Source organism: Capra hircus, chromosome 7 (genome assembly GCF_001704415.2).
Source record: "Capra hircus breed San Clemente chromosome 7, ASM170441v1, whole genome shotgun sequence".
NCBI lineage: Eukaryota > Metazoa > Chordata > Mammalia > Artiodactyla > Bovidae > Capra > Capra hircus.
In genome coordinates this window covers 94,103,658-94,174,284 of record NC_030814.1, presented here as the reverse complement: position 1 = coordinate 94,174,284, position 70,627 = coordinate 94,103,658, and the positions used below count along the sequence as shown (strand labels likewise).

At 41.0% G+C, this 70,627-nt stretch overlaps 2 protein-coding genes and 1 long non-coding RNA gene across 3 annotated transcripts in view; 1 reads left to right on the top strand and 2 right to left on the bottom strand.

Moving 5' to 3' along the window:
• On the bottom strand, positions 4,242 to 6,968 carry LOC102176315. The gene is made up of 3 exons (XR_001918347.1): positions 6,954 to 6,968; positions 5,329 to 5,411; positions 4,242 to 4,850 (listed from the first exon to the last, which is right to left on the bottom strand). It is a non-coding gene; the product is annotated as an uncharacterized LOC102176315 (long non-coding RNA).
• ZNF177 (zinc finger protein 177) lies at positions 24,150 to 47,818 on the bottom strand. The gene is given in 12 exon segments (XM_013965140.2): positions 24,150 to 25,465; positions 25,467 to 25,784; positions 25,786 to 26,235; positions 26,237 to 26,463; positions 27,329 to 27,460; positions 27,462 to 27,517; positions 27,887 to 27,979; positions 28,404 to 28,530; positions 29,135 to 29,220; positions 41,371 to 41,453; positions 43,233 to 43,325; positions 47,369 to 47,818. Coding segments are annotated over 9 exon segments (1,542 nt in total). The 5' UTR covers positions 29,168 to 29,220; positions 41,371 to 41,453; positions 43,233 to 43,325; positions 47,369 to 47,818; the 3' UTR covers positions 24,150 to 25,359.
• LOC102176031 (zinc finger protein 699) overlaps positions 52,158 to 70,627 on the top strand; it is a 19,031-nt gene continuing 561 nt past the window's right edge. The window contains exons 1-5 of the mRNA XM_005682333.3: positions 52,158 to 52,557; positions 57,807 to 57,859; positions 59,080 to 59,206; positions 67,585 to 67,765; positions 68,121 to 70,627. The exon at positions 68,121 to 70,627 is cut by the window's right edge and continues 561 nt beyond it. Coding sequence (XP_005682390.2) covers positions 57,812 to 57,859; positions 59,080 to 59,206; positions 67,585 to 67,765; positions 68,121 to 69,579 — 1,815 coding nt within the window. The 5' untranslated portion in view covers positions 52,158 to 52,557; positions 57,807 to 57,811 and the 3' untranslated portion in view covers positions 69,580 to 70,627. The remainder of the gene's footprint in view (positions 52,558 to 57,806; positions 57,860 to 59,079; positions 59,207 to 67,584; positions 67,766 to 68,120) is intronic.

Below are 70,627 nucleotides of genomic sequence, written 5' to 3'. Positions count from 1 at the left end.
TCACAGCACGCCAGGCCTCCCCGTCCATCACCAACTCCCGGAATTCATTCAAACTCACGTCCATCGAGTTGGTGATGCCATCCAGCCATCTCATCCTCTGTCGAACCCCTTTTCCTCCTGCCCCCAATCCCTCCCAGCATCAGAGTCTTTTCCAATGAGTCAACTCTTCGCATGTGGTGGCCAAAGTACTGGAGTTTCAGCTTTAGCATCATTCCTTCCAAAGAAATCCCAGGGCTGATCTCCTTTAGAATGGGCTGGTTGGATCTCCTTGCAGTCCAAGGGACTCTCAAGAGTCTTCTCAAACACCACAGTTCATTCTTAGGTGCTCAGCAGCCTTTAAAAGCTGGAGTATAAGCAGGGTGTTAGTTATAGGAGAGCCTTTAGTATATAGGAGCCCTCATTCTTTTCAGATAGCAGCATGAGTATATGATGTGGAAAGTATATTTAGAGTCAGTGTTTGTTTGCTTTCTTGTTAGCTGCTAGGGTAAGTGCTCTAGTTAGTGCAGTAAGTTCTGCCTTTGGGAAGAGGTTCCTGAGGGGAGAGCTTGGAATTCAATAATTTCAGTGTTAGAGACAATTGCATATCCAGGTACATTTTTCCTTTTGATTTTGTAGATAAGCTGCCATCATATACCAAGTAAAGTCAGGGTTATTTAAAGGGGTTGAAGAAATGTGGGAGATATGGGCATTTTTTTTTTTTTTTTGCCTCTTTGCAAGTATGGATGGGGTGCACAGAAGAATTAGGGATAAGGGTGGCAAGGTTGAGAGTAGGACAGTGTTCAAAGGAGAAGTGGGGAGATTCGAGAAGGATAACATGAATTAATGGGACATGTGAAGCAGACAGAAGGGTCATGGATTTGTGAGAGAGTAAGTCCTTAAAGCCATGCGTTACTGGTGGTTCAAAAGAAATTTTCTTACTTTCCTGAGCAAGGAGTGCTGTTGCTGCCAGAGCACATAGGCAGGCTGGCCATCCTTGAATTGTGGTATCTAATTGCTTTGATAGATAAGCGACAGGGGTGATGGAGGGGCCCTGATTATCCCAAAACTCCTAGTGCAATTTTGTCTCTCTCAGTAGTGTAAAGGAGTGAGAAAGGTCAGGAAGTGTTAGTACTGGGGCTGAGAATGACTTGCTTAAGGGTGTTAAAGGCTGAACGAATATTTGATTTTAGCTCTAAGGTTTCTGGAAGACCCCCTCAGGTGGCTTGATATATGAGGGCAAAATTAGAAATCCAGAGGCATAGATATCCAGCTAACCCCAAGTAGGACAAAATCTGTTTCTGATAAAGGGAATGGTAGGGTGGATATAAGGGACTTTCTATCAGTAGTTAATATATCTTTTGGTTGATGATAAAAGGACTCCGAGAAAGGTGATTCTAGGAAGAGAGAACTGAACCTGGGTGGGAGATACTCAGTAGCCCTAACTGGCTAAAAATTGAGGAGTTGTATAGTAGTTGTTAAGAGTGTGTAAGTGAAGGACTAAGGAGATCATTCACATATTGGAGGATAATACTCACACAGTAAGATCAAGAGAGGTTTGGGTTGATGCTGGAGCTTGGCCAAAGAAATAAGGACCATCATGAAAGCCTTGTGGGAAGACTGTCCATGTCAGCTGTTGGGAGCAATGATTGTCTGGATTGGTCTAGATAAAAGCAAAGAGGTCTTGAGAGTCTCTGTGTAAATGGATGGTAAAGAAGGCATTCTTGAGATCTAGAACAGTGAAGTGGGTATTGGAGGAGGGAATGAAAGAGAAGAGCATAGGGATTTGGAACTACTGGGTATACGGGGACAACAGCCACAGTGATAAGTCTCAGGCCCTGGACCAGGTGATAGGAGTCATTTGGCTTTCTGACGGGTAAGATAGGGGTGTCATAGGGAGAGTGGGTTGGGCACAAGAGGCCCTGACATAGGAGCTTAGTGACAATAGGCTTAAACCCTTGATATTTTTGGGAGATGGGGTATTGTGGTTGGTTGGGGAAATTTAGAGGGGTCTTTGTGATGGATATGAATTGGGAGGATGGTGAGAAGTTGCATCCCAATCTATGGAGTTTATGGACAAAGAGGGCAACTGGGAAGAGGAAGAGGAGGTGGGGTTGAGGAGCAGTAGCCAGTTTAGATCAGAGGGTGGGCTTGGGATAGTAAAAGAGGCTTTGAGTTTTGACAGAAGGTCTCTCCCAAGAATAGGAGTGGGGCACTTTGGGAGTATGAGAAAAGAATGGGAAAATGGGGTATCTTGAAGTGTGTAAGGTAGAGGCTCAGTTATTCATGGCATAGATACTAAACTGTCAACCCCTATAAGAGACCTGAGGGTTGGTTTTTCCAGAGTAGGCAGGCATAGTAGAGTAAGTGATGATGAGAAAAAGAGGTTGGCTTACCTGTCACTGTGAAAGCTACCCTGGGCTCCGCAGAGGTGATGAGAACTAAGGTGATAGCTTATTTGCCCCACAGCATGTGAGATGCTTGTTTCTCGCCCAGGGAACAGACCTACATTCCCCACACTGCAAGGGACCTAGTGCCCCAGGTGTCACCATGGACTGGACTGTGTGTGTGTCTAAATATGTTCTGTGATCAACAACTCTGAGCTTTGCTCTAGAGATAAGACATGATAGATACAGGCAGAAGGCAATCCTTAACTATTCCCCTTACTTTTTCCATTACCTTTGAGATGAGAATGATAAAATTGATTTCCAAATTCCTGAAGCTTATGGGGTTTCTATCCAGTGTAGATACACTTGTGAATGATAAAGGGTGAAGAATTGGCGAGTCTTATCTGAAATTTATTACACTCAAAAGGATTCTCTTTTATGTTGAGTTCAAAAATGTTTAGTATGGGACTTCCCTGGTTGTCCAGAGGTCAAGACTCTGCATTCCAATGCAGGGGGGATGGGTTTTATCCTTTGTCAGAGAACTAAGGTCTCATTTGCTGCAGATGCAGTCAAATATTAAAAATAAAATGCTAAGTATGATAGGAGGAATCAACAAGGGCTTTACCACATTTGTCACATTTCAGTGACTTCTTTTCCAATGTCATTGTATATAGCAAGTAAGCATGGAGGAGCAAAAAAGGTTTACCTACGTTCCTTACACAAATATGGTTTCTCTCCAGTGTGACTTCGCTTGTGTGCAGTAACAGGTGAAAAGTGAAAGTGAAGTCGCTCAGTCATGTCCAACTCTTTGCGACCCCATGGACTGTAGCCTATCAGGCTCCTCCGTCCATGGGATTTTCCAGGCAAGAGTGCTGGAGTGGATTGCCATTTCCTTCTCCAGGGGATCTTCCCAACCCAGGAATTGAACCCAGGTCTCCTGCTTTGCAGGCAGATGCTTTACCGTCTGAGCCACCAGGGAAGCCCAACAGGCGAAGAAGTGGTAAATATTTTCCCACGTATATTATTCAAAAGGCTTCTCTCCAGTGTGAGTTCTAAAATGCTCAGAAGATGTGAGGAAACAGCAAAGGCTTTCCCATATTTGTCACACTTAAAAGGCTTCTCTCCAGTGTGAATTCTAAAATGTTTAGTAAGACTTGAGGAATCAGTATAGGCCTTCCCACATTTGTCACACTTAAAAGGCTTCTCTCCCATATGTGTTGTCACATGTCGAGTAAGGGCTGAGCATTCAGTGAAGGCCTTTCCACATGTGTCACACTTACAAAGCTTCTCTCCAGTGTGTCTTTTCATATGTTTAGTAAGGTATGAGCATCGAGTGAAGACCTTCCCACATATGTCACACTTATAAACCTTCTCTCCAGTGTGTGTTTTCATACGTTGAGGTATGAGGTATGAGGGAGGTATGAGGTATGAGGGTAGAGTGAAGGTTTTCCCACATGTGTCATACTTAAAAGGCTTCTCTCCCATGTGTGTTTTCATATATCTAGTAAGAACTGAGACTTGAGTGAAGACTTTCCCACATCTGTCACATTTAGCAGTCTTCTGCCCAGTATGAGATCGTAAATGACTAAGAAGATTACTGGAAAACTGAAAGGCTTTCCCACATGTGTTACACTTACAAGGCTTCTCTCCAGTGTGTGTTCTCATATGTTGAGTAACTTGTGAGGATCAAGCAAATGCTTTCCCACATCTGGCACATTTAGCAGTCTTCTGCCCTGTATGAGATTGTAAATGTCTAAGAAGATTACGAGAAGATGCAAAGACTTTCCCACATGCGTCACACTTAAAAGGCTTCTCTCCAGTGTGCGTTTTCATATGTTCAATAAGGCAAGAGGGGAAAGCAAAGGTTTTCCCACATTCTTGACATTTATAAGGTTTTATTCCAGCATGAATTCTACTGTGAACATGAAGGTATGACAATAACCCAAAAGCTTCCCCACATTTCTTATATTCATAGGGTTTCTCTCCAGTGTGAGTTTTCAGATGTCCAGTGAGGTCTGAGGATTGATGGAAGTCTTTCCCATGTTCTTTACGTTTATAGGGTTGCTTTCTAGTATGAGTTTTCATATGTCCAGTGAGGTTTGAGAATACAGCAAAGTTCTTCCCACATTCCTTACATTTGTAAGATTTTATTCCAGCATGAAATCAACAGTGAACATGAATCAATGAGAACAACCTAAAGGCTTTTTCACATGTGTCACACTTAAAAGGTTTCTCTCCAGTGTGTGTTTTCATATGTGTAATATCTGGAGTCAGCCTGACAGCTTTTCCACACTGATTAAACATGGGGGATTTTTCCCCAGTAAAGGGTTTGTTGTGTAGAGTATGGAAGCTCTTTCCATACTGATTATCTTCATAAAAATTCCTTCCATTTTCAGTGCTCCTGTGTGTCCTAAGGTAAAAGTGGTCACTGATGTCTTTCTTGCTTCACTCACAGTCATACAGTTCCTGTCCATTGTGGCTTCGTGTCTGTGGAAAAACGAATGGATGATGATTCAAAGCTTTCTCAGACTCATTAACTGATCCTAACCATCTCCAAACAGAAACATCATTACAATGGTGATTATGATTTTTAACATCTTCATTACATTCATACAGTTCCTATTCTGTTGATTTCTTTCAAGTTAAATGATGAAATCCTTCTGACACAATGAAATGCCATATACTCTAATGGTAAAACAGTTCACTGCAATTTCACTGAACTGTTCTCAAAATTCAAAGTCTAATTATATACGTGAGAATGATTTCTTGAGGAATCCTGATGCATCTATTTTGAACCTCAGGTTAGGATATCCCCAAATTGAACATAATCAAAATTTGTTGACAGACACTGCTATCTTTGGAATAAATGCCACTCAAATATCTACCACTAGTGTTCATCTTGTAATGAAATTCCAACGTTAACTGAAAGGAAAATAAATATTTCTTATGAACTTACTGATCTTACCATTTGTACCCTATTTGATGTTTTTTCCTGCAAAGTATCCTGCTGAATTTTCAAATCATTGGATTTAATTTGCATTTCCCATTCTAAAGTAAAAGAGAATAATAAATTTAAGACTGCAAAAAGAAGTGGATGTTAAAGCAGTTAAAAACAATAAGGCTCATGTGAATAAGTTTCCAAACTAAACATACCTTTTAAAAAGGCAAGACAGAAAAGAGGAGCTTGATTATGACAAAAATTAAGAATATATATATATATGTAGTCAAAATTCAGTACTTGATTTAAAAGATGAGTCTTATGAAAAAGTGAAAATGAGAAAGAGAATACTATTAGGGAAAGTTCTGGACAAAAAGTATACATCAACATGATAAAACTAAGGGACTTCCCTGGTGGTCCAGTAGTTAAGAAGTCATCTACAGTGCAGAGGTCACATGTGAGATCCCTGGTCCTGAAACTAAAAATGCATGTGCTCTGGAACAGCCAAGCCTGTGTGCCACGACTAGTGAGCCTGCATGGTCGAGCCCGAGTGATGCAACTAGTGAGTCTGAGGCCCTGGAGCTCATTCTCTGCAACCAGAGAAACTACCCAATGGAAGCCTGCACACCAAAAGTAGAGGAACCCCTGACCGCTGCAACTACAGAAAGCCTGCACACAGCAACAAAGAGCCTATATACAATGATGAAGACCAACATAGCCCAAAGGAAAAAAAAAGACATAACAAATAAAGAAACAGAAGGCTATTTTTTGAGATCATAGGAAACTCTGATAAAATGAAAAGTAAGTATGTATGAGATGTTGAGGAAGTTACAGAGCATTAGAAACCAATGTCCTCAGCCTTCTGAAGGAAAACATCTCACTAAGTTTCCTTCTTATAAACCCAAAACACACTGAAATTTAACTGATGTGGGAAGTTCTTTATAATCTCTCACCTTGGAGGATTCGTCTCTCCAGTCTTCAACTTTTCTTTTTTTTAACCAAGATATCAGATTGGGTTTGAATGCCTGATATCTTGTTCATAAGAAAAGATACATTAATGAAACAGTACCTGCCAAACACGACAAACCTTCCCATGGATCAGGTCCTATATCTAATCAAGTCTCTAGAATGAATGTGGTACTATTTTTTAAATAGATAAAAAGGCAAATAACCCCTCTTTCTGTGTCTAAAAAGAGATAGTATCTCTGGCCCATGAAAACATGTTCAGACATATACAAACATTTACAAAGTACTGAGAATGTTATTAAAATAGGAAATGAAGTAAACGTAAAAGAGATGTTTGGTCTCATGGAGAAGCCGCTAAACTAGTGGTTGCCAAATGACAGTGTCCAAGAGAATAATGTCCATTGCTTGTTAAAACAGAAATAACTAGGCCCAAATTTCAAAGTTTCATTCACTATGCCAAAGGTGAACTCTTGAGACTGCGTATTTCAAACAAGAGTCATGATAATGTTGTTAGTTCTCAAAGCACATTGTTACAGAAAGTATACTGGAGTAAAACTCATTCCTTAGATACGAGTGTCTACTAGTTTCCATTGTGTTCAGATTGGCATCACCCATCTTGGAACACAGAAGGTACAGCACATATATGTCCGTTCCCTAAGAGTGTACTGGAATGATGGCAGCCTTACCTGTTGTGGTCAGGTTCTTGTAGTTTTCCAGCATCACATTTCTATGGGGTTCAGTAAAGTCCACTCTTCCTGGGTGAAGTACACAGCCACATCAGCGAAGGTCACTGAGTCCTAAACCATCACACACAAAGTAGTTTCAGTAAAGTAAGATCTCCAACAATGTACAGTGGAGAATGAGGAAGGCAGTGTCAATTTCAACAGAGGGATTCAAGGTCTGTCATCATCTGTCAGAGGACACAATAGTCTTAGGTCCTCTTCTTTCTAGCCACACTCACTCATGATTGATATGGAACCAATAACACAATCCTAAGCAAATTACACACACTTGTGCAAGCTGATAGATAAATAAGTTCACTGAGAAATATTCACTTTCACTCCTTACCATGTCAGAACAGTCAAAATAAAAAACCATGTAGTAGCAATCAAAAGACAATATCAGAAGGTAATTACTGAAATACTAAGATCATTTAGAGTAATTCCTCATCAATAGGAGAGCTTCCATATTGGGTGGAAATTTAAGTGGGACTCAGACTGGCTTTATTCCTTTAAGAAGCTTTGGACACAGGTCTGCCCAGAAGGAAATTTTCCATATGGCGCTTGCAGTAGGTCACTTTGTATAAGGATATCTTATCTTCTAACCTGAGAACAATCACTCAAACACTCAGACACCATCCAGTATGCCTCTCTCTTTTCCTCAGGATGGCATAAAGGGTCCTTAGAAAGAAGATCTAGGAGAAAAGAAAGAAGGCATGGGGATCCAGAGATGATCATAATTCCCACAATCACTGCCTGAGAGTCATTCGAAATTCCAGAACATCCCTGCATACTCAGGAAATCTCACACTGAGAGGATAGTTGGTGAAGTAGGACCCTGAGTTCACCTCCCGCTCAGGAACATATCAAAAATACATCTATATGGAGCCCCTTCTCACTGAAAATAAACTGGAGATGGTCAGAGTGATGTCCAAAACCAAGGCTATAAAAAGATCCACAGAGTAAGGTACAAAAGGAGGGGGACTGTTCTGGTTTTTGTGTTGCTGCCAAGCAAGAGTGCACACTTGGGAGTATGCAGCAGATGGCAACCCAGCGCTGCATCTGAATAAGGTGAGTTAGGCCAGCGCTGGCACTTGTGGAGGTGATGGATCAGGAGCTGTCTGTGACCTGACTGGTTTCCTGGACAGTCTCAGTGTGTGTCTGGCCCACAGAAACCCTCCTGTTCCAGCGTTGCTCCCTCTAAGTCAAAGATACCATTGTTGGGAGGAGAGTGAGAACATACATGGAGGGAACAGATCCAACTCAGACTCAACACTCAGGGCTTTTTCTTCCAGCATCTTGGAACCAGATCTGGCTCCTGCTGCCACTGACAGGGCAGTGATAGCCACAGTGCACAGGAGAAAAAGCAGCTCACACAGGGTTCTGGCTCTAGTCCCTCTATCACCAGTACATCTTCCCAACAAGGACACCCCGAGAAAAGACACAATGGATACTGATTTCATTATAGTTTTTGTTTTAGAGATATGGATAACAGTATGGGGATTTCTTAAAAAATTAGGAATAAACCTACTATATGATCCAGCAATCACTATTAAATTACACATGTACCCCCCATGTTCATTGCAGCAATATTTACAATAGCCAGGATATGGAAAAAATCTAGATATTCACTGACAGGTGAATGGATAGAGCAATCATGGTGTGTTTATACAGTGAATTTTATCTGGCCACAAATAGGGATGAATTTGAGTCAATTGTAGTGGATGAATCTAGATGGTCTTATATAGTGAGGTAAGTCAGAAAAACAAGTATCACATGTTAACGCATATATATGGAATCTAGAAAAATGGTACCAATGAACCTGGCATAGGAGAAACTTGTGGACATAGCAGGGGAAGGTGAGGGTGGGATGTACTCAGAAAGCATCACTGACATTATACACTATCAGGTATAAAATAGTGGGAAGTTGCTAAAAAACACAGGGAGGCCAGCCTGGTGCTCTCTGATGACCTACAGGGTGGGGCAGGGGGAGAGGAGGGAGATTCAGGAGGGAAGTGATACACACACACACACACACACACACACACGGAGGTATAAAGTCATGAGACTTTCATGCAATTATATGACAGAAACCAACACAAAATTGTAAAGCAAAAGAATTCTAGGGCTTTCAAGATTGCTCAGTGGTAAAAAATCCACCTACCAATGCAGGAGACATAGGTTCAATCCCTGGATCAAGAATATCCCCTGGAGAAGGAAATGGCAACACACTACATTATTTTTGCTTGGGAAATCTCATGGACAGAAGAGCCTCAAGGGTCTCAACGGTCACTGTGATTTTATTCTTTGTTTGTGAGGTAAACACAATAAGCCATTTTAACAATGAGCCCCCATGTAGGCCCTATCAGCCAGGACATGGAAACAATCAAAATGTCCACTGACAGGTGAATGGATAAAGAAACTGTGCTATCAAGACATTTATACAATGAAATATTACTCAGCCATAAACAGGAATGAATCTGAGTCAGTTGTGTAGTGAGGTAAATGAACCTAGAGCATCTTATACATAGTGGAGTAAGTCAGAAAGGGAAAGCAAGTATCGTATATAGAATCTATAAGAATGGTACTTATGAACTTAGTAGAGAATGAATTTGTGGACACAGTAGGGGAACGTGAGGGTAGGACCCACTGACATATATACAGCATCATGCGTAAAATAGTTAGTGAAAGTCGTTCAGTCATGTCTGACTCTTTGTGACCCCATGGACTATACAGTCCATGGAATTCTCTAGGCCAGAATACTGGAGTGAGTAGCATTTCCCTTCTCTAGGGGATCTTCCTAACCCAGGGATCAACCCAGGTCTCCCGCATCGTAGGCTGATTCTTTACCAGCTGAGCCACAAGGGAAGCCCAAAACAGTTAGTGGGAAGTTGCTAAATAATACAGGGAGACCTGCCTAGTGCTCTGTGATGACCTAGAGGGGCAGGATGGGGGGAGGGCAGGGAGACTCAGGAGGGAAGAGATAGGCATACACACACACACACAACTAGGACTGTTTGCAGTGTTGTATGGCAGAAACCAACACAAAATTGTAAAGCAACAAAACTAAAATAAATAAATAAATGGCAACCCACTCCATTACTCTCACCTGGGAAACCCCACAGAAAGAGAAGCCTGGCAGGAGGCAGTCCATGGGGTTGAAAAAGACTTGGATATGACTTAGTGACTAAACAACAAATACTGCTAACTGAACTTGGGAAAAGAATGAAAGAACATAGTAAGAATGTAACAAGCAACATAAACATAAAAAGGAACCAGTCAAAAGTGAAGAATATGGCAACTGAAGTGAAAAAAAAAAACTAGAAATTATTAACAGCACGCTAGGTGACATAGGTAGAGAAGGAAATGGCAACCCACTCCAGTATTCTTGTCTGGAGAATCTCAGGGACAGAGGAGCATGGTGGGCTGCCATCTATGGGCTCGCACAAAGTCGGATACGACTGGAGCAACTTAGCAGCAGCAGCAGCAGGTGACATAGGAGAAAGCACAACTTTCTGGAAGATAGATCTGAGAGACAGAATCTTCTGATCTGGAAGATAGAATAAAAGAAATTACTCAATCAGAAAGAGAGAAAGAAAAAACAAATAAAAAAATAAGGACAGTTTAAGAATCATTGCTTTCACTGCTGTGGTCCTGGGTTGGCTTTCTTGTTGAGGAACAAAGATCCTGCAGGTCATGCTATTTGGCAGAAAAAACAATAACAGCAACAGTTTACGGAAACTCTGGGATAATAAGAAGCATCTAACATTCTCATTATAGGGTTACCAGAAGGAGAAGAGAGAAAGGGATCAAAAAATGTATTTGATGAAAATATGGAGCTGAATGTGGCTCAGATTATGAGCTCTTTTTTTAAAATTTCAGGGTTACATTGAAAAAAGTAGGAAAAACCACTAGGCCATTCAGGTATGAAAAAGTGGAAAGTGGCAGATTTTATTTTGGGGTGCTCCAAAATCACTGCAGACGGTGACTGGAAGCCACAAAACAAGACATTTGCTCATCAGAAGAAAAGCTTCCAAACCTAGACAGCATATTAAAAATCAGAGACATCACTTTGCCAACAAAGGTTCATATAGTCAAGAATGTGGTTTTTCCAGTAGTCATGTGCGGATATAAGACTTGGAGCATAAAGAAGGCTGCTGCTGCTGCTAAGTCACTTCAGTCGTGTCCAACTCTGTGCAACCCCATAGATGGCAGCTCACCAGGCTCCCCCATCCCTGAGATTCTCCAGGCAAGAACACTGGAGTGGGTTGCCATTTCCTTCTCCAGTGCATGAAAGTGAAAAGTGAAAGTGAAGTTGCTCAGTCGTGTCTGACTTTTAGCGACCCCATGGACTGCAGCCCACCAGCCTCCGCTGTCCATGGGATTTTCCAGTCAAGAGTACTGGAGTGGGGTACCATTGCCTTCTCTGAAAGAAGGCTGAGTGTGGAAGAATTGATGCCTTTGACCTGTGGCGTTGGAGAAGACTTTTGAGAGTCCCTTGGACAGCAAGGAGACTGAGCCAGTCAAGCCTAAAGGAAATCAACCCTGAATATGCACTGGAAGGACTTATGCTGAAGCTGAAGCTCAGATACTTTGGCCAGCTGATGCGAAGAGACAACTCACTAGAAAAGACCCTGATGCTGGAAAAGATTGAGTGCAAGAGGAGAAGGGGGTGATAGAGGATGAGATTGTTGGATGGCACCTTTGACTCAATGGACATGAGTTTGAGCAAACTCTGGGAGATAGTGAAGGACAGGGAAACCTGGCATTCTACGGTCCAGGGGGTCACAAAGAGTCAGCTACAACTAACCAACAAATAGCAACAACAAATAGCAAAATAAACTATCGACAAAATCTAAAGACAATCTACTGAATGAGGGAAAATATCTGCAAATGATATGACCAGTAATAGGTTCAGTTCAGTTCAGTTCAGTCACTCAGTCGTGTCTGACTCTGTGACCCCATGAACTGCAGCATGCCAGGCCTCCCTGTTCATCACCAACTCCCAGAGTTTACCCAAACTCATGCCCATTGAGTTGGTGATGCTATCCAACCATCTTATCCTCTGTTGCCCCCTTCTCCTCCTGCCCTCAATCTTTCCCAGCATCAGGGTCTTTTAAAATGAGTAAGCTCGTCGCATCAGGTGGCTAAAGTATTGGAGTTTCAGCTTCAACATCAGTCCTTCCAATCAACACTCAGGACTGATCTCCTTTAGGATGGACTGGCTGGATCTCCTTGCAGTCCAAGGGATTCTCAAGAGTCTTCTCCAACACCACACATGTAAAATATTTAAACATAAATAACATATCTTCTAATTTTTCTACAGAGATTAAGATTTTGCCCTATAATAGTTTTTGAAGATAGTATTTCTAGATTTCTAGTGGATTGCAAAATTGTTTCAGCTTGTATAATAACAATTTTGGTCTTAAAAACATCTCTATATATGCATTATTTTTAAAATACAGTATTAAATTCCACATTCATTTCTTATTCAAAATATATACAATTATTGGATTCTAAATGCTGAGTTATAAAAGATTTAACAGTCATATGCTTTATGTTTGAAAAGATTTAATTAGCTTGTACACTTTCAGTTCAGTTCAGTTCAGTCACTCAGTCATGTCCGACTCTTTGTGACCCCATGAATTGCAGCACACCAGGCCTCCCTGTCCATCACCAACTCCCAGAGTTCACTCAGACTCACGTCCATCGAGTCAGTGATGCCATCCAGCCATCTCATCCTCTGTCGTCCCCTTCTCCTCCTGCCCCCAATCCCTCCCAGCATCAGAGTCTTTTCCAATGTAACTCTTTGCATGAGGTGGCCAAAGTACTGGAGTTTCAGCTTTAGCATCATTCCTTCCAAAGAAATCCCAGGGCTGATCTCCTTCAGAATGGACTGGTTGGATCTCCTTGCAGTCCAAGGGACTCTCAAGAGTCTTCTCCAACACCACAGTTCAAAAGCATCAATTCTTTGGCGCTCAGCCTTCTTCACAGTCCAACTCTCACATCCATACATGACCACAGGAAAAACCATAGCCTTGATTAGACGGACCTTAGTCGGCAAAGTAATATCTCTGCTTTTGAATATGCTATCTAGGTTGGTCATAACTTTTCTTCCAAGGAGTAAGCGTCTTTTAATTTCATGGCTGCAGTCACCATCTGCAGTGATTTTGGAGCCCCCCCAAAATAAAGTCTGACAATGTTTCTGCTGTTTCCCCATCTGTTTTCCCTGTACTTGTTTGTCAGGGTTCACTTATGGACCAAGCTTTAAGATGTTCCTCCATTTGTAAACTGATCAAAAGAAGATTATTACATTTTAGGGTTGGTTAGGACCATCCATGGTGAAACTTTATACTTAGTGAAGTATAATACTTGCTACTAGTCAAGGCTATGGTTTTTCCTGTGGTCATGTAAGATCACAGTAAGGTAAGTAAGGTTCTGGAGTTGTTTGAGGGGTGGGGGCAGTTACAGCTTTCCACTATTTAACTGTTAGGTTTCTATTCCATGTGCCATACATCAAGTCGTAAATGAATGAATGAGACATGATTGGATAGGAAGCCCTACCTGGCTCCAGGCTCTGTTTTTGAATGGGTGTATTGTTTCTTTTTGGAGTGCTGGGCATGATGTTAGACAGTTCAATAGGGAAAAACATATTCAGCATACTGTTGAATGGCTTTTTGCCTTTGTTGATTTGTTTTTTGTTTTTGTAATTAAGTAGATGTATCTTGAAGTTTTTTTTATTCTTAACAATTATAGATCTTGTTAATCAAGGCATGTGGATTAAATTTCTCCTCCCAAATACCCATCTGGATTGAAAAGGACTGATGCTGAAGCTCAAACTCCAATACTTCAGCCACCTGATGTGAAGAACTGACTCCCTGGAAAAGACCCTGATTCTGGGAAAGACTGAAGGCAGGAGGAGAAGGGGACAACAGAGGATGAGATGGTTGGATGGCATCACCAACTCAATGGACTTGAGTTCTGAGCAAGCTCTAGGAGTTGGTGATGGACATGAAAACCTGGCATGCTGCAGTGCATGGAGTCGCAAAGAGCTGGACACAACTGAGTGAACTGAACTAAAATACCCATTGGCTTAATATTGTAGGAAAGCTTAGAGTAGGGTGCCTCAGAATATTTGTTATTACTTATTCACTTTCCAAAAGGCAATGAAGTCACAGAGGAAATACTAATTCAAAATTTAGGTCTTCTCTCCCAATTATCCCCAAATTTTTGAAGAATAGTTTATATATATACAAAAGTAGTAGTTAATGGGACAAAACTTGCTTAGTGACTTGCTTTATTTAAAATGCAGTGGCTCCATTTATACATTGATACATAAATTTATTAGCAAATTCTCTTTTCAGATGAATTAGTGACATAAATATATAGATTTTAGTGGATATCTTTTGTTTTACAATAGTGAGACAGAGAGCCAAACTCTCTGCCATGACCTCCTAGGCTAAACATGACCTAGCTGGGAGCCACCACTCTGATCTCATTTTGCATCTCTTCACACCATATTATTCTCCAGCCACACGAAACTACTTTCAGTTTTACAAACAGAGCAAACGTGTTGCCACCCGCCCTTCCACAGGACACAGCACTAATCGGCTCAGAGATGGCCTCCCCATTCACCTATTGAAAGATGCTACAGAACAACCCTCTCATTGTTTTCCATCTGTACTTAGACTCATTTCCTGCATTGCACATATCACTACTGGGGTTAGTTTAATGTATTTGTTTTCTGCCTGCCTCTCTTTATCAGAAAATAAACTTTACACAACTTAAATGTCCATAAAAAATGCATGAATAAATAAGATGGGGCACACACACACACACACACACACACAATGGAATACCACTCAGCCATAAAAAAGAATGAAATGGTGCCATGTGCAGCAACATGGATGGACCTAGACACTATCATACTAAGTGAAATAAATCAAAGACAATATCATATGATGTTACTTATCTGTGAAGTCTAAAATATGATACAAATGAACTTATTTAAAAAACAGAAACAGACACACAGATATAGAAATTTAGGGTCACCAAAGAGGAAAGGGGGTGGGAGTGGGATGAATTAGGAGTTTGAGATTAACAGATGTGAATTAGTATATAGGGAATGGATAAACAAGATCCTAATGTACAGTGCAGTGAACTATGTTCAATATCCTTTAACAAACCACAAAGGAAAATAATATCAAAAAGAATATATATGTAACACAATCACTTTGCTGTACACTAGAAACTAACAAAATCTTGTAAATCAACTATACTTCAGTTTATTAACAAAAATGAAAATAATGTTCATACTGTCACACAATTGCACTCATTTCAGACGCTAGCAAAGTAATGCTCAAAATTCTCCAAGCCAGGCTTCAACAGTACAAGAATCATGAACTTCCAGATGTTCAAGCTGGATTTAGAAAAGGTACAGGAACCAGAGATCAAACTGCCAAGATCTGTTGGATTGAAAAAGCAAGAGAGTTCCAGAAAAACATTTACTTCTGCTTTATTGACTATGCCAACGTCTTTGACTGTGTGGATCACTACAAACTGTGGAAAATTCTTCAAAGATGGGAATACCAGACCACCTTACCTGCCTCCTGAGAAACCTGTATGCAGGTCAAGACGCAACAGTTAGAACTGGAATGGAACCACAGACTGGTTCCAAACTGGGAAAGGAGTATGTCAAGGCTGTATATTGTAACCCTGCTTAAGAAATGCTGGGCTGGATGAGCACAAGCTGGATCAAGATTGCCGGGAGAAATGTCAGTAACTTCAGATACATAGATGACACCATCTTTATGGCAGAAAGTGAAGCACTAAAGAGCCTCTTGATGAAAGTGAAAGAGGAGAGTGAAAAGTTGGCTTAAAACTCATCATTTGGAAAGCTAAGATCATGGCATCCTGTCCCATCACTTCATGGCAAACAGATGGGGAAACAATGGAGACAGTGACAGACTATTTTTCTGGGCTCCAAAATCACTGCAGATGGTGACTGCAGCCATGAAATTAAAAGACGCTTGCTCCTTAGAAGTAAAGCTATGACCAACCAGAGACATTACTTTGCCAACAAAGGTCTGTCTAGTCAAAGCTATGGTTTTTCCAGTATCATGTTTATGGATGTGAGAGTTGGACTATATAGAAAGCTGACACCTTATCTTTGACAAAGGAGGCAAGAATATACAATGGAGTAAAGACAATCTCTTTAACAAGTGGTGCTGGGAAAACTGGTTAACCACTTGTAAAAGAATGAAACTAGATCACTTTCTAACACCGCACACAAAAATAAACTCAAAATGGATTAAAGATCTAAATGTAAGACCAGAAACTATAAAACTCCTAGAGGAGAACATAGGCAAAACACTCTCAGACATAAATCACAGCAGGATCCTCTATGATCCACCTCCCAGAATTCTGGAAATAAAAGCAAAAATAAACAAATGGGATCTAATTAAAATTAAAAGCTTCTGCACAACAAAGGAAAATATAAGCAAGGTGAAAAGACAGCCTTCTGAATGGGAGAAAATAATAGCAAATGAAGCAACTGACAAACAACTAATCTCAAAAATATACAAACAACTTATGCAGCTCAATTCCAGAAAAATAAACGACCCAATCAAAAAATGGGCCAAAGAACTAAATAGACATTTCTCCAAAGAAGACATACGGATGGCTAACAAACACATGAAAAGATGCTCAACATCACTCATTATTAGAGAAATGCAAATCAAAACCACAATGAGGTAGCACTTCACACCAGTCAGAATGGCTGCAATCCAAAAATCTGCAAGCAATAAATGCTGGAGAGGGTGTGGAGAAAAGGGAACCCTCCTACACTGTTGGTGGGAATGCAAACTAGTACAGCCACTATGGAGAACAGTGTGGAGATTCCTTAAAAAATTGCAAATAGAACTGCCTTATGACCCAGCAATCCCACTGCTGGGCATACACACCGAGGAAACCAGAATTGAAAGAGACACATGTACCCCAATGTTCATCGCAGCACTGTTTATAATAGCCAGGACATGGAAACAACCTAGATGTCCATCAGCAGATGAATGGATAAGAAAGCTGTGGTACATATACACAATGGAGTATTACTCAGCCGTTAAAAAGAATTCATTTGAATCAGTTCTGATGAGATGGATGAAACTGGAGCCGATTATACAGAGTGAAGTAAGCCAGAAAGAAAAACACCAATACAGTATACTAACACATATATATGGAATTTAGAAAGATGGCAATGACGACCCTGTATGCAAGACAGCAAAAAAGACACAGATGTGTATAACGGACTTTTGGACTCAGAGGGAGAGGGAGAGGATGGGATGGTTTGGGAGAATGGCATTCTATCATGTATACTATCATGTAAGAATCGAATTGCCAGTCTATGTCTGATGCAGGATACAGCATGCTTGGGGCTGGTGCATGGGGATGACCCAGAGAGATGTTATGGGGAGGAAGGTGGGAGGGGGGTTCATGTCTGGGAACGCATGTAAGAATTAGAGATTTTAAAATTAAAAAAATAAATAAACAAGAAAAAAAAAAAAAAAGAAAGCTGAGCACTGAAGAACTGAGGCTTTTGAACTGTGGTGTGGGAGAAGACTCTTTGAGATTCCCTTGGTGTATAAGGAGATCCAACCAGTCAATTCTAAAGGAAATCAGTCCTGAATATTCATTGGAAGGACTGATGCTGAAGCTGAAACTCCAATACTTTGGCCACCTGATGTGAAGAAGTGACTCACTGGGAAAGACTGAAGGTGGGAGAAGAAGGGGACAGAGGATGAGACGGTTGGATGGCATCACCGATGCAATGGATGTGAGTTTGAATAGGGTCTGGGAGTTGGTGATGGATAGGGAAGCCTGGAGTGCTGCAGTCCATGGGGTCGCAAAGAGTTGGACATGACTAAGCGAACGAACTGATTAATAAAAATTTTTCTTATAAAGAAAAAAAAACTTTACAGGAAGCTGTATTTGCCTTGTTCAATAACATAAGAAAGGTTTGGCACATAGGAGTTTCTAAATAATGCAAGAATGAATGGTTCTCTGATATAAATCTTGCAAAAAACTGTATAAATACCCTAGAGAGATGGTTTGCTTCCAGAAAGCAAAGAATGAATCAAATAAAAGTGTTTTAATGCTGGAGCCTCTATGGGACAATGGAAGCCGTCAGCTACTCCATGTTTTTTGGTCAAGAGACTTTCAGCCCTAGTTGGGGAAGGGCCTTTGTCTTTACCTCAGCATCATGCCTAGTGGAGAGGAAGGGTCTTTAGCACAGTTGTGCCCAGCCAAGATGGATTAATATCAGGACCAAAGGGCAATGTCACAGGATGAACAGAACTCTGCTGAAGGACTGGGAAAAACACACTGACAGTTCTTGGAGCATCTGAGGGACAGAGAGTGAAAACTTGGTGATTCTCATTGTGGAAGTTACTTATAAGAAAAGGAAGAAGGGGTCTGTAGCTTTAGTGATTTCACTTGTGGGGCTGGCAAGTATGGAACCTATTATGCTACCCCTTAATTTTATTTACCATGTTGGTATATTCTGGCAAACTTCATTATGTATTTTTGGAAGAAACTGCTCCCCTCCCCCTGCCCCCCATCTGTTTCTAAGCATAAACCAGCTCTGAGATGTTAGCTACATTTCTCTTTTTAAATTCAGTACTCCTATTTAAAATTAAGTATTTTCCATTCTCTCATCATTTTAAAGGATTTAAAAATAAATTGGCCATTTTTTTTGGTTGTGACTGCTCCTCTTTTTGTGTCCCTAAAAGAATTAAAGCTGGACAGTGAAAATAACATTGCTTATGTTTATTTTCACAAAAATTTTCTTTGAACTTAAAAATTTTCAGAGTCTAGAAATTACAGAGTGCTCTTTTATCACTACTAATTAATGTCTATTGAGGGATTGAATGTATTTGTATGATATGACTCAAGTCTTTCTGTTTGGGAACAATGAAGTTAGTAATAAGTGAATAAAATTCTTGCCTCTCAAATGATGGGTAAAAGAAAAAAATATGTAAACAGCTCATACAACTTAAGATTAAAAAAAAAACCCAAACAATCTTATTAGAAAATTAACAGAAGACCTGAAAAGACATTTTCCCAAAGAACACACACAGGTGGTCAAGAGGTGCATGAAAAGATACTGAACATTGCTTATCATCAGAGAAATGCAGATCAAAACCACAATGAGATATCACCTCACATCTGTCAGAATGGTCATCATGAAGAAGACCACAAATAACAAATTTGGCAAGGATGTGAAGAAAAGGGAACTCTCATATTCTGCTGGTGGGAATGTAAACTGGTGCAGTCACTATGGAAAACAGTGCAATTCCTCAAGAAACAACATCATCATCCAGGAATTCCACTCCTTTGGGTATATATCCAAAGAAAATGAAAACAGTAATTTGAAAAGGTATACACATCCCAATGTTCACAGCAACATTATTTACAGCAGGCAAGATACAGAAGCAACCTAAGTGTCCATAACACATAAGTGCATAAAGAAGATTCACAAAATGAAGCATTATTCAGCCATAAAAAAGAATGAAATTCTGCCATTAGCAAGAGCAGGGATAGACCTGGAGGGTATTATGCTCACTGAAACAAGTCAGACTGAGAAAGACAAATACTGTACAATATCACTTATATGTGAAATCTAAAAAATGAAGGAAACAAATGACAAACTCAGAGGCATAGAGAACAAATGAGTATCTACCAGTGGGGAAGGAGAAGAGGGGCCAGTAGGATTGGGGTGAGGGATTAAAAGGTACAATCTACTATGTATAAAACAGAGAAGCTACAAGGATATACTGTACAGCACAGAGAATATAATCAATATTTTGTTATAAATTTAAATGAGTATAACCTATTGTTGCAGCCTGGCAGAGCAGAGACCAGAACCTGCCCATGACTCGAGGTAGTAAACTCCGCCCTCATGATTGTCCTAATAAGCATGCCTAACTGACATTCTGGGTGGCTGCGAGGGTGCTGGAGGGCCTAGAGGAGCTATTCCACGTTCAAGGTTGGGAGGGATGGCAGTGAGGAGATAGCCCTCATCCAAGGTAAGGAGCAGTGGCCATGCTTTGCTGGAGCAGCTGTGAAGAGATACCCAACATCCAAGGTAAGAGAAACCCAAGTAAGATGGTAGGTGTTGCAAAAGGGCAAACGCACTGAAACCATAATCACAGAAAACTAGTCAATCTAATCATACTAGGACCACAGCCTTATCTAACTCAATGAAACTAAGCCATGCCCTGTGGGGCAACCCAAGACAGGCAGGCATGGTGGAGAGGTCTAACACAATGTGGTCCACTGCAGAAGGGAATGGCAAGCCACTTCAGTATTCTTGCCTTGAGAACCCCATGAACAGTAGGAAAAGGCAAAATGATAGGATACTGAAAGAGGAACTCCCCAGGTTGGTAGGTGCCCAATATACTACTGGAGATCAGTGGAGAAATAACTCCAGAAAGAATGAAGGGATGGAGCCAAAGCAAAAACAATACCCAGCTGTGGATGTGACTGGTGATAGAAGCAAAGTCTGATGCTATAAAGAGCAATATTGCATAGGAACCTGGAATGTCAGGTCCATGAATCAAGGCAAATTGGAAGCGGTCAAACAAGAGATGGCAAGAGTGAATGTCAACATTCTAAGAATCAGCAAACTAAAATGGACTGGAATGGGTGAATTTAACTCAGATGACCATTATATCTACTATTGTGGGCAGGAATCCCTCAGAAGAAATGGAGTAGCCATCATGGTCAATGAAAGAGTCCAAAATGCAGTACTTGGATGCAATCTCAAAAACGACAGAATGATCTCTGTTCATCTCCAAGGCAAACCATTTAATATCACAGTAATCCAAGTCTATGCCCCAACCAGTAACGCTGAAGAAGCTGAAGTTGAACGGTTCTATGAAGACATACAAGACCTTTTAGAACTAACACCCAAAAAAGATGTCTTTTTCATTATAGGGGACTGGAATGAAAAAGTAGGAAGTCAAGAAACACCTGGAGTAACAGGCAAATTTGGCCTTGGAATGCAGAATGAAGCAGGGCAAAGACTCATAGAGTTTTGCCAAGAAAATGCACTGGTCATAGCAAACACCCTCTTCCAACAACACAAGAGAAGACTACACATGGACATCACCAGATGGTCAACACCGAAATCAGACTGATTATATTCTTTGCAGCCAAAGATGGAGAAGCTCTATACAGTCAACAAAAACAAGACCAGGAGCTGACTGTGGCTCAGATCATGAACTCATTGCCAAACTCAGACTTAAATTGAAGAAAGTAGGGAAAACCACTAGACCGTTCAGGTATGACCTAAATCAAATCCCTTAGGATTATACAGTGGAAGTGAGAAATAGATTTAAGGGCCTTGATCTGATAGATAGAGTGCCTGATGAACTAGGGATGGAGGTTCGTGACGTTGTACAGGAGACAGGGATCAAGACCATCCCCATGGAAAAGAAATGCAAAAAAGCAAAATGGCTGTCTGGGGAGGCCTTACAAATAGCTGTGAAAAGAGAAGTGAAAAGCAAAGGAGAAAAGGAAAGATATAAGCATCTGAATGCAGAGTTCCAAAGAATAGCAAGAAGAGATAAGAAAGCCTTTCTCAGCAATCAACGCAAAGAAATAGAGGAAAACAACAGAATGGGAAAGACTAGAGATCTCTTCAAGAAAATTAGGGACACCAACAGAATAATTCATGCAAAGACCGGCTCGATAAAGGACAGAAATGGTATGGACCTAACAGAAGCAGAAGATATTAAGAAGAGGTGGCAAGAATACACAGAAGAACTGTACAAAAAATATCTTCATGACCCAGATAATCACGATGGTGTGATCACTCATCTAGAGCCAGACATCCTGGAATGTGAAGTCAAGTGGGCCTTAGAAAGCATCACTACGAACACGGCTAGTGGAGGTGACGGAATTCCAGTTGAGTATTTCAAATCCTGAAAGATGATGCTGTGAAAGTGTTGCACTCAATATGCCAGCAAATTTGGAAAACTCAGCAGTGGCCACATGACTGGAAAAGGTCAGTTTTCATTCCAATCCCAAAGAAAGGCAATGCCAAACAATGCTCAAACTACTGCACAATTGCACTCATCTCACATGCTAGTAAAGTAATGCTCAAAATTCTCCAAGCCAGGCTTCAGAAATATGTGAACCATGAACTCCCAGATGTTCAAGCTGGTTTTAGAAAAGGCAGAGGAACCAGAGATCAAATTGCCAACATCTGCTGGATCATGGAAAAAGCAAGAGTTCCAGAAAAACATCTATTTCTGCTTTATTGACTCTGCCAAAGCCTTTGACTGTGTGGATCACAATCAACTGTGGAAAATTCTGAAAGAGACGGGAATACCAGACCACCTGACCTGCCTCTTGAGAAACCTATATGCAGGTCAGGAAGCAAGTTAGAACTGGACATGGAACAACAGACTGGTTCCAAATAGGAAAAGGAGTATGTCAAGGCTGTATATTGTCACCCTGTTTATTTAACTTCTGTGCAGAGTACATCATGGGAAACACTGGACTGGAAGAAACACAAGCTGGAATCAAGATTGCCGGGAGAAACATCAATAACCTCAGATATGCAGATGACACCACCCAATGGCAGAAAGGGAAGAACTAAAAAGCCTCTTGATGAAAGTGAAAGTGGAGAGTGAAAAAGTTGGCTTAAAGCTCAACATTCAGAAAACAAAGATCATGGCATCTGGTCCCATCACTTCATGGCAAATAGATGGGGAAACAGTGGAAACAGTGTCAGACTTTATTTTCTTGGGCTCCAAAATCACTGCAGATGGTGACTGCAGCCATGAAATTAAAAGATGCTTACTCCTTGGAAGAAAAGTTATGACCAACCTAGATAGTATATTCAAAAGCAGAGACATTACTTTGCCAACAAAGGTCCATCTAGTCAAGGCTATGGTTTTTCCTGTGGTCATGTATGGATGTGAGAGCTGGACTGTAAAGAAAGCTGAGTGCCCGAGAATTGATACTTTTGAATTGTGGTGTTGGAGAAGACTCTTGAGAGTCCCTTGGACTGCAAGGAGACCCAACCAGTCCATTCTGAAGGAGATCAGCCCTGGGATTTCTTTGGAGGGAATTATGCCAAAGCTGAAACCTGTACTTCGGCCACCTTATGCAAAGAGTTGACTCATTGGAAAAGACTCTGATGGTGGGAGGGATTGAGGTCAGGAAGAGAAGGGGAGGACAGAGGATGAGATGGTTGGATGGCATCACTGACTTGATGGAGATGAGTGTGAGTGAACTCCGGGAGTTGGTGATGGACAGGGAGGCCTGGTGTGCTGCGATTCATGGGGTTGCAAAGAGTCAGACATGACTGAGTGACTGAACTGAACTGAACTGAACTGATTATGCATATAAGTTAAACAAGCAGGGTGACAATATACAGCCTTGACATACTCCTTTCCTGATTTGGAACCAGTCTGTTGTTTCATGTCTAGTTCTAACTGTTGCTTCTTGACCTACACACAGATTTCTCAGGAGGCAGATAAGGTGGCCTGGTATTCCCATCTCTAAGAATTTTCCACAGTCTGTTGTGATCCATACAGTCAAAGGCACTGGCATAGTCAATAAAGGAGATTTTTTTTCTCGAACTCTCTTGCTTTGATGGTGCAATGGATGTCAACAATTTGATCTCTGGTTCCTCTGCCTTTTCTAAATCCAGCTTCATCACCTGGAATTTCCCAGTTCACATACTGTTGAAGCCTGACTTGGAGAATTTTGAGCATTACTCAAAAATGAATTGGACACAACTGAGTGACTGAACTGAACTGAACTTGTTAGCATGCGAGATGAGTGCAACTGTATGGTAGTTTTGAGCATTCTTTGGCATCGCCTTTCTTTGGGACTGGAATGAAAACTGACCTATACTCAACAATTACAGAATACACATTGTTTTCAACTATACTTGAAGGATTAAAAAATTTTTTTTAATTGGAGAAGAACTGCTTTACAATGTTGTGTTGGTTTCTGCCATACAACAACATGAATCAGCCATAAGAATACATATGCTCCCTCTCCCTTGAAGGATTCTTAAAGCTTGACCACATATGAGATGCATCAGTTAAGACTGAAATCCACTGTAACAGAGTGTTCCCACACGAGTGATTTAAACCAGTTAGGAATTTATTTTTCTCATGTTACATAAAGTTTAGAAACAAGCAACTCATAGTTGCTTATATACAGCCAAAAAATACCTTACGTGTCTATTATATAATCAGTAGTCTATGAATGTCATCTTATTGGTCTATTCTCTAAGAAAAAAGAGATAAACCCTAGGGCAGATGGTAAAGTGAAAATGCCAGATGCCATGCTCCCATTTCTATGGAATTCTTTAGAATCCACAAGCAGTGACCTCTTGCTTCTTTCTCACAGACCAAGACTGTGAGCTCATGGGCACTCACAGCAGCAAGGAAAGCTGGGAGATGAGTCCTCAGAAATTATCTACACTGCTAATTTAACACAACTGTAGTTCTGTTACTTAGAGGAAGCAAGGTAGAAATGGATGTTGGGACAGGAACTTCTTGTATCTCACACATTAGGCCACATAGCAAGTCTCTAATAATTTTGTTCATATGCTATTGAATCTATGTCATGAAGATCAGGCATCCTGTGGAAAATGCAATTCAATTAGAAATCTATAACTGAAAGATAACTAAAATATGCCCAGTCTGCACATTAAAATATGTATTTCTAAATAAGCTATAGTTCAGTCCAAGATATCTTGATGAGAAGTGCACAATACTTAGTACTTACTTATAATAAAAACATTACACACCTAAACTTTAGTGAGTGACTTCCCTTGTGGTCCTGTGGCTAAGACTCCACACTTCCGATGCAGAGGGCCTACCTAGGTTCAATTCCTGGTCAGGGAACTAGATCCTGTATGTTGTGACTAAAGATCTTGTATGCCACAGTGAAGACTGAGGATCCTACATGTCGCAATTAAGACTTGTTGTAGCCAAATAAATACATAAATAAATACTAAAAAAAAAACCCCAACAAAACCTTTGTGATGTAGATAAAGGGGAACTTATTTATTTATTTATTTTTAAAATGTGGTAAATTTTTTTTTTTCTGATAAAGGGGAATTTAGAGTGCTATATAATCTTTAATACTCATCAGCTAGTGAGTCATCACACTTTAAATACTGATAAATATAATCACAGAACCATAACATTTACAACGTTTGTCCCACTATAATGTAACTCAAGAGTTGTACCTGATGGCTTTCTAAATTGGTCATAATATGGTTTCTCTCCAGAGTGTATTCGAAAATGACGGAGGTGGGAAGGGGCCCTTAAGGCTAGCTTGTAGTCATTTCATTCACAGAGTTTCTGTCCAGTGTGTATTCGCTTGTGCATGATAAGGTTAGTGCTAGTGCTGAATGCTTTTCCACACTGGATACATTTATAAGGCTTCTCCCCTGTGAGTTCTCATATGCACTCTTAGGCAAGAGGAATTCCTAAAGGCCTTCCCACATTCTTTACATGCATAGGTTTTCTCTCCAGTGTGAGCTCTCTTGTGCACAGTGAGATAAGAGCTTGTGCTGAAGGAATTTCCACAGTGATTACACTCATAAGGTTTCTCTCCAGTGTGAGATCGGGTATGTTTCTTAAGGGATGACTGATCAATAAAGGCTTTCCCACAGTCACTGCATTCATAGGGTTTCTCTCCAGTATGGGTTCTCATATGTTTCTGAAGGGATGAAAGAACAGTAAAAGCCTTGCCACATTCCTTACAGTCAAGGTTTCTCTCCAGTGTGAATTCTTTTGTGAACGTTAAGATGAGAGCTCTGGCTGAAGGATTTTCTGCAGTGATTACACTCATAAGGTTTCTCTCCAGTGTGTGATCTTACGTGTTTCTTAAGGGAAGATTGAAAAACAAAGGCTTTCCCATAGTCCCTACATTCATAAGCTTTCTCTCCAGTGTGAGGTCTCATACATATCTGAAGGGACAAGGGGCCAGGGAAAACTTTCCCATGTCCATTACATTTTGAGCTTTCTTTCACAGTACACATTTTTTTGTGGACACTATGGGAAGATCTTTTTCCACAGTCACTGCATTCATGGAGTTTCTCTTCAGCAGGTATTTGTTCATGTACTGAGAAGGAAGAGTGTAATTTGAAGGACATAAGATGTTGATTACACTCAGATTTTTCTCTTGTGAGAGTTCTGCAGTGTTTCCTAAGGGATGACTTGATTAAAAGTTTTTCCACAATCACGGAATTTAAGAATTTTCTCTCCAATGTGAGTACTCAAATGACTCCTAAGAGCTGAGGGATAGCCGAAGTCTTTCCCATATTCTTTATATTTGTAGCATTTCTCGCCCTTGCAATATCTTGTACGAATAAGGTGATAATTCTTTCTGAAGAATTTTCTACAGTGATTACATTCCAATGGGTTCTCACCAGGGTGGGTTGGTGCCTACAGGAAAAGGAGTAAATGATGACTAAAGGCTTTCTTGGGGCTTCCCTGGCAGCTCAAACAGTAAAGAATCTGTCTGCAATGCAGGAGACCTGGGTTTGATCCCTGGGTTGGGAAGATCCCCTGGAGAAGGGCATGGCAACCCACTCCAGTATTCTTGCCTGGAGAATCCCATAGACAGAGGAGCCTGGCAGGCTACAGTCCATAGGGTCGCACAGAGTCAGACACGCCTGAAGTGACTTCACACGCATGAAGGCTTTCTCACTTCTATTACACAGGAACACATTTCCATGTGGATCCTGCCATATATAGGAAGTATATTATTATGACTAACATTTTGCCATTTTCAAGGTGTGTGTATATTTTTTGCCTTATTCTTTCAAGTTGAAATAGCTGAATACTCTTCCCAAGGCCCCATGGAATTCATTCCATCAAAAAGCATCCTAATTATAGAGTTTTCCTAATCATGGGTGAAGAATGAATGATTTATTAAATACTTAACAGTAGAATGACATTTAAGTAAATGTTGTTGTTGTTTAGTTGCTATGTTGTGTTTCCTTTGTGACCTCATGGGTTGTAGCCCACCAGGTTCCTCTGTCCATGGGATTTCCTAGGTAAGAATACTGGTGTGAGTAGTCATTTCCTTTTCCAGGGATCTTCCCAACTCAGGGATTGAACCTGTGTCTCTTGCATTGGCAGGCAGATTCTCTACCACTGCACTACCAGGGAAGTCCAAGTAAATGTTTACTTTTTGATATTCTCTGTAAGGCTGCAAGTGTTGAGGTAGGTTTGGAGATTTCTCCAATTTTATGGGATTAACAAAGGATTTCCTGATGCAGCTTTCTGATGAGTGAATTCTACTTGCCTGAAGTGTCTCCTCTTGCTTGGGTGCTGCTGCTGTTTTAATTCCTTGAAATTCACAGAGATCTCCCAGTCTTAAAAAACAGGAATCATTTCTAGTGAATCTCACCATTTTTATGCCATTGGCAGTTTTTTTCTCCAGGAACATTCTGCATGAGAATTACATCTTTTGATTCAAGCTGAGTAACCCCATCTAAAAATGAATGGGGAAATTTTTTTTTTATAATTATTGGGAGAAGAAGTAGGGGTGAAGGAAAAAAGGAGGCAGGCATGCTATGGATTTGTTTTCAATTAATAACACTAAATATAGGAGGAAAATGTGAGAGAGAAGATGTAACCAGTGATAAGAGAAATTAATTTAGGAACTTGGCTCTGGGAAAAGATGCCAATGATAGGAACAAGCAATGGAAATGAGAGATATTTTACAAAGAATTCTGGAGGCTTGAGACAGAAAGCTCATGTAATGGTCTCAGCCTTCTTATCACACAATGGCTGACAACTGTACCACCCCTCACAGGCTGTGCCTATTCCATACAATGACCCCTTCCTGGCTGGGACTCACCTGTACAAGCATTTTGGAGAATTCCTCTCTCCTCTGGCCTCAGCTCTTCCTGTGCCACCTCAGTGATTGGACTGTGTTTGCAGAGATGATACCCTGCTCATGGGGAAAGACACATGATGTGGGGAGACTGTGAAGGAGACAAGGAATCTTTCCACAAAACTGATTCCAATACTTTGGTTTTCAAGGATTCTGAAGATAGGCAAGAGCAGCAGAAGAATCAGATTATACAGCCCTTTCACAAAGCACCATAAGACAAACATCCACACACCTTTTCCCACATGATCTGACCCTTGAATTCTAAGCCCAAGATCTGTAAATTACCTAAATTTTTTAAGGACTGAGGAAGTACAATCAGTGAATTTTCTTGGGAAGTGATAAGACTGCCCCACAAGGGCAGGAACCATCCATTCTGTGTTTACCATGTTTAGCTGTTCTCTTCAGTTCCTGGGAGAGACAAGTGATGAAGAACTAGTACATGCATGAACAAATGAATATGAAGGAATGAGGCCAACTTTACCCACTAAGGCCAGGTTCCTAAAGTTCTCCAACATTACATCTCTGTACAGGACTTTCTGAGTGGGGGCCAGCAGGGCCCACTCCTCCTGTGAGAATTCCACTGACACTTCCTTGAATGTCACCAAGTCCTAAAATGTATACATTCAGGTTTAGCCAAGAACTCTCTCTAACTCTGAACCAGAAAGATGATGGGTGAGGCTGATAGGACTTGGGGAGAAGACCCAATGTGTAGTAAGCTCAGACATTCTTCAGAGGCCTCTCATCATTTCACCCAAGTTCTTGGAACTTTCCACTTCTATTCTCACTCACTGGACCATCTCTTTCAGGCTCATGGTTTTTACAAGCTTTTCTAACACAGCTTAGCTGATATTGCCACAACTATGTTGCAAGGAGTCTTCTAATCTTATTCAAGATCTAGTACAGATTGAGCATACTACAGAATGAGAAAAGTACTTGGAAAATGAATGTTTTTCCTAGTGAAAAAAAGTCTTTATTTTCCTTCATGGCACCCAGCAGAAGATGGAACTAACACTCACCCTGGGGGATTATCTGAAACACAAAACAAATGTTGAAGCCTTTCCTTAAACATTCTTTCTCTCCCATTCTAAGAAGCCCAAAGAACTGAGGGACCCTGAGGCTAGCCTGGTTGCGCTGTGAAGCTCTGGGTCGTGGACAAGAGATGTACCCTTTGGGAATAGTGATTTTTTTTGGAAAGAGTAACTTCCCACATACCTGTGACCAGGTTGTCAGAAATCCTGCAGCCATTCTTTCTTTTGTCTGTCTCCCCCCTGGCTTGGCAGGGTTCTGAGCATGAAGACCTAGAAACGAAGAAAGAAGCCATGAGATTCTGGGCCTGACAGATATTCAACACTTAGAGGCCTTGTAAGCTTCCTCATACTAGCTTCAGAGTAACCACATGCACTGAAATGCACATATAGATACACATAATACAGTAAAGAATTTATCTCCCTACCCAAGAACAACTAGGAATTGGGAATACAGTATGTTCTTATTTTTTTTTAAACTTTTCCTTAGATTGAGCCACCAAAATTGCCTAGAGTCACTAACAACTCAGGAGCAATGAGTCCTCTAGTATTAAAATTCCTCTGTGTAAGAAACCAGGACTCCTTTGGGAACTATGTTCAGTGTGAAACAAGAAATGTTCAGCATAAGCCTGGAACAGTTTATACCAGAAAGGAAGGAATTTACCACACAGGAGAAAACTTAAAAAGGTTCCCACTGGCTTACGATGGAACAATTTAATAAAGAGTAATGATTACAATCAGTTGAAATACACCAAATATAAAACAAAGCCACGAGTCCATAATGTTACTAAAAAACTGTCAATGGTCACAGCTGGAGGTGGCCAGGATATAATTTTGTTATTCTGAAAATTTGTAAAAAAAAAAAAAAAACAAAAAACAAGCCTGTATCATCCTGTCCCCTCCTTTATGAATGACATTTTATTATTACTAAATAGTTGTGATACAGGAAAGTTCTTTCCAGAATAATCATACAAACTTTATTCTAAGTTTCATTTATTATGAAGAAAATGCTAGAATCAGAAAGTCACCATTTTAATGCACTTAGGCAATGACAGTCAATGGTTACTAACATATTAGGTGAAAAGTGAATGGGAATATTTATTTTCAACTTCTAACTTTGAGAAAATTTCAAACTCAAATGTTGTAAAAATTAGTGTAAAAATGATGAGCTTCCCTATACTCTTTACTAATTGCTAAAGTTCTGTCACATTCGCTTCCTTTCTCCTCTCTGTAGGGGTGTGTGGGTGTTTCATCAAGAATATTGAGAGGAAACTACCTGACAGGAAATTGCAGGTGTCAGACCCTTTTTTTCCTATATATTTCAGAGTGTCACAGGAACTTGGGACTTTCCCTAACAGGATAAAAACCAGGATTTAATATTTATTATCTAACATATAATTCATACGCAGAATTTTACCAACTAGTCCAATAATATCCTTTACAGCAGCCACTTTAAAATTTCCCATCCAGAATTATGCCCTCAGACTATGTTTCTTTCATCTTCTTTAATCTGGACCAGTCCCTCGGCCTTTCTTCATCTTTCCAGGTTTGAAAAGTCCCAGGTCAAATGTTTTACAGATTACATCTCAGTTTTAGTTTGTCTGTTGTTTTCTCATGGTTAGATTCACAAAGTTTGTTTTTGATGATGTATTTTGTAACTGATGCTTGTCCTCAGTGAATCACTTCAGCAGGCATATGATGACAGTGTGTCTGATTATTGATGTTAATTTTAATCGTTGGTTAAGGTGGTATGCAGCAGGTTTCCTCATTAAGTGACCCCCACCCCCCATTTTTTTGGTAACTAAGAAGAAACCTGAAGGGGATAATTTTAAGACTAAATAGATGTGCTGGGCAACTTTATAAAGGAAGATCAAGCTGATAAACCTTAACATCTTAAAAGAGACACCTGGACACCATTTATTCTGATATGATGCAATAACAGACAATACCAATTATAAAATATTTTTTGCTAAGAAAACCTAACAAATCCTTTCATCTAATTAGCAGTTTATTGAAGAAGGGTAAGAGAAGGGGACAGAGGACATGCTAATGATATATAGAGGACATAATCAGAAATATCCAGTTTGGAGGAGAAAGAGGAAAGGAGAACTCTTCCTGGTTAAGAGGCTTAAGAGGTGTAACAATTCACTGCAATGTGTGGCTCTTACAGCTTAAAAAAAAAGATAATAATGTTATTTATTTTAGGCTGTGCTGGGTCTTCGCTGTTGTGTGGGTTTTTCTCTAGTTGCAGTGAGTGGGGGCTACTCTCTAGTTGTAGTGCATGGGCTTCAGTAGTTGTGGAACATGGGTTCAGTAGTTGTGGTGCTTGGGCTTAGGTGCTCTGCAGCATGTGGGACCTGCCCAGACCAGGGATTGAACTCGTGTCTCCTGCACTGGTGGGTAATTGTTTACTACTGAGCCACCAGTTCAGTTCAGTAGCTCAGTTGTGTCCGACTCTTTGTGACTCCATGAATCACAGCACGCCAGGCCTCCCTGTCCATCACCAACTCCCAGAGTTTACCCAAACTCATGTCCATCGAGTCGGTGATGCCATCCAGCCATCTCATCCTCTGTCGTCCCCTTCTCCTCCTGCTCCCAATCCCTCCCAGCATCAGGGTCTTTTCCAATGAGTCAACTCTTCACATGAGGTGGCCAAAGTATTGGAGTTTCACCTTCAGCATCAGTCCTTCCAATGAACACCCAGGACCCATCTCCTTTAGGATGGACTGGTTGGATCTCCTTGCAGTCCAACAGACTCTCAAGAGTCTTCTCCAATACCACAGTTCTAAAGCATAAATTCTTTGGCACTCAGCTTTCTTCACAGTCCAATTCTCACATCCATACATGACCACTGGAAAAACCATAGCCTTGACTAGATGGACCTTTGTTGGCAAAGTAATGTCTCTGCTTTTTAATATGCTATCTAAGTTGGTCTTTATTTAACTTATATGCAGAGTACATCATGAGGAACGCTGGGCTGGAAGAAGCACAAGCTGGAATCAAGATTGCGGGGAGAAATATCAGTAACCTCAGACATGCAGATGATACCACCCTTATGGCAGAAAGTGAAGAGGAACTAAAAAGCCTCTTGATGAAAGTGAAAGAGGAGAGTGAAAAAGTTGGCTTAAAGCTCAACATTCAGAAAACGAAGATCATGGCATCTGGTCCCATCACTTTATGGCAAATATATAGGGAAACAGTGGAAGCAGTGTCAGACTTTATTTTTTTGGGCTCCCAAATCACTGCAGATGGTGACTGCAGCCATGAAATAAAAAAATGCTTACTCCTTGGAAGGAAAGTTATGACCAAGTGAGCCACCAGGGAAGCTCTCGATTCTTTCTTTATAGATTAGAGAAATATGTTGAAATTTTTTTTAATGTTAAGAATTTGTAATGGCATTTACAAAGCTCCTAGTTTCAGCTGGCACCGTAAAGATACATTCCTTTTAGGTTATATGACTTGAGGTTCTCAATTAACAAAGGTCAACAGACATGGACAAAGTCTAGAAAATGCTCAACATTGAGAAATTTCTTCAAAAACTAGAGAAGTTGCCTTCAAAAATAGCTATTTCTACCAAAATGGGAAAAAAGGTATTGTTGGATTAAACTACAATTTTAAATATCATCATCCCTTGGAAAATATCACTATAGCTTGAAAAAGCACATTGACTTATAACTCACACTTTTGATCCTTGGAACGACATTTTTAATTCCAATACACAATGTGCTTGTTTTCTCCCCAAAGTGATTTATTATAAAAACACTTGCTCACTCTCAATGCTGAGTTAGTTCAGCAATGCAGCTCCATTCTTTAAAGCATTCTAGTCAAGTGTTAGTCACTCAGTCGTGTCTAACTCTTTGCGGCCCCATGGACTGTAACCCACCAGGCTCCTCTGTCCATGGAATTCTCCAGTCAAGAATATTGGAGTGGGCTGCAATTCCCTTCTCCATGCAGTGTGCTTCTGAGTCAGTAATTTTATAGTGGATGCCCTTTAAAGCAACCTTCCTGAATGTTAAAATAATCTATGATTTTTTCATTAAACTTATGAGCAAATTTGCTAATATGTTTATCAAGCGCAATGTTTCCCTTTCTTTCTTTAAAAAATATTTATTTATTTATTGCCTGCACCAGGTCTTTGTTGGGGCACGTGAGATCTAGTTCCCTGACCAGGGATTGAACCTGGATCCCCTGCATTGGAAGCTGGGAGTCTTAGCTATGGGACTACCAGGGAAGTCCCTTCCTTTCCTTTTTAAAAGCAATTTAAAAGTTTATTTTTATTGAGGTAATAATGATTTACAAAATTATGTAACCTTCATGTGTACAAAACCAAATGCCTTAATAAGTCTTCTCTGCTGCTGCTAAGTCGCTTCAGTTGTGTCTGACTCTGTGCAACCCCATAGACGGCAGCCCACCAGGCTCCCCTGTCCCTGGGATTCTCCAGGCAAGAACACTGGGGTGGGTTGCCATTTCCTTCTCCAGTACATGAAAATGAAAAGTGAAAGTGAAGTCGCTTAGTCATGTCGGACTCTTCGCGACCCCTAGACTGCAGCCCACCAGGCTCCTCTGTCCATGGGATTTTCCAGGCAAGAGTACTGGAGTGGGGTGCCGTCGCCTTCTCTGAAGTCTTTTCTAACACTCCCTTATTAAGACATCCCACAGTTCACTACAGTGGGATGCAATAAGTAATAAATCCAACTTGCTTAACTCTGTGTGTTCCTGGTAACCTTTGGCTAAAGATCACTGATAATATCAAGAAAAACTGTTAACTTGGGGGTGTGTGGTAATGGTGTTGTGATAATGCTAAAAACTTCTGTTAAAAGTTTGTTTAAAATTTTTTAACTGAAGCATATTAATATATATGTCATGTTAGTTTCAGGTGTACAGCAAAGTGATTTACTTATATCTATTGTATACATATATGTATGTATACGTGTGCATATATATATATATACACAGACACACACATTTATAAATATATATTATACATATACATACATGGGCTTCCCTGGTGGCTCCATGGCAAAGAATCCACATGCCAGCGCAGGAGATGAAGGTTCGATCCCTAGGCTGGGAAGATCCCCTGGAGAAGGAAATGGTGGCCCACTCCAGTATTCTGGCCTGCAAAATTCCACGAACAGAGGAGCCTGGCAGGCTATCATCCATAGGGTCACAAAGAGTTGGACATGACTGAGTGACTGAACACAGCACAATAGATCAAAGTAGAAAATAGTATGATCAACTCAATAACACACTAAAAATGTCTGACAGTACCCAACATTGCCTAATGATTTAAAAATATTTTTAGCCAACCGTATTAAAAAAAACCTCTCAACTTTTAAAATCGGCAAAATATGTTTTTCTAAAGAAAAATACAATGGTCATTAAGCATATGAAAATATGCTTATTATTAACCACCAGGGACATGCAAATTAAAACCACAAGATACTACTTGACACTCATTTTGATAATTATTATCAAAAAGACTAACAACTGGTGAAGATGTGGAGAAATCAGAACTCTTATTTGCTGATGGGTAAGAATAATGGTGCAGCTGCTTTAGAAGTATTTGCAGTTTATCAAAAGGTTACATATACGATTATCATAAGAATCAGCATTCCACTCCTAGGTATAAACCCAAGAGAGATGAAAATAAGTCCACACAAAAACTTTAGCAGGAGAGCTCACAGCAGCATTATTTACAATAGCCAAAATGTGGAAAATAACCCAAATGCCCATTAAATTGTGAGTGGATAAATGTGATATATCCATACAAAAGAATATTACTTGGCTATTGACAGGAATTAAGTACTGATACTTCCTACAATGTGGATGAACCTAGAAAACATTATACTAAGTGAAAGAAGCCATTCACAAAAGACAAAATATTATATGATTACATGTATATGAAATGTCCAGAATGGACAAGTCTATAAAGACAAGAAACAGATTAGTGGTAGCGTGGGGCTGGTGGGTAGTGAGGCATGGGGAGTGAGTGCTAATGTGTACGGGATTTCTTTCTGGGAGGATGAAAAACTTCTAAAATTAGATTGCAGTGAGGGTGGCACATCACTGGGAATACGGTAAATGACACTGGATGATACACTTTAGTTCAGTTCAGTCACTCAGTCGTGTCTGACTCTTTGCGACCCCATGAATCGCAGCACGCCAGGCCTCCCTGTCCATCACCGACTCTTGGAGTTCACTCAGACTCACGTCCATCGAGTCAGTGATGCCATCCAGCCGTCTCATCCTCTGTCGTCCCCTTCTCCTCCTGCCCCCTACACCTCCCAGCATCACAGTCTCTTTCAATGAGTCAAATCCTCGCACGAGGTGGCCAAAGTACTGGAGTTTCAGCTTTAGCATCATTCCTTCCAAAGAAATCCCAGGGCTGATCTCCTTCAGAATGGACTGGTTGGGTCTCCTTGCAGTCCAAGGGACTCTCAAGAGTCTTCTCCAACACCACAGTTTAAAAGCATCAATTCTTTGGCGCTCAGCCTTCTTCACAGTCCAACTCTCACATCCATACATGACTACTGGAATAACCATAGCCTTGACTAGACGTACCTTAGTCGGCAAAGTAATGTCTCTGCTTTTGAATATGCTATCTAGGTTGGTCATAACTTTTCTTCCAAGGAGTAAGCATCTTTTAATTTCCTGGCTGCAGTCACCATCTGCAGTGATTTTGGAGCCCCCAAAATAAAGTCTGACACTGTTTCCACTGTTTCCCCATCTATTTCCCATGAAGTGATGGGATCGGATGCCATGATCTTCGTTTTCTGAATGTTGAGCTTTAAGCCAACTTTTTCACTCTCCTCTTTCACTTTCATCAAGACGCTTTTTAGTTCCTCATCACTTTCTGCCATAAGGGTGGTGGCATCTGCATATCTGAGGTTATTGATATTTCTCCCGGCAATCTTGATTCCAGCTTGTGTTTCTTCCAGCCCAGAGTTTCTTATGATGTACTCTGCATAGAAGTTAAATAAGCAGGATGACAATATACAGCCTTGACGTACTCCTTTTCCTATTTGGAACCAGGCTGTTGTTCCATGTCCAGTTCTAACTGTTGCTTCCTGACCTGCATATAGGTTTCTCAAGAGGCAGGTCAGGTGGTCTGGTATTCCCGTCTCTTTCAGAATTTTCCACAGTTGATTGTGATCCACACAGTCAAAGGCTTTGGCATAGTCATATAAAGCAGAAATAGATGTTTTTCTGGAACTCTCTTGCTTTTTTCATGATCCAGCAGATGTTGGCAATTTGATCTCTGGTTCCTCTGCCTTTTCTAAAACCAGCTTGAACATCAGGAAGTTCATGGTTCACGTATTGCTGAAGCCTGGCTTGGAGAATTTTGAGCATGACTTTACTAGCATGTGAGATGAGTGCAACTGTGCGGTACTTTGAGCATTGTTTGGCATTGCCTTTCTTTGGGATTGGAATGAAAACTGACCTTTTCCAGTCGTGTGGCCACTGCTGAGTTTTCCAAATTTGCTGGCATATTGAGTGCAGCACTTTCACAGCATCATCTTTCAGGATTTGAAATAGCTCAACTGGAATGCCATCACCTCCACTAGCTTTGTTCGTAGTGATGCTTTCTAAGGCCCACTTGATTTCACATTCCAGGATGTCTGGCTCTAGATGAGTGATCACACCATCATGATTATCCAGTCGTGAAGATCATTTTTGTTGGTAAAGACTGAAGGCAAAAGGAGAAGAGGGCAGCAGAGGATGAAATGGTTAGATAGCATCACTGATTCAATGGACATGAATCTGAGCAAACTCTGGGAGGTAATGGAGGACAGAGAAGCTTGGAGAGCTACAGTCCATGGGGTCACAAACAGTCAGGCATGACTTAGCAACTGAACAATAACAACAACAAAAACTATTACAAAAAATAATGTTAATAAACAACAACAAAAAAGCAGCATAAAAGGAAATGTCTTTAAACCTGAAAACATGTCAAAAATATACAGCAAGTGTTTCAATTTACTAGGTAAAAGCTGAAGGCCTTTGAAACACAGAAAAACAGTGGCTCCTTCTACGAAGCATGTTACAGACAGCACAGTAAATTGGGGAGAGTGGACAAGGATGGCGAGATACGATAGGCTAGAAGATAATAAAGGAAGAATATCATCCTGACATTCCTGGATGATATGACAGTGTGTAAACATCCAAAAGCATCTACAGGTAAGATTAATTGAAAACTAAGAGATATGCAGCTTGCTGGATACAGAATATAGCTCTGAGGACTCAAAACAGAACAAGGGGGCAGTTTGCAGTATATAGGAACAGCACTTATGACTCAAAAACTCAAGTTCTAAAAATCGACCTTAAAATTTAAAATACTAAGTCCATAAATATGAAGAAACATGGACAAACCCATTCAGATGGGAACAACTCAATCGTCCACCAACAGGATGATTCCACACAACAGAGTTGTAGAAGAGGTTTTTTTTTTTTTAAAAGGCAGATCTCCGTGAACTAATGAGAACTTCAAGACACGTCATTAACGTAAGAAAATGAGACACAAGAATGGACATCTTACGGAAATGCAGTCTGACTTCGGCGAGGCTTTTTAAAGAGGGTGGACAGGAAATGGAGAAAAGACCCCGCACATGTACCCTGTCCGCATCTCCTCCTTGGTACAGACAGATCGATTGAGCAGTCTTTCTGGAGATGGGAAAAGCGAGGCCCCAACAGGTGGGGATGGAGTCAGTCGCTGCCTGGAGTAAAAGCAGCGGGTCTTGCAGCCCCATGCACGCAGCTAGGGCTAGCAGTCGCGCGAGAAGCTTAGCAATAGGCGCTGCAGTCCCAAACAGCTCGGTCCTTCTATTATACCCATGATCCTTCCCCGTTCTCCAAAGGCCACCCCAGACTCGAGTCAGAACCTGGGCTTGGGTCTGGCCGGATCGGATGCCAACGGATCACGCCGTTCCCGGAGGCGCACTTCTGCTTCTGGTCTCAACCTTAACTCCGAAGAGTGGGCAGGGCTGCTGCTAAGTCACTTCAGTCGTGTCCGACTCTCTGCGACCCCACAGACAGCAGCCCACCAGGCTCCCCCGTCCCTGGGATTCTCCAGGCAAGAACACTGGAGTGGGTTGCCATTTCCTTCTCCAATGCATGAAAGTGAAAAGTGAAAGTGAAGTCGCTCAGTTGTTTCCGACTGTTCGCGACCCCATGGACTGCAGCCCACCAGGCTCCTCTGTCCATGGGATTTTCCAGGCAAGAGTACTGGAGTGGGGTGCCATTGCCTTCTCCAGTGGGCGGGGCTAGGATGCAGCAAAGCAGAGAGTGGCTAAGCCCCAGTGAGGCTGCTGGGCCACAAGCTGAGGACAAGCCCAGTAAAGTTTGGGGGCTTGCCAGGTGTGTCGTGTTAAAGAATCCACCTGGCAATGCAGGAGATGGCAGGTTTCATCCCTAGATCGAGAAGATCCCCTGGAGTAGGAAATGGCAACCCACTCTAGTATTCTTGCCTGGAAAATGCCATGGGCAGAGCAGCCTGGCGGCCTGAAGTCCATGGGGTCACAGAAGTTGGACAGCCTGAGAACCCCTGCAGGACATTTTATTTTAAGCAAGTCTTATTTTAAGCTTATCAAGTAAAGTAACTTACTCTTGATGTCACATTAAAATATAAAATGATCCCCAGGTACATGAGCCCAGGTCTTTGACTCCATTTGCTCTCCCCAAGGGAAAACATAGAGGTCCCCAAGATTTTGAAAAGGAGACCGAGCAGTCAAAAGGAGTCCAAACTTCACTTCCTCAGCCATTATGGATTCTCTTGTGTAGTCAAAGCCTCTCCCTTCTTCCTAACCAAAATAAGCCCCCCAGAAGTCAGAGACCTTTCTGTCCCAACTCTGATTTAAACAATGATATCCTGGTATTAAAAACAAATAACCAGACAGTCTAGATCAGACTTTAAGCTACCTGCTGAGACAGACAGACAGAGACAGGCAGGCCACTACAAATCTGAGAATGGCCAAAATCTGATACTAATAATGACAAACACTGGTAAAGATATAGAACAGGAAAGCTCATTCAGTGCTGGTGGAAATACAAAATTGTACAGCCACTTTGGGATACAATTTGGTGGTTGCTTACAAAACTAAACATAATCCTACCAAGTAATACAGGAGTCACACTCTTTGATATTTACCCAAGTAAGCTGAAAACGTATGTCCACACAAAAACCAGCACATGCATGCTCTGTTTTTTTTTTTTTTTTGGTCGGGGGGAGTTGTTTCTTTGCACATGAACGTTTATAGCAGTTTTACTCATAACTGCCAAAACTTAGAAGCGGTCAAGATGTCCTTCAGAAGGTGAACAGATAAGAAACAACAGATTACCAGAGCTAAATTGAATGAACTATCAGGCCATGAAAAGAACTTAAATGCATATATATTAAGTGAAAGAAGTCATTCTGGAAAGATTAAATACTGTATGATTCCAACTGTAAGACACTCTGGAAAAGACAAAATTGGAGATCAGTGATTGCCAGCGATTAGTGAAAGTGATTGGTAGAATATATAAGCAGGGCACAGAGGATTTCTAGGGCAGTGAAAATACCCTGTATGATACTATAATGAATATATACCAATACAGTTGACCCTTGAACAACAAGGGTTGATCTGAACAGGTCCACTTATATGTAGATTTTTTTTTTTCAATGAGTACATACTAGAGTACTACACAATTCATGGATGGTTGTATTCACAGGTGCAGAACCCAGAAGGCTGACTGGTGTGTTGTACTGGGGTTTTTGACTTTGAAGAGGGTCAGGGTCCTTAGACCCCATGTGTTCAGCATTCAACTGCAGTTCTCAAATGAGATTCATTCAAATGAGAAATTTACATCTGGTTCAATAGTTTTATGCCAGCTTCATCATTCCTGGCCTCAGGTTCTGCTTGGCACCTGGAAGCCATCTATGTGGGTACCCTCAGGACTTACTGTTACATCAAATTAGTGTCCCCTACCCCTGTCCTAAATATTTTTATCCATCAGAAGTAGGAGCAGTGTTTGGTGGTCCTGAAGTGGAAGAACCGTGAGGTCAGGGCCAAAGATTGTTAATGATTATAGCAGGGAGCAGAGCAAAGTTTGGTGGGAAGAGACATGCCACTTGTCTGAATTTCTGGGCTGTCTGACCCCTTCTGGAACTTCCTTCTACCTCCTCCCTCCCAAATTAAAACAATGGAATAGACCTCTTTAGTGAATTCTCCTTTCTAGGCTGTATCCCAATGAATAAGCAGCCTGCCCTCTGTGTTTCTGTTGGGTGCAGCCTTGTCATTTCCTCTAGGAACAAGAGGCCTTGGGTTTCTAGTGAGGTGCATGAGTATGGATGGCCAGGGCAGAGTTACTGGCAAAAGGTGTGTGTGCTTGTATTTACAGTAGAGCTCAGGAAGGCCCTCTCTCTCTTTTTCCTGGTGATATATGATGTGGACCATCTTTTCACATGCTTATTTGCTATTTGTATGTCTTCTTTGCTGCTGTGTCTATTAAGGTCTCAGTCCATTTTAAACCATTATTTGTTTTCTTATTGTTGAGTCTTAAGAGTCTTTTATCAGTTGTCTTTTGCAAATATCTTCTCTAAATCTGTGTTTGCCTTCTTACTCTCTGGACAATGCTTTCAGCAGAGCAGAAATTTTTAATTTTAACATTATCAGTTTATCAATTATTTCTTTTATGGATCATGTCTTCCATGTTATATTTTAAAAAGTATTGCCATTCCCCAAGGGCTTCTAAGTTTTCGCCTGTGTTATCTTCAAGGAGTTTTACAGTTTTGTATTTAATACCTAGGGCTGCAATGCATTTTGAATTAACTTTTGTTCAGAGTGTTAAGGTCAGGGTCTAGATTTATTCTTTTGCATGTGGATGTCTGGCTGTTCCAGCATCATCTGTTGAAAAGAATTATATTTCTACATTCCATTTCCTTCACTCCTTTGTCAAAGATCAGCTGACCATATTTATGCTTAACATCATTAGTCTTTAAAAAAAAGAGTATATACAAGAAACAAATTGGTATGATTGAACTTTTTTGTTTTTTCCTTTCATTTTCATTGCAGTGCATGGTTCCAGGCCTCACTGCTTTCAAGCAAAATGAAATGATCATTCTGCAACAAAGCTCTGTTGTATTCTTTACTTTCATAAGGATTCTTATAGAGTTGAGCTGATAGTTGACCAAAATGAAATGATTTATCCAAAACTTCATCAGAATGACATATATGAGAATATTTAGCCAAGTGAATTCTATGTAAAGAAATATATTATGAGGGGTATTTCAAGCATCTGCCAAATTCACAATGCTCAGAGACTGAAAAACAGATGAATGACACAAGCCTCAAATATCTGTCAAGGTCATCGTGCTGCTTTTCTGTTTTATGGAACTGTTAAACTTCCACTAGAGGAAGGGAAGGAATTATACCTTGTGAATCTTACCATGTCTACCACGTTGGATTTTTTCCCATTCAAAATATTCCACTGAGGTGCTGACCTTCTGGTATTGAGACAAATCTCCCAATCTGAAATAAGATTACAAAAAATTATGTTATTGGAAAATAAATGGAAGGAAGGTATTAAAAATGAAGGCCAATGTGTATTTACTTTCAAACATTGACTTAAAATATATTTTAGAACAGAAAAAAAGAATAACTTAAGTTTGGCTGGATTAAGAGTTTGGCATGATAAGGTGCTGTGGTCAAATTGGTAGGTGATTTACTAAGAAATGATTCTATAAGTGTTGAAACTGACTATGAACAGAAAGCACCATGAAGGAAAACAAAGGTGAAAGGAAATGGACAAAGAGCTTAAGGCAAATGCAAAATTTAAATTAAAAAATGGGACAGAGTCTACTGTCAGGCCAAAAGAAAGTTTCCAAAAGTGAGGGAAAAGTTAAAGAGAAGAAAAGTTTGGACTTCCCTGGTCATACAGTAGATAAGAATCCACCTGCCAATGCAGGGGATGTGGGTTTGGTCCCTGGTCCGAGAAGATCCCACTTGCTGTGGAATAACTTAGCCCACGTGCCACAACTGCTGAGCCCGAAAGCCTAGAGCCTGTGCTCCACAACAAGAGAGGCTACCAAAATGAGAAGCCTGTGCACCACAACAAGGAGTAGTCCCCACTTGTCACAACTAGAGAAAGCTGCGAACAGCAACGAAGACCCAGCACAGCCAAATAAATAAATAATTAGCCTTTTCCCCCTCTTGGAAAACTTTCCATTTTCTTCAGCTTTCCTCTTAGTTCTACCTGAAAGATCAGACGAGGTCTGCATAACTGGTGCCCTGCTCTGAGAGGAAGATGCCTGATATAAGACTAACATGTAAGGGATGACAAATACTTCCATAAATAAGGGGCCGAGAGTCTGCTCTTCAGGCATACCAAATACTCTCAGGTATAACTTGAGAAACAACAAAATGTTCATGTCAACTTTATCAAACCAGTAAACTTTAAAATAAAACTAAAACGCACACGTATTCACATTCTCTCTCTCTCTAATTTTTCACAAAATAGATTCCCTATCTTTTGCCTAAAACCCAAGCTCAAGCTTATATACACAATTAAGTCCTAAGCTTTTTATCCTAGAAAAAATAAAATCAGTACAACGGACAGATCTTCATTTTTCAAGAGGAAGCCATTGTACTGTAAAGTCTGTGACCTCAAAGGTCACTAGATCCTACACCATCACAAACATCCTGGCATCAGGCAGTTGCCATCTCCATCAGTTGTGCACTTGAAAAAGAGGAAGGGAGACCCAAAGCCTAGACAGGTTTCGTGTTCTCCCACCATCAACCCCGGGGCTTGATGGTCCTCAAGCCCCTTCTCCCCTCTACCTGGACATATTCATAGTGATCTCATCCAATTATGTAGCTTAAGAGCACCTCTTTCTCTCCTAACGATGTATCTCACCACAACTAGATTGTGACCTCTTCTGGTCTTAATTTTCTCTAGTGATAGGATTAGCAATAGTTCTGAGCACATTATAGACAATAAATGCTGGAAACGCATCACTCCTCCAATGACAGCACAAATTCTCAGAATCACGTCAGCTCCCTGTCTATTATAGCAAAATGAGGGCACACAATCAGCATGGATGATCGGATTGAATTAGTAAATACTGGGATGATGGTATCATTCTCTTATGTAAATGAAAGGCCCTAAGATCTGAGGAAATTTAACTTGGACTCAGTCCCTAAGCAGGTTCTGTTGGAATAAAAAACTCTGTTTCACTAGAAGGAAACACATCTACCTGGAAGGAAGAAGCATGTGCTTTTCTAAAAGAATAGAATAAATTTCCTACTCACTTGATCACTTGAAAATAATTTGTCAGACATCCAGTCACAGTCCTTTCCCCTTCTGACTTCTCTTCATAAAGACAGAAAAATTCCCGAGAAAGCCTTAAGGAGAAGAAACAAAACCTGAGAATTCAGGCTGCCCACAGTTTCCATACTCACAAGCTTGGAAACACCCCACACTAATTCTAAGTAAACACATACATACTGCTGCCATAAAATGCCCTACAATCCGCCTCACCTGAAATTAGAAATGGATTTTGATAAAAAGAAAAAAAGTTTAATAATCTAATTTCATTTTACAGATAAAGTCTAGACAGGTAAAATTGTTTTTTTTTTTTTTTTTTTGCTAACAGTGATAATTCATCATGTAATTAAGCAGAACTTCTCTCACAAAAATGGGCAGACTTACCCTTCTCTCCCCAAGTCCCAGGATTTACACAACAGGATATTGTTATAAACTTAAGCACCCTCCTAGACAGCCCAGAAGCAGGACTATGTAGACCCAGACCACAAAGACATTCTGCTCACAGGCCAGTAAAGAACTGTCTCTGAAAGGAGCATCAGCAAGTACTTGCCACAAGGGAAAAAATCAAGGGCTGGCATCTGTGAATCTGACAGTGAAATCTGCCTTATACATGTTATTCCTGAAGTCTCTTCAAGACAGTTCAATTCTGATTAAGTAGTAGTGGGAGTCTTGCCTCATGCCATCAATCTTTAAGCAGCAGGCATTACTGATTTGTCATCAAGCATCATTTATTAGTCATCGTTCTGTACAAGACGGCCATTATATATTATGTGAAAGTCACTAGAAACTGTAGACGACATGAATATAAATAATTGTCATTTACTGAGGACCCATTATGTACTGGAAACACTGAAAGCTCATATGATTATCAAGTTATTCTTACTGTCATTCAATAGTTGAGGCAATTCATGTACAAACAGCAGTAGTAATTAGTCCAAGATCACCACTTAGGAAGTGGTGAGCCAGAGCCTGAATCGAGGTTACTCTGTCTCAAAAGCCTGAACTCCTAAGATTATTGTTAATTCTCCAATATGACTGGACAGTGATCATGAAATAGTGTGCAGGAAATGATTAACTTAGCAGGTCTGAGTTGCCCAAAATTTTTACTAGGAATATGAGTATGAACCTATGATGTAAGAAAAGATATATTTTTGGGTTTTTGAAGAATAATAATATGAGAGTATGTTCACAATATAATTTATATGGAAAGGAGGATATAAAGTTATAAATATTTTTAAAAAAACTTACTTATTTACATTTTTGGCCACTTTGTGTGGCATGTAGGATCTTAGTTCCCCAACCAGGGATCGAACTTGTGCCCCCTGCAGTGGCAGCATGGAGCCTTAAGCACTGGACCACCAGAAAAGTCCTGAAAATATCAATTTTAGATGTCCACTGAAAGGCCTAGACACAATTAAACCCCAGAAGCACTGAATCCATGTATCATACAGACCTTGGTGTCTACAAGGAAACAGGCTTCTTGGAGAAATCATTGATTATGGTCTGTTAACAGTCAAGTTTGGGGCTTCTCTGGTGCCTCAGCAGTAAAGAATCTGCCTGCAATGCAGCCAGGAGACCTGGGTTTGATCCTTGGGTTGGGAAGATACCCTGGAGGAGGGCATGGCAACCCACTCCAGTACTCTTGCCTGCAGAATTCCATGGACAGAGGAGCCTGGCAGGCTACAGTCCATAGGTTCACACAGAGTTGGATATGACTCAAGTGACTAAGCAGCAACAGTCAAGTTCAAAGTGAACTGGGAATTGATGCTCAAAGACTTATAGGGATGTGTTGAAAGGACACATGAATCAAATTAAAAGGACTACTCCTGGCCAAGTTTGGGAGAGCCTGAGCATCAAATAACAGCATCTGTTTATAATATGATAAATGAAAGAGAAATAGGGGAATATGTTGTGAAACCCTGAAAGGGAAAAAAAAATAGAGAAGGCATGGTAAGTGGGGAGAGAAAGCTCTTGTTTACAAAAGACTGACAGCAAGAGAATGGAAAAATTTGGAAAAAAAGAAAGAGAATTAGAAACAACAACAACAACAAAAAGCACTTTTCAAGACCCCAATGCAAAAATAGGTAGAAGTAAAGATCAACAAGTGATGCTAAAACCACTGGGTGAAAGGGCTGGGCAACAGATTATTCCCCTGTTGCCAAGTTATCACCCTCAGATTGTTGTTGTTTAGTTGCTGAGTCATGTCCAACTCTTTTGTGACCCTACAGATTAGCCCATCAGGCTCTTCTGTTCATGCGATTTCCCAGACAAGAATCCTGGAGTGGGTTGTCATTTTCTTTTCCAGGGGATCTTCCTGACAAAGGGATCAAACCAGCATTCCCGCACTGTGGACAGATTCTTTACCACCGAGCCACCTGGGAAGCTTATCACCTACAGATTACCACAAAGAAAGATGTGACTGTGCGAGACAGAGATGGGTACCTTAACTAAACGCGTTGCGCTCCTAATACACAGTGGACCAGTTGCATTTATGTGCCTCCTGATGTGACAACATGAAGTACACATCACCTGGGAAATTTTCAAGTCTTTAAACCTGCGGTCTAACGCAGTAGTCATTGTCTTGCTCTATGTGGCTATTGCGAGTATGAAACGTGGCTAGTGAGACTGAGGGGCTGAATTTGTTATTTTACTCACTTGTAATTGAATTTTAGAAATAAAACTGTTCAGTTACTAAAAAAATCTTTCAGTATGTTTGGAGCAATCTGGGTTTCCCCAAATATTTTTTTTCAACAGTCAATTTTCTGAAAGCTAAATACAGATCAGGAATTTCTAATAAAAATTTAGCATCCATACTGAGGTGAGCTTAGGTGTAAAATACATATCAGAGTCCAACAACTTGGTACAAAAGAAATGTAAAATTTCTCACTAATAACTTTCTATAAGCTACACTGGTCATTAATTTCACTGACAGTTATATATTGATAACTGGGTAAATTGGGTTAGCTATGTTATACTATTAAAAATAACTTCCCATGTATATTTTCTCCTAATTTGACTACTAAAAATTTTTTAAATCACATTACATTTGTATTAGATACTTCTGGCTGTACCAGGTGACTCAGTGGTAAAGAACCTGCCTGCAAAGGCAGGTGACCTGGGTTTGACCTCTGGGTCAAGAGGATCCCCTGGAGGAGGGAATGGCAACCCACTCCAGTAGTCTTGCCTGGAAAATCCTATGGACAGAGGAGCCTGGTGGGCTACAGTCCATGAGGTCGCAAAAGACAGACAGGACAGCACACACACCCTAGACTCAATGTCCATTTTATGAGATACACAATTACATGAAATTATAGGAAAACATCACCATATGGGAATGCCAACATTTTCATTTTTCAATATAAATCTCCTGACTGCAGGAACCAAAAATACTGGCAAATGTTTTAGGTAAAACAGATGTAAAGCCTAAATGCAAGGTGCAAACCTTATTTGAATCCAGCTCCCTCCAAAACCAGACAACTATAAAATATACTTTTGGAAAACTGCAGAAATTTTGATTTTCTTGGATGTACAACGGAGTTTTGTTCTTAGTAGGAAACTGTCCTCCTTCTTAGAAGTCAATGTCTGCAATTTACCATTAAATGGTTCATCATTTTATATATATATAAAATGACAGACAAAATCTTAAATTAGTGAACTTAGATTCATGGATATTCCTTTTATTGACCACAAATTTTCTTAAGATAAAAATTTCAAGATGAGGGAATTTCTTGGTGGTCCAGTGGTTAGGACTCCGCACTGTCAATCCCGTGGGCCAGGGTTCACCTCCTGGTGGGGGAACTAAGATCCCTCCAGCCGTGTAGCACGGGCGAAAAAAAAAAGAATGAGAAATTCTAGATGAATACCTAGAATAAAAATCTACCCGTCAAAACTCATCTTACGTAAATTCAATTCCAACGGCGGCTACTAACGGAAAACAGCCTCGATTGGCTTCCTTCCCAGAGGCTTCTATATTTTGAAGGTTTGGGGCTTTACGGGGCTCTCATATGGTAAATTTATTATTTATATGAATCCCTTCACTTCTGCTCTTATTAAGATCAAACACACGTGCTCCCTAATAACCTACAAAGGTTTCTTCTCTTTCCAACGGAATATGACTCACCAAACTTCAATGATCGACAACCACGGCCGGAGTAAAGCCACCGAGAGCTCACCGGGACCCGGGGAGTCGAGAAGGACGGAGATGCTATTTCTTTTCCTTGTGGAGGAAGGACCCAAAGGCTGCTCTGGAGGCTTGTGAAATCGGGAGCAACGCGGCTGGAGAGTAGGCCGGGCCGGCGGGCTCAGTGGGTCCGAGCTCTCGGAGGAGGGGCCGCCGCCCCGCAGCACCGGCGGGAAGCCAGGGCGGCCAGGCCAGCCCTCGAGGCCACTGTCCTTTGACTTCAAGCCTCCTCTTGGGTCTGTTCCCCTCCTGCTTGACCACACACAGAGGAGACGAGAGAAACGAAAATTTCACCTCACACCCGAGCCGGGGCACACAAATAACAGACCTTCCGCGTTGCCCACGCGCAAATACAAACGCGCAGGCGCACTTCCAGTGCCCGCGTGCAGCCTAAGGGCTGGGGCCTCGGAGGTTGGGCGGGCCCTAGAGGCCACTGCTTCTAAAGTCCCGGATCCGGGAGTTATACCGTTTTCCTTCCGCTGAGAGGCACTGAGGCGCAGGATCTGGACCCGCAGGGCGGGGCTGTGGCCCAAGATTGGCTTGGAGGTTTGCTTTCCTCAGTAGTTAATGCATCTTACATAAATGACAATTGCTTTCAAATTTGGGTGCATAATTGAATAGTCATATCATAGAAGGAGGCAGATAATTAAGGTGACAGTGCACAGTTCACAATAAGCTTTAGGAATCCTAAATACGTGAACCGTGAACTTCCAGATGTTCAAGCTGGTTTTAGAAAAGGCAGAGGAACCAGAGATCAAATTGCCAACGTCCGCTGGATCATGGAAAAAGCAAGCGAGTTCCAGAAAAACATCTATTTCTGCTTTATTGACTATGCCAAAGCCTTTGACTATGTGGATCACAATAAACTGTGGAAAATTCTGAAAGAGATGGGAATACCAGACCACGTGACCTACCTCTTGAGAAACCTGTATGCAGGTCAGGAAGCAACAGTTAGAACTGGACATGGAACAACAGACTGGTTCCAAATAGGAAAAGGAGTACGTCAAGGCTGTATATTGTCACCCTGCTTATTTAACTTCTGTGCAGAGTACATCATGAGAAACGCTGGGCTGGAAGAAACACAAGCTGGAATCAAGATTGCCGGGAGAAATATCAATAACCTCAGATGTGCAGATGACACCACCCTTATGGCAGAAAGTGAAGAAGAACTAAAAAGCCTCTTGATGAAAGTAAAAGGGGAGAGTGAAAAGGTTGGCTTAAAGCTCAACATTCAGAAAACGAAGATCGTGGCATCCGGTCCCATCACTTCATGGCAAATAGATGGGGAAACAGTGGAAACAGTGTCAGACTTTATTTTGGGGGCTCCAAAATCACTGCAGATGGTGACTGCAGCCATGAAATTAAAAGACGCTTACTCTTTGGAAGGAAAGTTATGACCAACCTAGATAGCATATTAAAAAGCAGAGACATTACTTTGCCAACAAAGGTCTGTCTAGTCAAGGCTATGGCTTTTCCAGTGGTCATGTATGGATGTGAGAGTGAGACTATAAAGAAAGCTGAGCGCCGAAGAATTAATGCTTTTAAACTGTGGTGTTGGAGAAGACTCTTGAGAGCCCCTTGGACTGCAAGGAGATCCAACCAGTCCATCCTAAAGGACATCAGTCCTGGGTGTTCATTGAAAGGACTGATGTTGAAGCTGAAACTCCAATATTTTGGCCACCTGATGCGAAGAGCTGACTCATTGTTAAAGACCCTGATGCTGGGAAAGATTGAGGTCAGGAGGAGAAGGGGACGACCGAGGATGAGATGGCTGGATGGCATCACTGACTCGATGGACATGAGTTTGGGTGGACTTCAGGAGTTGTTGGTGATGGACAGGGCAGCCTGGCCTGCTGTGATTCATGGGGTCGCAAAGAGTTGGACACAACTGAGCAAATGAACTGAACTGAACTAAACTAAGTTGTCTTTCAGCAAAAGGAAACGGAATTTTTAAAAATTTATTTTACTTTATATTGATGTATTTACTTTGCTGCATTGGATCTTAGTATTGGCGCACAGGCTTAGCTGTCCTGCAGCATGTGTGATCTTAGTTCCCCCACCAGGGATGAGCCAGCGTCCCCTGCATTGGAAGGGAGATTCTTAACCACTGGACCACTGGGGAAGTCCCCAGGAAAGGGAATTTTTAATAGCTGTTATTCAGTTTGGTGTGAGGACTTGTTTCTCAGTGTTACATCATGAACTATACAATTAACCTACTAAATCTGATTTAATTATAATTTATCCTCAGAAACTTTGTGTCTTATTTCTTTATTTTTGGCTGGGAGGCTTGCAAGATCTTAGTTCCATGACCAGGGATTGAATCCAGGCCCCCTGCAATGAAAGCACTTATCCCTAACCACTGGATCACCAGGGAATTCCCAGAAACTGTATATCTTTAGATAACAAAGTTTTCCAGAGATAAAAATATTTCTCTTGAGGGGAGGTTAGATCAGGTGAATATAAAAGTTCAGCAGAGGATGAGATGGTTGGATGGCATTACTAACTCAATGGGCATGAGTTTGACCAAGCTCTGGGAAATGGTGAAGGACAGGGAAGCCTGGCATGCTGCAGTCCATGGGGTCGAAAAGAGTTGGACAGGACTGAGCAACTGGACAACACCACCACCACCTAGAATCAAAGTAGAAGAATAGGGAGGTTGAAAGGCTTGGAGATTATGGTTGAGAAACTGGAAGAAGTAGGAGGGGATGTTAGTGAAGCCTTGTAACATCACACTTCCAGGTGTATTGTTTTGTCATACTAAAGTGAAAAGGTATTTGGAGTCAGGATGTAAAGGAATACTAGAGAAAGCTGAACAGAGACCTACTACTGTAAAGTATGCTGATTTCAGAAGAAAAGAAGCCAGAATGGCAGTTGGGTTGGGGGGCCACAGGAAATGTGGGCATATGATAGAATTTATAACCCCCCCCTTTTTTTTTTTACAAAATAATTCCCCTTATAATAATTTTTTTAAAGAGGATAGGAGTGTTTCAGAGATTAGCAAGGAATGAGTAAGCTCTTGACTATGAAATCTGCAATAATAGATCATAGTGCCTCTAGTTCTTTGAGATTGTTGTTGTTTAGTTGATAAGTCACATCTGACTCTTTTGCGATCCCATGGTATATAGCCCACCAGGCCCTTCTGACCATGCGATTTCCCAGGCAAGAATTCTGGAGTGGGTTGCCAGAACTGTGCAATTGCAGAGGCATTGTGGGGTTTATATTGATTCATATGGGTCTATAATCTTTCTTTCCCCCACATCTGTAGATGAGAAGTCAGTTATTGAGAAAAGTAAATCAGAAAACTGAACTAATTAGTGAGTTGGAGAAACATGAGTAGAGGGTGTTTAAGGGAAGCCAACATAAATTAGTATATTAGGACATCAGAGCCTGAGAGATTAAAGAAGGGGAAAAAAATCTTTCAGGTGTGAACCTAATAGTGGCTCTTCATTGAGTCAAAAGTTCCCATCTAAATAGGTTAGTGGGGATGAAGAACTGAGAAAGATGTGTTGAGTATTACCGGTCCCAGAGAGACAGGCCGGAAAAGGCAATGGCACCCCACTCCAGTACTCTTGCCTGGAAAATCCCATGGACGGGGGAGCCTGGTAGGCTGCAGTCCATGGGGTCGCGAACAGTCGGACACGACTGAGCGACTTCACTTTCACTTTTCACTTTCATGCATTGGAGAAGGAAATGGCAACCCACTCCAGTGTTCTTGCTTGGAGAATCCCAGGATGGGGGAGCCTGGTGGGCTGCCGTCTCTGGGGTCGCACAGAGTCGGACACGACTGTAGTGACGCAGCAGCAGCAGCAGCAGCAGCAGCAGCAGCAGCAGCAGCAGCAGCAGCAGCAGCGAGACAGGCAAGGTTGGGAGAAAAAGACGGAGTGGGAGAGAAGGTGGAAACATATGGTTGGTAAATCCCACCATTGAGAACTTTTTATTGCTTCAAGAAAGGTCCATGGAAGACTGAGAGAAATTAATGGTGGAGAATATGTCTCAAGTGTCTTAAAAAACTGGATGTTTGATGGCAACTCACAAGCAGAGTTATTTTACCTTGCTGACCCAAGGGCCATTTGTAATGTAAGTTTTAAACATATTCACACCCTCTTGGTGTATATGTGTGTGGCATAATATCTTGACATGCAAATGAAGTTTGGGGTGGGGGTTCCATTCTGTATCTGCAGAGTGACTATGACAATAGGATAACTGGTTCTGTGGATACCAGTAAGCCTCCTTTTCTAGCTGCTCGTCTCCCCAGTGGGCTCCGGAACAAAGTAGCCACGGTGGCAGGGATGAAAGTTGTACACGGGCTCAGCAAAAACCTACCACCTCGGGACTTCTCTGGTGGTCCAGTGGTTAAGCATGTGGTTAATTTCTGTCTTGCAATGCAGGCAACAGAGGTTCAATCCCTAATTGGGAAACTAAGATCCCACATGGGACTATTCAACTAAGCCACGCCCCTAGACCTGGTCGCGTCCCAGTTCCGCCCCACAGGCCTAGTCAACCAAGCCCCGCCACAGGCCTGGTCCTGCTCCAGCGTCATCCAACGTCAAGTCCTTGGCTGACCCGGCTCCAAGACCCAGACGCGTCTCTCCCTGGAGGAAACTAGTACTTCTCCGCTTGCTGCTGGAAGCTGCAACCGCCATCCCAAATTTCCCAGCTCCCGAGACCCCGCCCCTTACGCTGTACGTGGCTCGGAAACCGGAAGCAGCAGCACGCTTCTGCGCGTGCGCGAGCGGGCGGCCTTGTCTTTTTGCATCTCTGTCTAAATCTGATAGAAATTTTCCCATCCAGTTCGACCTAGCCGGCCCAAAGTCTGGTGCTCGGGAGGTGGAGAACTCGGCCTTGGGATCTGCGGTCAAAAGGCTGCCGCTTGGGCTCCCCGCCCCTCCCGGGGTCTGTAGCAGCCGCGGCTGGTCCCAAACTCACTGAATCAGGAACTCTGTGAGGGTCCAGCAGTCGGGGTGAATCGGCTGCAGGCAAGAGTTGAAGGGCCATTCTCGTACTTAATCGGCCTCCAAAGGCATCCTCTGCTCTCTTTCCGGAAAGGAGAAGCATCCTTGCCATTCGGGTCACGAGGACCTGAGCCTCCACCTCTTTTCTGCGCCGGTCTGTGGATTTCGGTTTGTTCGGTGAGTGCGGGATGATGTTTGCTTAACTCCGTCTGCATCTCCCTTCCAGGTGCAAGAGATACATTTTAACCTGTTTTTTCTTTTTTTCTGATTGTGGGAGTTAGTTTGCTACATTATATTCAGGTACATACTAGTGGACTGATTACTTAGTATCTTTTTAACCCCTGTTTGCCAGTTGCTGCTCTGAATGTTGGTCAGTTATCCATAGATTTTTAAAAATTTTCACACCGGGAGTGTGATCATATGCCAGTTTTAGCGTTTTCTTTTTTATTCCTTGTATCTTATACTTTTGTTTATTTAGTGCATTTCCCAGGACTTTCAGTTCAATGTAGAAAAGCATATAAATTGCATCCTTGCCTTGTTCCTGATCCCAGAGGGAATTCTGTCATTTCATTATTAAATAGGATGTTTGCTATAGGTGTTTGTAGATAATATATATATTTTCTAATTAAAGCCTATTTCCTTCTAGTCCTAGTGGGTTAAATTATTATCATCAATGGGTATTGATAGACATAAGTCACTATTTTCTATTGAAGGGGATAAGTCATATGATCTTTTTCTATTGATGTGAATTATATTTATCACATGTAATATTTACACAGTCTTTTTTTATATAGTATATTCTTTTTCATTATAGTCTATCCCAGGATATTGAATATAATTCCCTTTGCTATGCAATAGGACTTTGTTGTTTATCCATTCTATAGTTTGCATCTACTAATTCCAGACTCCTGGTCCATCCCTGTCCTATCTCCTCTCCCCTTTGGTAACCACAAATCTGTTCTCTATATCTGTTGAGTCTTTTTCCATTTTGTAGATCGGCTTGTTTGCGCCACATTTTAGATTCCACATATAAGTGATAGCATATGGTATTTGTCTTTCACTTTCTGACTTACTTCACTTAGTGTGATAATTTCTGGCTGTACCTGTTTTGCTGCAAATAGCATTATTCCTTTCTTTTTTTAAATGGCTGAGTAGTGTTCCATTTTATATATGTATCACATCTTCTTTATTCATTCCTCCACTGATGGATATTTAGGTTGTTTACCTGACTTCACTGTTGTGCTGTGGTGAATAGTGCTGCTTTGAACATAGGGATGCGTGTATCTTTTTGAATTGCTTTACTCCAGATATATGCCCGGGAGTGGGATTTTTGCATCATACGGTAGTTCTGTGTTTAGTTTTTTAAGGAACCTTACATACTGTTCTCCACAATGGTTGTACCAGTTTACATTCCTACCAACAGGTAGTAGGATTCCCTTTTTTCCATGGGAGAGAGTGTGTTCTAATTTCTTTGATTTACATGCAGCTGTCCAGCTTTCCCAGCACCCACTTGCTGAAGAGATTATCTTTTACCCATTGTATATTCTTGCCTCCTTTGTTGACGATTAATTGACCACAGGAGTATGGGTTTGTTTCTGGGCTCTCTATTCTGTTCCATTGATCTGTGTGCCTGTTTTTTTTTTTTTTTTTTTGGGTGTGGGTGTGTGTGTGTGTGTGCAAATACCACACTGTTTTGATTACTATAGTTCTGTAGTAGTCTGAAGCCTGGGATGGTTATGCCTTTTGCTTCATTCTTTTTCCTCAGGCTTGCTTTGGCAATTCTGGGTCTTTTATGATCTCATATAAATTTTAGTATTATTCTAGTTCTGTGAAAAATGTCATGGGTAATTTGATAGGGATGGCAATAAATCTGTAGGTTGCTTTGGGTAGTATTGCCATTTTAGCTTTTCTGATTCTAAGTTTTTAAAAATATCATGGGTGGTGGTTTAGTCACTAAGTAGTGTCTGATTCTTGCGACCCTGTGGACTGTAGCCTGTCAGGCTCCTCTGTCCATGGGATTCTCCAGGCAAGAGTACTGGAGTGGGTTTCCATTTCCTTCTCCAAAATATATCATTAATTTTGTCATATATATATATATATATATATATATACTTACATCTTTATGTGGTTCTTTTTCTGCCATTATACATCAATGGTTAACCTATAATTACTAATATTTCTTCTATAGGAACTGATGATATTTATAAATACAATTAACCCTTGAACAACATAGGTTTGAAATGCATGTGTCCACTTATATGCAGATTTTTTTTTTTTCACTATTAAATACTGGATGGGCCATTGGTTGAATCCTTGGATACTGAGGGCTGACTATGATTTAAACTCAGACTTTCCATTGCTGGAGGCTTGGTACCCCAACCCCTGCAATTGTTTGAGGGTCAGTTGTGCATAAATGTATGTGCCACACCAGCCACTGATTTTTTGCTTTATTTGAAACAGTTGTTCTGTTTATTTATTCTTAAAAAGTTATTTTTGGCTGCATGGGGTCTCCATTGCCAAGCATAGGTTTTCTTTAGTTGTAGCAAGTGGGGGCTACTCTTCTTTGCAGTGCGTGGGCTTCTCATGGTGTTGGCTTCTTATTGCAGAGCACAGACTCTAGGTGTGTGGGCTTCAGTAGTTGCAGCATGTGAGCTTAGTAGTTGCGGTGTGAGGGCCCCAGAGTGCTGGCTCAGTAGTTGTGGTGCACAGCTTAGTTGCCCTGTGGCATGTAAAATCTTTCTGGACTAGGGATCAAACCCCTGTCCCCTGCAGATTCTTAACCACTGGACCACCAGGGAAATCCTAAAACAGTTGTTTTAATTTCCTGCTTCTACCCTGTCACATAAGTGGTTCTGACTTGCTAAAGATAAATGTGCGTGTATCTCCTTATCTCTATAATGTGATATATTTTTATATAGCATATACCATCACCTGATAATATTTTGGTAATTTACTGGTCCTCCTTAAAACAATTATAAGACTCAAGTACTTTAGGGTTTTTCTGTTTTGTTTAGTGCTGTGTCTCCTAAGACTGCACATAGTTGGGCAGGGCAAATATTACCTAAATAAATATGAGATGAAGGAGCAGGAGGTAGGGACCTTAAGGGGAGCATCCTTGTTGAAGACATAGGGCTTAGTCAAGAGAAGGAGCTCAAGGGCAGGAATAGAGATGCAGATGTAGAGAATGGACTTGTGGATACAGTGGAGGAAGGAGACGGTGGGATGAATTGCGAGAGTAGCATTGACATATATATGCTACCATGTGTACAACGGATAGTAGAAAGCTGCTGAATAGCAGCTCAGCTGCTAATAGGGAGCTCAGCTTGCTGCTGTGTTACAACCTAGAGGGTGGGATGGACATGGGTGAGAGGGAGACTCAAGAGGGAGGGAATATATGTAATTCGTAGCTGATTCACATTGATATGTAGAATAAACCAACATAACATTGTAAAGCATTTGTTGTTCAGTCACTAGTGAAAGCGAAAGTCGCTCAGTCATGTCCGACTCTTTGCGACCCCATGGACTATACAGTCCATGGAATCCTCCAGGCCAGAATACTGGAGTGGGTAGCCATTTCCTTCTCCAGCGCATCTTCCCATCCCAGGGATCGAACCCAGGTCTCCCCTGCATTGCAGGCAGATCTTTACCAGCTGAGCTACCAGGGAAGCATTCAGTCGCTAAGTTGTGTCCAACTGCAGCATGCCAGGCTTCCCTGACCCTCACTATCTCCCGGAGTTTGCTCAAACTCATGTCCATTGAGTCAATGATGCCATCCAGCTGACATCCATCTTCTGTCATCCCCTTCTCCTCTTGCCCTGAATCTTTCTCAGCCTCAGAGTCTTTTCCAATGAGTTGGTTCTTTGCATCAGATGGCCAAAGTATCGAAGGTTCAGCATCAATCCTTCCAATGAGTATTCAGGGTTGATTTCCTTTAGGATTGACTGGTTTGATCTCCTCCCTGTCCAAGGGACTCTGAAAAGTCTTCCCTCCAATTAAAAATAAGTTAATAAAAAAAGAGAAGGAGCTCAAAGATAAAACAGTTGAAGGGAATACTTTATTTGTTTACTCTCCATAGTGTGCCCGACAGCATTCTAGGCTAGACCCCAGTAATGTTAGGGCATAAGGGCCTCACTGACAACTATATTATAAGGTATATGTTCAGAAACACACTCTTTGGGCATTTAGCTTTGAAGGTAAATACACCTGGATACACACCCTCCCTTAGCTTATTGGATAACACTGAGCACATGTCTAAGTGACTGAAGTTTCTATTGGCTCTACAATACATATATGGTCCACTGAAGTGAGAGAGACTGCTGTGTTTTCATTATTTGAAATTCATGCACTAGTGCTGTGGATGCTGCTGTCAGAGATGACACATATGCCAACTTCACTTCAGATGTTCTTTTTATGCTGTGACTATATCTCCTGTACAGGCAAAATTTAACATGAGATGTCTTCTCTGCCACCTGCATGTAAAATTCAGTCAGTTGTGCTGTTTCTCAAAAACCAGGTTTTGGAGACCCTGCAGCCCTCGGAGTGGGAAGGTCTCATAGTTAGAGATTAAGTAGTAATACATGTTGGCCAGCCAGGCAGTGCAGAAATAAATATTGGGTCTGGAACCCCTGGAGATCTGACATACAAGTCACACTTTCCTTTGAGATGGAATGTATATTCTTACTACTGAAGGCATTCTCTTATATTTTTAATGTTTTCATTATCATGGGCAGATTGACAGCCAAATTTTTTAGACTCCGGCTGACTCACTTACGAAATGGACTCTTAAACCTTTTTTTTTTCTTAATGATCTACAAGAGTGAGAGGACTGTTTCTAGCTCTGGAGGAGATAAAATTGCTCCAACTTTAAAGAAAAAAACTTTTTATTTTGTATTGGGGTGTAGCTAATTAACAGTGTTGTGATTAACAGTGGTGAGCAACTAAGACACTCAGCCATGCATATACATGTATCCATTCTTCCCTAAACTCTCCTCCCATCCAGGCCTCCACATAACATTGAACAGAGTTCCCATGTGCTACACAGTAGACCCTTGTTGGTTATCCACTTTAAATATAGGAGTGTGTACATGTCCATTCTAAACTCCCTAATTATCCCTTTCCCCTGTCCTTCCCCCTGGCAACCATAATGTCCTTCTCTATGTCTGTGAGTCTCTGTTTTGTAAGTAAGTTACTATTATTATTATTTTTTTTCTTGCACCATTTTCTCACAAGATCAATGTGTATTTGCTTGGGTGTGCAGGCGCTTTGCATGTGTGTGTGTGTGTTTTGAGGAGAATGATCACTCATAACAGATGTGCTGCCGAATCCACAGTCTTGATTGTGGAGACTGTGGGGACAACCCAGGTTCTCATGTCTTCTTTCTCCTGTCTCAGCTGTAACATCTCAATACTCTGTCTTTCTTCATGAAGGAAACATGGAGGAAGAGAGAATAGCTGCTGAGTTACAGAAAAATGTGATACAGGTAAGTAAGAGCTAATAATTCTCCAAAAGAATATTTAAATTCCATCAGGTTATCTATGTCCTAAATTTAGAGCAGAGATCAACAACCTATTCCTACACTGGGTCACATAGTAAGCATTTTAGGCCATAGTTTCTATTTTACTCAGTTCTGGCATTTTATTGTTTTTTGTTTGTTTGTTTTGGGCAGCTTGTGGGATCTTATTTCCCTGACCAGGAATTGAACCTGTGCCCTCAGCAGTGAAAACATGGAGTCCTAACCACTGGACTGACAGGAATTTCCCATCAGTTTTGCCATTTTAGTGTGAAAGCAGCCATAAACAGTGTATAAATAAACGTTTTATTGTGTTCCAGTAAAACTTTACTTAATAAAAACAGGTGATAGGCTGATTTTAGTTCATGTTCTATAATTTACAGCTCCTGGGCCTACAGTGTAAGAAAATATGACTGACTGTGGGCCTGGGTTGAATATTGTGCTTCTTGCTGACTTCTGGGCTCCAGGTGTATGGAGGGAAAAAAGAAAAACAGAAGGTCCTTGTCTCTTGGGGATTTAAACCTCATCCAAATTTTATATTAGTGTTTTGTGTTGTGCTGATTGCAATGGTGGGGAATAAGGAAGCAGGTGAACTTGTTTCTGTAACAAGGATTTTTTTTAAATAGTTTTTTTTTGTTACAATAGTTTTTCTATTTTACAGTATAATGTTTTGTTACAGTTGTTTTTTCTGTTTTCTGTTTTGGTTTTTTGGCCCCAAGGCATGTGGGATCTTAGGCCCTCAACCAAGGATTGAACCCACATCCCCTGCATTGGAAAGCACAGTCTTAAGCCCTGAACCTCCAGGGAAGTCCCTCTAACAAGGGATTTTTGCTTCTTTCAATGTGGAAATTATTTCATTTTTAGAGCATTTCTCTGGTTTCTGCAATATGTTCTGGATGTTTTTGATTATTGTAAGAGTGGAACTGGTCACCATCAAACAGTGGAAAGATAAATTTAGTGTTTCAAAAATGTTGTTAAATCTATGAGACAGAATTTGATCAGTCAGGATGCTTAGATAGAATGAGAAAGATCTGATGACTGAATCCTAGGGTAGATATTTGGGAGAAAAGAATCTTTTGAACTTCCTGTGAGTTGATTCTCGGTTCCCCAGTACTGTCAGCCTCATTCACCCTCCTGCACATGCTGGGGGAGTTGGTACCTTTCTGAACAAAGTATGTGGAATGTTTTAGAACACAGTGGTCTTTGAGGATGTGGCTGTGGACTTTACCCAAGAGGAGTGGGCTCTGCTGAATCTCGCTCAGAGAAACCTCTACAGAGATGTGATGCTGGAAAACTTCCGGAACCTGGCCTCATTAGGTAAGGATGGTAACATTCCTCCAATGTTATGTTATTTAGAAAACAGGTTTATCTTATAAATTGCCCTTGTTCTAGGATTTGGGTTGAGAAACTGGAATAAATTGTTAAATAAGACAGACATGGTCACTGACCCCAAGGAGCTAGTGGAGTCTAGTGGCTTCACCATGAAAATAAACATGTATATTGTTAAAGTATTTCACCAATATAAAACAAGCAAAAGAATTAGTGAAAGTTTCCTTACCCATTTTGCCACTGGCACTAAATGCAGAGTTTTCATTTTCTCAGGGTTGTAAAGTTTTCACTTTCTCTCAGGGTACTGAAAGCATTATTTTTCTTTATTCAATCATTCTTTCATTCTTTAAGCATTTTTTTTTTTTAGGATGAATTTGTATCAAACCCTTTTGAATATATACTATAGACAATAAGATGTCATTGTATTCAAAACGCTTCAGTAATGGAGAAGATAAATATGAAATTAACATGAGGAAAAGAAAGAAAATAAACATATATATTGAACCTGCTTTTCCTTTTTTTTTGTGGTCAGAATCCTCAAGGAGGCTTATTAAGTGTGTATGGTGTGGGCACAGGCTTCAGGGGTCACTTTGGGGGACAGGGAGAAAATTGGTGGTTTGAGACCTTTTGAGAATTTTACTGCTATTAATTCCCTGTACCCATAGACCACCAGTTTAACAAGTTGGGTTTATTCCTTGGAGCAGTGAGGGAGAAACACATGTCATGGGGAACAATGCAGTCTGTTAGAAAGTAAATATTATAGGATTTAGATACTTAGGTTGAATGATTTAGGGGTAGGTCCATGACAACAGGCTGTTCTATTTTCCTAGGCCTTTCATAACAAAGTGCCACAAACTGGGTAGCTAGGAACAACAGAAAGTTATTCTTTTACTTTTTAAAAAAACTTCCTCTACCTCTACTCCCCAGTTTTATTCTGTAGCTAGACAACTATTTTATTTATTTAGGCTGTGCTAGGTCTTTGCTGCACTTGGGCTTTCTCTAGTTGCAGTGAGTGGGGCTACTCTTTGTTGGGGTGCATGGGCTTCTCACAGTGGTGGGTTCTGTTGTTGGGGAGCCCATGCTTTAGGTGCGAGGGCTTCGGTAGTTGTAGGGTGCTAGGGCTTCAGTAGTTGTGATGCATGGGCTTAACTGCTCCATGGCATGTGGAATCTTCCTGCACCAGGGATCGAACCTGTGTCTCCTGCCTTGGCAGGCGTCTTCTGTACCACCTGTACTGCCAAGGAAGTGTGAAATTTACTCTTCTAAATTTCAAGAGATTGAAAGTCTGAAATCAAGGTGTCATGATCCTTCTGAAGGCTCAGGAGAAAACCCCTCCTTGCCTCTTCCTAGCTTTTGGTTGTTGCTGGCAGTCCTTGGTTGGTAGCCATATCACTCTAATCTCTGCCTCCATCTTCATAGGGCCTTTGTCCTTTGTCTCTACATCTTTCTGTCCTTGTAAGGACATGAGCCATTGCTATTAGGGCTTACCCAAATCGAGTATAACTTCATGTTAACTTGATTACTTCTGCAAATATCTATTTCCAAATAAAGTAATGTTCTGAATTCTCGGTGGACATGGATTTTTTTTTTTCCAGTGCACTCTATTTTTTTTTAGAGCAGTTTGTATGCTCACAGCAAAATTAACTGGCAAGTACAAAGATTTCCCATAAATGCACTGCCTCCTGCTAGAGTAGTATATTCATTACAGTTGATGAACCTATATTGACACATCATTATTAAGGTAAATCTCAAGTTTATATTCAGTTCAGTTCAGTTCAGTCGCTCAGTCATGTCTGACTCTTTGTGACCCCATGAATTGCAGCACGCCAGGCCTCCCTGTCCATCACCATCTCCCGGAGTTCACTCAGACTCATGTCCATCGAGTCCGTGATGCCATCCAGCCATCTCATCCTCGGTCATCCCCTTCTTCTCTTGCCCCCAATCCCTCCCAGCATCACAGTCTTTTCCAATGAGTCAACTCTTCGCATGAGGTGGCCAAAGTACTGGAGCTTCAGCTTTAGCATCATTCCTTCCAAAGAAATCCCAGGGCTGATCTCCTTCAGAATGGACTGGTTGGATCTCCTTGCAGTCCAAGGGACTCTCAAGAGTCTTCTCCAACACCACAGTTCAAAAGCATCAATTCTTTGGCGCTCAGCCTTCTTCACAGTCCAACTCTCACATCCATACATGACTGCTGGAAAAACCATAGCCTTGACTAGATGGAGCTTAGTCGGCAAAGTAATGTGTCTGCTTTTGAATATGCTATCTAGGTTGGTCATAACTTTCCTTCCAAAGAGTAAGAGTCTTTTAATTTCATGGCTGCAGTCACCATCTGCAGTGATTTTGGAGCCCCCCAAAATAAAGTCTGACACTGTTTCCACTGTTTCCCCATCTATTTCCCATAAAGTGATGGGACCGGATGCCATGATCTTCGTTTTCTGAATGTTGAGCTTTAAGCCAACTTTTTCACTCTCCACTTTTCACTTTCATCAAGAGGCTTTTTAGCTCCTCTTCACTTTCTGCCATAAGGGTGGTGTCATCTGCATATCTGAGGTTATTGATATTTCTCCCAGCAATCTTGATTCCAGCTTGTGTTTCTTCCAGTCCAGCGTTTCCCATGATGTACTCTGCATAGAAGTTAAATAAGCAGGGTGACAATATACAGCCTTGACGTACTCCTTTTCCTATTTGGAACCAGTCTGTTGTTCCATGTCCAGTTCTAACTGTTGCTTCCTGACCTGCATACAGATTTCTCAAGAGGCTGGTCAGGTGGTCTTGTTCCCATCTCTCTTAGAATTTTCCACAGTTTATTGTGATCCACACAGTCAAAGGCTTTGGCATAGTCAATAAAGCAGAAATAGATGTTTTTCTGGAACTCTCTTGCCTTTTCGATGACCCAGCGGATGTTGGCAATTTGATCTCTGGTTCCTCTGCCTTTTCTAAAACCAGCTTGAACATCAGGGAGTTCACAGTTCATGTATTGCTGAAGCCTGGCTTGGAGAATTTTGAGCATAACTTTACTAGCATGTGAGATGAGTGCAATTGTGCAGTAGTTTGAACATTCTTTTGCATTGCCTTTCTCTGGAATTGGCATGAAAACTGACCTTTTCCAGTCCTGAAAATAGAGGAGAGAAAGAGGTTGATATTCCTTGGTTTACGCAGAAAGCCAATAAAGCCCCAGCATGGGACTTGCTCTGTTCACGTAAGCCACAGGCGCCCACTCAAGTAGCTGAAGGTGCCCCACCTTGGGCATCTTCTTGAGTGGGTCTTAGAAGCCCAGGCAAGAAAGTGAACTCAGAGGGCCCCTGCACTCCAGGGGATCAACCTGAAAAGGAAAGGGAAAGAGAGAGAAAGAATGACACGGGGAGACCAAGCTTTGGTGAGCGAGGCCTGTCACTTTGTTTTCAGGGGGAACTTTTATATCCTGAGTTATACATTGAGCAAAGTGAAAAATGCAGAGTCAGCTCAACATTCCATCAGTTTTAACTTTTATCGATACCAGGTTTCTTCCTGCATACCATTTCATAAACAAGGGTCTTATTTTTTGTACATTATCTTCTTGCCCGCAGGCCTGTTGACATTTTATGACCCCTTTTTGATAAAGGTTGGTCAGCTAAAACACTTACTTGCCCTTGAAATATTTTTTGTTAAATTCCTTAGCCCACATCACCCTTAAAGTACAGAGTTACATTTTTATGGAGCAAAGATTCCATAGGTTACAGCAAAGAAAGAACTTATTAACTCAAAGTCTAATGTTGCTAATGCTAAGGCTACTACTTATTTTTTTCTCCATCTTAACTGTATGCACTCCCAGGAACACAATGGGTAAGGGATGTGGGAATTTGGCAGCAAGCATTGGCTCAACATTGTTGCAAGAGTTTGGATAAACCTGCCAAGTAAGCTAGAATGCTAACAGGGGGTTTAAATTGAAATACTTCTTTTATGCCCAGGAGATTTATCAACTAGAGCCCTAAGTTGACTTTTTCCAGAAAAAGGTGGTTGGGGATAACCCCCTGTTAATGTCAAAAGAGTTGGTGAAAGGCATAAAATAGTAAGACAGATTCTGGTTTTGGGGTAGATGCTCGAGCAGGTCCAGGGGGTCCCTCGAGTCCTGAAGCCTTGCTTGTCAGGTCTCCTTCGCATGACCTTGTCATGGATGGGATCTCCCGTGCTGGCTTCTGGCTGAGTATAGTTTTGTGTATGATGTGAGGGTGTGTTGTTGTTTCCTTGATACACATGAAACTGTCTAGTGTTCCCAACACCACTTGCTGAAGAGACTTTTTCTCCATTGTGTATTCTTACTTTGGCCTATTAAAAAAAAATGAAGTTATTTTCTTATTGTTGAGTTTTAAGACTTCTGTATATATTTCGGATAATAGTTCTTTATCACACATGTCTTTTGCAAATATTTTCTCCAAGTATGTGGCATGTCTTTTCATTTTCTTGATAGTGTTTTACTCAGAGCAAAAAATTTTAATATTAATGAAGACCAACTTATCAGTTCTTTCTTTCATGAATTGTGCTTTTCAGGTTACTTATTGGCTTTAAAAATAAAAAGTTATTTTACCAACAAAAAAATAGTTTACTTGGGAATAGCAAGGGAATTGCAATTTGAGATAAGAAAGCTATAACAAAAGCCATAGGCAAGTCCACAGAACAATGGAAAAGAATGTAATTTTGTAGAGAAAAAGGAGGAAATTGGGAGAGGTTGTTTTGGATGAAAGTCCACTGGATAAAGGTGAGAGTTCATGGTGATGATGGCTGAGTTGCTGGAGTAGTGATTTCTGATAGGAGATGTGATGTAAATCTTTTCCTGTTAGGATTATAATTGGTGATTCTTGTTGGGGTCTCTGATGGACAATTCTCCCTGTAATTAATGTTGTAAAGAATTAGATGAAAACTTCCTCTTCTGGCCTCTCAACTCCATTTAGTGAAGTTTTCCTTGATTAATTTTCACATATCTAACAAATCACTAGATCTTAGGGCATCTAATTTTTTTCCCTGTTGTCTTTTAGGAATTCCATAGTTTTACGTTTTACGTTTAGATTTGTGATCCATTTTGAGCTAATTTTTTACTCTCTATTGATGGACTCCAGTTATCCCAAAGCCCTGTATGCCTCCCTGTGAATTTTGAGTTAATTTTTTGCAAGTTTATGTCAAGATTTTTTTAAAAAATGTACCTTAATGTCTAGTAGTTGTTTTAGCACCATTTGTTGGAAAGACTTTATTTTTTTCTCTACTGTATTTCTGAATTGCGGTATTTCTGTATTGCCTTTGAACCTTTGTCAAAGGTAAGTTGACTATATTTATGTGGGTCTATTTCTAGACTCTGTTCTGTTCCATTGGTCTATTTAGATATGAATCTTTGAGGGCCACTGTCACCCTAGTTAACAGGTGTTCATTTTAGATTGGATGCTGACAGAAAGCAGGGGAAATTCTAGTAATACTTTGCCCCTAGGCTAAATCATGAAGTAGCCTTATTTTGTTTCATTTTAACATGGTATTAGAGTAACCTTGTCTAAGATTGGTATTCGGGGATTATTTATCTTCAGCAGGAGAACAACATATCCTGCCTGTGAGTACTGGACCAGCTTCTAATAATATCGAGGTCTATGTGTTAATATCAGATCAGTTCTATTCATCAGACTGCCCCATCCCCTTAAAAGATAAATTAGATATTTTGTTGCAGTTAAACTCACACCTGTGAAAAAGTTCACTTCAGATTGTGACTTGAACCCGTGTGCCAGAGTTTGAGCTCATGTGCCAGGACTCGAACTTGGCCAAAATCCAGTTTGGGACTTGAGCTCATGAGGCTGCAACTTCAGCCTGGCCAAAACCCATGGTCTTCCAACTGAGATCACATACCTGGTTTCTGGACTTAATGATGGTCAGAGTCTTTGTATCTCAGTGCGAAAGGAACAGCAAGAAGCAAACTGATAGGCAAAAGGTAGATTTATTAGTATAAGATGCTTGCAAGAGATGTAAGTGGATAGATGAGGGAGCCCTGCACTGAGGATTAAGTGGGCTATAATTTTATTGTCAAAGGAAAGTGTGTGTGGGGGAAAGGACTGCCTTCTTTGAGTTGATTCAGGCTTACATCACTAGTTCCTCCTTTGTATCAGGCACAAGAATGTCTGACCCTGTGTGGTCAAACTAGAATTGTCTTCTGTGCATGCATGCTCAGTCATGTCTGACTCTTTGAGATCCCATAGACTATAGCCCACCAGACTCCCCTGTCCATGGAATTTTCCAAGTAAGAATAGTGGAGTGGGTTGCCATTTTCTACTTCAGAGGATCTTCTCAGCGTAGGGGTTGAACCTGTGAATCCTGCTTTGGCAGGCAGAGTTTTGACCACTTGTGCCACATTGTCATAGCACTTATTCAAATCAGTAGAAGGGTGGTGACATTTTTATTTCACCTAATAACCTGGGGCATATCTTTTGCTTTTATAAATGGCATTATAGTTAAACAAGACTGCTTTGTTCCACCAGTCTAATAGCTTTTTGAGCATCATTAACTTCCACAGAGTACATCATGAGAAAAGCTGGTCTGGAAGAAGCACAAGCTGAAATCAAGATTGCTGGGAGGAATATCAATAACCTCAGATATGCAGATGATACCACCTGTATGGCAGAAATTGAAGAGGAACTAAAAAGCCTCTTGATGAAAGTGAAAGAGGAGAGTGAAAAGGTTGGCTTAAAGCTCAACATTCAGAAAACGAAGATCATGGCATCTGCTCCCATCACTTTATGGGAAATAGATGGGGAAACAGTGGAAACAGTGTCAGACTTTATTTTTTTTTGGCTCCAAAACCACTGCAGATGGTGATTGCAGCCATGAAATTAAAAGACGCTTACTCCTTGGAAGGAAATTATGACCAACCTAGATAGTATATTGAAAAGCAGAGATACTAGTTTGCCAACAAAGGTCCATCTAGTCAAGGCTATGATTTTTCCAGTGGTCATGTATGGACGTGAGAGTTGGGCTATAAAGAAAGCTGAGTGAAAGAAAGAATTGATGCTTTTGAACTGTGGTGTTGGAGAAGACTCTTGAGAGTCCCTTGGACTGCAAGGAGATCCAACCAGTCCATTCTGAAGGAGATCAGCCCTGGGATTTCTTTGGAAGGAATGATGCTAAAGCTGAAGCTCCAGTACTTTGGCCACCTCATGCGAAGAGTTGACTCATTGGAAAAGACTGTGATGCTGGGAGGGATTGGGGGCAGGAGGAGAAGGGGACGACAGAGGATGAGATGGTTGGATGGCATCACCAACTCGATGGATATGAGTTTGAGTGAACTCCAGGAGTTGGTGATGGACAGGGAGGCCTGGCGTGTTGTGATTCAAAGGTTGCAAAGAGTCGGACATAGCTGAGCGACTGAACTGAACTGAACTTCCACTGGTCTCTCAAAGTTCTCTAGGTTTCCCTCTTTATCTCTAATCCACTACTGGGACTTCTGCATAACTATCCTATCCTATATAACTATCCTATTCTATCCCTATCACTTGCTTTAGAGTATCAGAAGAGCAGTTTTTGCCCTGTTTCATAGAAATACATGTGGTAACTCATTGTTTTCCCTCACGATATACCTTTCTATGTGAACAGGGTATCCACTACACAAACCGTATCTGATCTTACAGTGGAAACAAGAGGAGGACCTAGAGACAGTGGAGAGAAGACTGTCTCTCCAGGGGGGGCATCAGTAAAGCAAGAATACCTGATGTGGTTGGGGGATATTACATTTGGGAAAAATAACATAAAATCAAAATGAAGCTTTGTTTTGTCTGAGGAACCTGAGCTTCCACCGATATCTTAGATTACTATTTTATTTATTTAAAAAAATTTTATTTTTTACTGTGCTGGATCTTCATTGCTTTGCATGGGCTTTTCTCTAGTTGCAGAGAGTGAGGACTGCCCTCTAGTTGCAGTGCTTGGGCTTAGTATTTGCAGCTTGTGGGCTTAGTAGTTACTGCACACTGGCTTAGTTGCTCTGTGGCATGTGGAATCTTCCTGGACCAGGGATTGAACCAGTGTCCCCTACATTGGCAAGTGGATTCTTATCCACTGTGCCACCAGGGAAGTCCTTGATTACTATTTTGACTTTTCTTCAGTCCTCTCACCTGTTCCTTGTTCTTGGGAAAGACCACATTTTGTCTTCGTAATGTAGTATTTGGTCATGTGTGTTTCATTCCGTTTCTTTTTGTTTTATTCTCCTAGTAATATCTTATCTGTGCTACCATCAGTTTCCATCTTCATGGGATTATTCCTAGTCACTTCACTATTTCGACCGTGTGCTTATTACCAAAGTCCTGAACCAGCTGTACTGCCAAAGTCCTTTGCTCATGGGTGCCTTTGCTACTTTGTTTCAGGTTTCGAGATTCAACTTAAAATTGATGAATCAGTTGCTCCACAAGATACTTATGGAAAAATATCCAATGAACAGGATGTAGTAGGATTCAAAAGGAGTGATTCCTCATTGTCCATTTTACATAAAATCTGGGAATACCATGATATTGATTATCAGAACAAAAACCACAAGAAACGTTTGAGGTAAGTGCCATTCATATAAGAGAAAAGTAGTGTCTCAGGAAAGAATCTTAAAATATCACAGAATTAAAAAAAAGAAAAATCTAAAACTTAGTAAAAAATTGTAATTTCCTAAAGACTTTTCATAAGATATTTTTTTCACAAGTGAGACTTGAGCCCTTCCATGTTTAACACATAAATCATTGAGCAACCATCAGAAAAACCTCATAAGTCAAAAACTCAGTCATAATATTGTCTGTCTTAGAGCACAATGTGAGTACTTTCATCTTATCATTGGACAGGCCAGAAAAATACACATAGGCACTGAAAATGGTAAAAATTTACTTGCCACTAATAATGTGCTTTTTATTTTTGAAAGAATTCATGGGGTTGAGAACATCTACGAACATAATGAAGAAAATCAGTGTGGCCTAACCTTCAGCCAAATTTCACACCTTAATATACTCAAGAGTACTACCGAAGTAAGAGCCTATGAGTGCCGTGTGTGTAAAAAGGCCTTCATAGATCATTTATCCCTGAAGAATCACATTAGGTCTCACACTGGTAGCAAACCCTATCAGTGTAACGAATGTGGGAAAGGTTTCCATTTTTTTGCTTGTTTTAAGAAACATATGAAAACTCCCACTGAAGAGAAACCCTATGAATGTAGGGAATGTACCAAAGCCTTCAGTTGTTCTTCCTTCTTTCGGGCACATATGAAGATTCATGCAGGAAAGACAAATTGCGAATGCAGGGAATGTGGGAAAACCTTTAGCTGTTCTTCATCCCTCACAGAACACAAAAGAATTCACAGTGGAGATAAGCCTTATGAATGTAAGGAGTGTGGGAAAGCCTTTAGCTGTTCCTCCTCACTCTCCAAACACAAAAGAATTCACAGTGGAGATAAGCCATATGAGTGTAAGGAGTGTGGGAAGGCCTTCAGTTCCTCCTCTCACCTTATCATACATATAAGAATCCATACTGGAGAAAAGCCTTATGAATGTCAAGAGTGTGGGAAAGCCTTCAGTGAGTCCTCGAAGCTCACTGTACACGTTAGAACACATACAGGCGAGAAACCCTATAAATGTAAGGAATGTGGGAAAGCCTACAACTGTCCATCCTCCTTGAGCATCCACATGAGAAAACACACAGGGGAAAAACCCTATGAATGCCTAGAATGTGGGAAAGCCTTCTATCTTCCCACTTCCCTGAATACACATGTGAAAAATCAGAGTAGAGAGAAACCGTATGAATGTAAAGAATGTGGAAAAGCCTTCAGTTGCCCTTCGTCCTTTCGAGCACACGTGAAAGATCACACTGGAAAGGCACAGTATGAATGTAAGGAATGTGGGAAAGCCTTCAGTCGTTCCTCATCCCTCACTGAACACTTAAGAACTCACAGTGGAGAAAAGCCTTATGAATGTAAGGAATGTGGGAAAGCCTTCATCAGCTCATCCCACCTGACGGTACATATAAGAACTCACACTGGAGAGAAACCTTATGAATGTAAGAAATGTGGAAAAGCCTTCATTTACCCCTCAGCCCTTAGGATCCACATGAGAACACACACTGGGGAGAAACCCTATGAATGTAAGGAATGTGGGAAAGCCTTTCGCCATTCTTCATACCTGACTGTCCATACAAGGATGCACACTGGAGAGAAACCCTTTGAATGTCTGGAATGTGGGAAAGCTTTCAGTTGTCCTTCATCCTTTCGAAGACATGTAAGAAGCCACACTGGTGAGAAGCCCTATGAATGTAAGGAATGTGGGAAAGCCTTTGTTTGTCCCGCTTACTTTCGAAGACATGTGAAAACTCACACCAGAGAAAATATATAAAGTAAGGACTGAGGGAATGTCTTTAATGCTTTTTCAAAGCTTAGGGAGTATGTGAGATCTCACACTGTGAAGACACCCTATGAATGTAAGAAATTGTCACTCATCTTTTGGAAAAACCCATAACTGAGAGAAACTCTATGTATGTAAATCATGTGGTAATACCTCCATGACCATCACTTATTGTGTTTTAAGAAAATTCATACTCAAAGCAAAGATTAGTGCCTCATCCTTAAAGTGGGCTACTGCTTGATCATTGATTTCCAGTTTAATTTTCTGATATAAATGTTTAAGGTGATAAATTTCCTCTAATACCTTTCAGCTCTAGCCACGTATGTTTTATTATGGGGTGCTTTTATTAGGGTTCAGATGTAAATGTTGTTTCTATTACAGAGTTTTCTGGACCCATCAGGCATTTAAAGTATTTTTTTAATATATAGGCATGAGTGATCTTTTATTATTATTATTAGCTACCAGTTGATTCTCTTTGTTCTCTAAGTGTGCAGTCATTGTGGTATCGACATTCAAGTATTTGTAGTTTCTTTGGTAAATGGTAATTTCATTTTGATCTAGTATGGTGGAAACTGGAAATTGCCTACCCACTATTCCCCGCCCCCCCTCTTTTTTTTTTTTAACACAAAAACATTATTAGTTTTTACCATTAAAAGCTTTCCCTGTCTAATAAGTAATCCAGTGGAAATCAATAAGTGCAAAAGCCTTGATAGAAGAGTCTCATCTGTTATGTTATTTTTGTATTTTGTTCTTTATCCTTGCTTATGACTGGGAATTGGACCCAGTATTTTGAACTTTTATAAAAGAGACCTTGCAACAGGAAAGCTACAAGTAAAGTTGGTTGGGCTGTCTTATGTTGTAGTACTTTGGATGTGGCTGGGACTGCATTTCCCAGAGTCAGTTCTTTATCTAGTTCCAGGTTTGAGTTGTCTAAAGTAAGAGTTTGTGTGAGAATTGGAAGGCAGAGGGAAGAAACCATTATTCTGAGTTTGGGGGCAATGAGACAGGGAGACAGATGCATGGGGGCCTGCCAAGCTTC